Source organism: Neoarius graeffei, chromosome 3 (assembly GCF_027579695.1).
Source record: "Neoarius graeffei isolate fNeoGra1 chromosome 3, fNeoGra1.pri, whole genome shotgun sequence".
Lineage (NCBI taxonomy): Eukaryota > Metazoa > Chordata > Actinopteri > Siluriformes > Ariidae > Neoarius > Neoarius graeffei.
Genome location: NC_083571.1, coordinates 70,796,205 through 70,859,066, shown reverse-complemented (window position 1 = coordinate 70,859,066; position 62,862 = coordinate 70,796,205). Strand labels below are relative to the sequence as shown.

The 62,862-nt window shown below is 42.5% G+C and overlaps 2 protein-coding genes across 2 annotated transcripts in view; both read right to left on the bottom strand.

Moving 5' to 3' along the window:
• Positions 1–16,296: 16,296 nt before the first annotated feature.
• On the bottom strand, positions 16,297–20,400 carry LOC132882599 (uncharacterized). Its single transcript, XM_060915689.1, has 9 exons — positions 20,214–20,400; positions 19,641–19,749; positions 18,875–18,984; positions 18,479–18,616; positions 17,803–17,915; positions 17,600–17,678; positions 17,298–17,503; positions 16,864–17,023; positions 16,297–16,642 (listed from the first exon to the last, which is right to left on the bottom strand). Exons 1-9 carry the CDS (start codon positions 20,398–20,400, stop codon positions 16,503–16,505), a joined length of 1,242 nt encoding a protein of 413 aa, XP_060771672.1. The 3' UTR covers positions 16,297–16,502.
• Positions 20,401–49,719: 29,319 nt separating this feature from the next.
• LOC132883504 (macrophage mannose receptor 1-like) overlaps positions 49,720–62,862 on the bottom strand; it is a 20,585-nt gene continuing 7,442 nt past the window's right edge. The window contains exons 4-6 of the mRNA XM_060917211.1: positions 50,432–50,785; positions 50,216–50,307; positions 49,720–50,044 (exon numbers count right to left, since the gene is read on the bottom strand). Of these exons, the coding sequence (XP_060773194.1) occupies positions 49,937–50,044; positions 50,216–50,307; positions 50,432–50,785 (554 nt within the window). The 3' untranslated portion in view covers positions 49,720–49,936. The remainder of the gene's footprint in view (positions 50,045–50,215; positions 50,308–50,431; positions 50,786–62,862) is intronic.

Genomic DNA, 62,862 nt, shown 5'->3' with positions numbered 1-62,862 from the left:
GCTGGTATAATTCGGAATTCATTGTTCCATCAATGATGGCAGCCTGTCCTGGCCCAGATGCAGCAAAACAGGCCCAAACCATGATACTACCACCACCATGTTTCACAGACAGGATAAGGTTCTTATGCTGGAATGCAGTGTTTTCCTTTCTCCAAACATAACACTTCTCACTTAAACCAAAAAGTTCTATTTTGGTCTCATCCGTCCAGAAAACATTTTTCCAATAGCCTTCTGGCTTGCCCACATGATCTTTAGCAAACTGCAGACAAGCAGCAATGTTCTTTTTGGAGAGCAGTGGCTTTCTCCTTGCAACCCTACCATGCACACCATTGTTGTTCAGTGTTCTCCTGATGGTGGACTCATGAACATTAGCCAATGTGAGAGAGGCCTTCAGTTGCTTAGAAGTTACCCTGGGGTCCTTTGTGACCTCGCCGACTATTACATGCCTTGCTCTTGGAGTGATCTTTGTTGGTCGACCACTCCTGGGGAGGGTAACAATGGTCTTGAATTTCCTCCATTTGTACACAATCTGTCTGACTGTGGATTGGTGGAGTCCAAACTCTTTAGAGATGGTTTTGTAACCTTTTCCAGCCTGATGAGCATCAACAACGCTTTTTCTGAGGTCCTCAGAAATCTTTTTTGTTCGTGCCATGATACACTTCCACAAACATGTGTTGTGAAGATCAGACTTTGATAGATCCCTGTTCTTTAAATAAAACAGGGTGCCCACTCACACCTGATTGTCATCCCATTGATTGAAAACACCTGACTCGAATTTCACCTTCAAATTAACTGCTAATCCTAGAGGTTCACATACTTTTGCTACTCACAGATATGTAATATTGGATAATTTTCCTCAATAAATAAATGACCAAGTATAATATTTTTGTCTCACTTGTTTAACTGGGTTCTCTTTATCTACTTTTAGGACTTGTGTGAAAATCTGATGATGTTTTAGGTCATATTTATGCAGAAATATAGAAAATTATAAAGGGTTCACAAACTTTCAAGCACCACTGTGTGTGTGCGCGCGTGTGTGTATGTGTGTGAGTGTGCGCGCGCGCGTGTGTATGTCCGTCTCAGAAACTGGTCTCTCATTTGGGACATTATGGTCAAAAAATAAATTTTCTAATTTAACTTTTTTTTTTGCGTTTACTTAACACTCAATGTTTCTTTTGTCACATTTAATAAGAATAAAGACAGCATCTTGGCCTCCACTGTGGACAATTTTAACGATGTTCTGAAGTTCACTCATGTAACATGGAAATGTATGCATTTACAAACCCTCTTTAATAACCAAGGAATATCTTTTTCTGTACATATATTCTCATCTCATCTCATTATCTCTAGCTGCTTTATCCTGTTCTACGGGGTCGCAGGCAAGCTGGAGCCTATCCCAGCTGACTACGGGTGAAAGGCGGGGTACACCCTGGACAAGTCGCCAGGTCATCACAGGGCTGACACATAGACACAGACAACCATTCACACTCACATTCACACCTACGGTCAATTTAGAGTCACCGGTTAGCCTAACCTGCATGTCTTTGGACTGTGGGGGAAACCGGAGCACCCGGAGGAAACCCACGCGGACACAGGGAGAACATGCAAACTCCACACAGAAAGGCCCTTGCCAGCCACAGGGCTCGAACCCGGACCTTCTTGCTGTGAGGTGACAGCGCTAACCACTACACCACTGTGCCGCCTCTGTTGGATACTCTCAGACAAAAATAATATTTATATTTTAACAAGAATATCTTTAATTTTATTTAAGTTTGGTTATTTCTTTGATGTTTGGTGTCAAGTGGATGTGTCCAAAAATATCACGATCAAATCACGCTGATAAAAATCTCACACAATCTTGTAACCTTGCTTATAAATTCACATTTATAGAGAGTCTCGTACTAAACACCATATAACACTGTTTCAAGGAATCAGTAGTTGCTGTTATGGAAATGTTAGTCTGGCATATGTGCATGCATAAACTAAAGAAAATTCTTACATCCACCCCTGACTGTTCTGCCAGTCCTCAGCCAAACAGTTCAGGATTTGCTTTGTGCTCTGCTTCCACCTTGTGTATGAAGTCTTTATTGAAATAAAAGTATGAAAATGGTGCTGATGTGCATTACATTTCCGAATTGAAATAATTTCTCAATAAAAAGTTTATTTAATAATATGGACATTAAAAGCTATTTAATATGACCTTTTTCACACAATATTGAATAAACTGTTCAGTAGTCTGGAATGGCATGCCCTGATAATCCAATAGGGGTTTCCAGAGAGAAGTATGGCAAACAGATGGTGGCAAGTGTGTGAGGGGACCTTAGTTATGTTGGAGGCTTTCCATAGGAACTGTAGATATTCTCCAGACCTGGCAGCTTTGATTTTGATCATTCTCTGGGTTGTGGGGCTGACTCTTTGCATAACCTTCTTGTCAGCCACAGAGCAGGTGTCGGAGATCCTGTAGGTCAAGACATTGATGGAGTAGCAATAAAAAGACACCAGCAGATGTTCTGGAAAGTTGGCTCTTCCGAGTGTGCTTAAAAAGCAATGCCAATTTTATTTTTTTTTTTAACCAGGGAAATGGTGTTTGATAAGATATTCAAAAATGTAGGTCCAAGAAACTTGAAACTGGTGATGAACTTTTCCACTCTGTCTCCATTGATGTAGGGTAGATTTAGAACCAGTCTCTCCAGGTGCTTCATAATTATGTGATTGTCATGCAATCATACATTGTTCTTAAATTTTACGATTATTTTTATTCCCTGAAATGTGGACCCCTTTTTTTTCAACCACAGCTTTGAAATGTTGACCCCAAACTAACTTTAACTTGTCCATCTTGTGCCTGAGTAGTGTGCTTTTATACAGCCAATTGAAAAATCTGCTCATTTTTTTTAACTGCCGCTTATAATGCTGCTGGGACAGCAATGCCCTAAAGGTTAGAGAAGCAGTCTTGGGCACAAAGGGTCACTGGTTTGATTCCCTGGACCAGCAGCAAAATCCATGGCTGAAGTGTCCTTGAGCAAGGCACCCAACCACCAACTGCTCCCCAGGCAACAAGTATGTGTGTGCTTGTTGTACATCGCTCTGGATAAGAATGTCTGCTAAATGTCTGGAATGTAATAATCTCTAATTTCCCCATAGACAATGACAGGGGACAGTTTTATGTCCTCACAGCAACTTAGCCAAACCCCTTCAGAGAACTTCAGAAAGTTTCAGTTTTCTTCAAAATAATTGCGGGTATGGCGATATGCTTCAGGACGAAATATGGTGGAAATTTGAAGATATGAGTTATGAGCTTCCCATAGATAAATTAAAGCCTATTTTTCAGTAGATATTTTGTTTGTGGTGATTCAAGATAAGATACCTTGGAAAAGTGAAATAGTTTATATGCTAACTATGGAACAATCAGCTGCTGGCCAGCTAACAAGCACAGTGCTATGTTTATCCCCATGTTTCATTTAAACTGGCAAACAAGACGAAATGTTTGGAAACATTTTCAAACAGCTATTTGTTTGCCTCCATATAAACATCATCTCTAGCCGCTTTATCCTGTTCTACAGGGTCGCAGGCAAGCTGGAGCCTATCCCAGCTGACTACGGGTGAAAGGCGGGGTACACCCTGGACAAGTCGCCAGGTCATCACAAGGCTGACACATAGACACAGACAACCATTCACACTCACATTCACACCTACGGTCAATTTAGACTACGTTCAGACTGCACCCTGAAACGACCCATATCCGATTTTTTTTGCCCATATGCGACCTGTATCCGATTTGTTATTGACAATCTGAACGACACAGATCTGATTTTTTTCACATGCGACCCAGGCCGCTTGGATATGTGGTCCTAATTCCGATGCATATCCGTTATTTTCACATGCGACTACAGTCTGACCAGACAGGTCGCATTCATGCGACCTACACACGTCATCAACAAGAGACAAACGTCACTATTCTGCGTTGGCTAATCCCGCCTCTTTGATGGAAAACAACAATGGCTTTTTTTTTTGTTTACGTATTACGTAGATGTGCTTATTACGTGTCAATTTGCGCATGCGGGACACTTTTGGGTCGTTTTCCGTTCATATTGGAGATCGCATACAAGTCTCATATAATTGGTAATGTGAACGGCCTAACAAAAAAATCGGATTTCACAACAAATCGGATATGGGTCGTTTCAGGTTGCAGTCTGAACGTAGTGTTAGAGTCACCAGTTAACCTAACCTGCATGTCTTTGGACTGTGGAGGAAACCGGAGCACCTGGAGGAAACCCATGCAGACACGGGGAGAACATGCAAACTCCGCACAGAAAGGCCTTCGCCGGCCATGGGGCTCGAACGCGGACCTTCTTGCTGTGAGGCGACAGCGCTAACCACTACACCACCGTGCCGCCCCATATAAACATGTAGAGAGGAATAAATGATGGGCTGCAGTAAGAGCTATGTGAATTTGGTGTACAAGACCAGGCCAGCGACCCCAGTGTTTCCTGATATACGTGACTTAGAGGACGCTAGAAAAGTGTATGTGAGGTGTGCATGACACTAACTTCAGTGAGTGAATATCTGCTTAGTCTTGATTTTAGGGCACAACAAAATACTTCAGTTAATGAATCACAAACATTTGAGCATCCAGTCACTAAAAGAGGTCATTGTTGAAGAATGGAAAAAGATTGATGTTGCAAAATGTCACCAACTTGTTCATTCCATGCCTAGAAGACTTCGTGCTGTCATTAAAAATCATGGAGGCCATACAAAGTACTAGATGTAGTAGGTTTTTTTTGTGGGGTGTACTCATTTTTGCACCACCCTAATTTGAGTAAAACTGAAAAAAATGTGTAATCTAAGTTATATTATTAACCTTACTTTCACGTTATAAGTTAGAGATGTTATATTAAACTTTGCCTTGTCAACATTTTAGAAATTGTTTGTGTTCATTGAGATATTGTTTAAAATGTTACTTTTCAAAGGGGCTGTACTCATTTACGCTGAGCAACACACACACACACACACACACACACACACACAGAGTGGTGCTTGAAAGTTTGTGAAATAAAGTTTTCTATATTTCTGCATCATCAACAAATTTTCTATAGAATTTTCTATTTAAAACATCAAATTTCCACACAAGTCCTAAAAGTAGATAAAGAAAACACAGTTAAACAAATGAGACAAAAATATTATACTTGGTCATTTATTTATTGAGAAAAATGATCCAATATTGCATATCTGTGAGTGGCAAAAGTATGTAAACCTTTGCTTTCAGTATCTGGTGTGACCCCCTTGTGCAGCAATAAATGCAACTAAACGTTTAAGGTAACTGTTGATCAGTCCTGCACACCGGCTTGGAGGAATTTTAGCCCATTCCTCTGTACAGAACAGCTTCAACTCTGGGATGTTGGTGGGTTTCCTCACATGAACTGCTCACTTCAGGTCCTTCCACAACATTTCGATTGGATTAAGGTCAGGACTTTGACTTGGCCATTCCAAAACATTAACTTTATTCTTCTTTAACCATTCTTTGGTAGAACTACTAGTGTGCTTAGGGTCGTTGTCTTGCTGCATGACCCACCTTCTCTTGAGATTCAGTTCATAGACAGATGTCCTGACAGTTTCCTTTAGAATTTGCTCATATAATTCATTGTTCCAGAAATGATGGCAAGCCGTCCTGGCCCAGATGCAGGCAAACAGACCCAAGCCATGATACTACCACCATGTTTCACAGATGGGATAAGGTTCTTATGCTGGAATGCAGTGTTTTCCTTTCTCCAAACATAACGCTTCTCATACTAGAAGTCCCAGAGAGGGGCCATTTGGCCTTTTTACCTAGAAAACCCACAAGAGGGCCAATTGGCCCCAAGTCCCCCCTGTGGACACTCATTTTGTTATGGAAATGTGGCTGTTTGCTCCATCCAGGATCATTTCCAATGCCTGTTGAATGTTGAATCTCTGCATCTTCGTTCCTTGGAGAGGAGCTTCTTTCACCACAAAATTCTTGAGGGAACTGAAGCGATAGTCCATGTGCACTGAGGTATTTATCCATCAAACAATTGTCTGGTTGCAGTCACATGAGTCGTTATGGTCACATGGGACATTCACATGTTCACATTTTAGAATAGAATGTGTTTTTATTCCTCATTCTCACATTCACACAGAAGTAGCCAACATGACTTCACCACTGAAGTGTGAAGTGTGTGAAGTGTGACCCCCTCACCCCACACACTGCCACTAACAGCCTCATTACCATAACAAAATGAGTGATTAGTGTATTAGGGAAAAGCGGTCGGGCCAAATGGCCCCTATGTGGGTCTTCTAGGTAGACAGAAAAATGCTGGGACTTCTAGTAAAAAAGTTCTATTTTGGTCTCATCCATTCACAAAACATTTTTTCAGTAGCCTTCTGGCTTGTCCACATGATCTTTAGCAAACTGCAGATGAGCAGCAATGTTCTTTTTGGAGAGCAGTGGCTTTCTCCTTGCAACCCTGCCATGCACACCATTGTTGTTCAGTGTTCTCCTGATGGTGGACTCATGAACATTAACATTAGCCAATGTAAGGCTACGTTTACATTACGTCGAATCAGCGGATCATCAGATTAACGTTCTTAAAACGATTCGCGTTTACACTAAAACCGTTAGCCGTGCACACAGCAACACCAATACGCGGATACGCTCGGCTCCGCAGGCATCCTGCGCTCCAAATCACTCCGCCCTGAACAGCGAGTGCCCTCTGGAGGGTGTGCACTCCGGCCCTGCGCAGCTCACAGAGCGCGCGAGTGAAGTGAACAAGCCACGATTCGGGACTGAGCCGCTGTGTGTGAGATCCCAGCGCATATCACTTATTACTTGCAAGTGGAAGGATGGCAAGCCTAAAGACAATCATAACTACACAATGGGCAGTATTTGCATCAGTATTTGCAGTATTTTCATACTTTTATACTCTTTAATGAAAGGTGATACAAGGCGGAAGTCTGCGCCGTTTTTCAGCAGTCGCGTCACATGACCAACGCCAGCGAATCAGGAAGGTGGATGTCACAGTGACGTTGTCCAATGAGACGCCAGCTAGAGCTCAGCACAGCGTATTCGCGTATTCTCAATGTTTACACTGCACCGGAGCTGATACGATCTAGATTGAATACGTGGACGCTGGCGGATTCCCGTTTCCCCGCTTTTTCAGGGGGGTTAATGTAAACGGACAGTGCATCCGCGAAGAAAACGAGACAGATACGGTCTAGTGTAAACGTAGCCTAAGAGAGGCCTTCAGTTGCTCAGAAGTTACCCTGAGGTCCTTTGTGACCTCGCCGACTATTAAACGCCTTGCTCTTGGAGTGGTTGACCACTCCTGGGGAGGGTAACAATGGTCTTGAATTTCCTCCATTTGTACACAATCTGTCTGACTGTGGATTGGTGGAATCCAAACTCTTTAGAGATGGTTTTGTTAACTTTTCCAGCCTGATGAGCATTAACAATGCTTTTTCTGAGGTCCTCAGAAATCATCTTTGTTCGTGCCATGATACACTTCCACAAACATGTGTTGTGAAGATCAGACTTTGATAGATCCCTGTTGTTTAAATAAAAGAGGGTGCCCACTCACACTTGATTGTCATCCCATTGATTGAAAACAACTGACTCTAATTTCACCTTCAAATTAACTGCTAACCCTAGAGGTTCACATACTTTTGCCACTCACAGATATGCAATATTGGATCGTTTTCCTCAATAAATAAATGACCAAGTATGATATTTTTCTCATTTGTTTAACTAGGTTATATTTATCTACTTTTAGGACTTGTGTGAAAAGCTGATGATGTTTTAGGTCATATTTATGCAGAAATATAGAAAATTCTAAAGGGTTCACAAACTTTCAAGCATCACTGTATATGATGTACTTCTTTATATGATTTTTCCTTCTCCCATATCTGTTTCAAGTATTGTTCAGTCTCCAGCCTTGGTGGATATATATAAATCCACCCAGGTTGGAGACTGAACAATACTGGAAAAGGATATGGGAGAAGGAAAAATCACATAACGACAGTGTTCAGTGGCTAATAGACCTGAGAGCCAAATACAGCGATCTCCCTGAACAAGATCCAGTAACCATCACCGTCGCAGATATCCAAGAAAGAGTCTCAAAAATGAACAACTGGACAGCATCTGGCCTGGAAATGGTTCATGCCTACTGGCTAAAAAAGCTAACCTCACTACATGAGCGCTTGGCAGCACAGATGAACCAGCTCCTCATGGATGGGACTCACCCAGAATAGCTAACTGAAGGTTGGACAGTCCTAATCCTGAAGACCCACAGACGGGAGCAGTCCCATCCAACTACCACCTGATAACCTGTCTCTGCACAACTTTGAAGCTCCTGTCAGACATTATAGCAGATAAGATGAGTAGGCACATGACTCAATACATGAGTGAGGCCCATAAAGGAATTGGTAGGAACACCAGAGGAGCAAAACATCAGCTACTGGTAGACAGTGCAGTAGCTTGAGACTGCAGAACCAGACATACCGATCTGTGCACTGCCTGGATTGAATACAAGAAAGCCCATGACTCAATGCCCCACACATGGATCCTGGAATGCTTGAAACTGTACAACATCAACAGGACTCTCCAAACATTCATCAAGAACTTAGCGAGGCTGTGGAAAAAAAAAACCTAGAGGCCAACTTCAAGCCAATAACACAGGTCACCACCAAATGTGGAATATGCCAAGGATATCATCACCAAGACCAGCTATGGATACAGACTATGAAATGGAGCAACCATCAGCCACTTCCTCTACTTGGATGACATCAAGCTATATGCCAGATCTGAGCAAGACATTGAATCCCTGATCCACATCACCAGGATCTCAGCAATGACATTAGAATGTCATTTGGACAAGATAAGTGTGCCTGGATGGTAACAAGGAGAGAGAAGGCAGTCAAAACTGGGGGGGTGGTGCTACCAGACAGCATAATAGGAGACATGGAAGACAGCTACAAATACCTTGGAATCCCACAGGTAAATGGCATCCATGAAGAGGCTGCTAGGAAAGCAGCAACAGCCAAATATCTACGGAGGGTAAGCCAAGTCCTGAGAAGTCAGTGGAATGGGAAGAACAAGTTTCAGGCCATCAACACCTACACCCTACCAGTCATCAGCAGGGTATGCTGGCATAATAACCTGGCCAAAGGAGGAGATAGAGGCCACTAACATCAGGACAAGAAAACTCCTAACAATGCACAAAGGGTTTCACCCCAAGTCCAGCATCCTGAGACTGTATGCTAAGAGGAATGAAGGAGGCTGAGGACTAGTGAGCATCAGAGGCACTATCCAGGATGAAACAACAAAGATCCATGAGTACATCAGGGAGATGACCCCAAATGATGACGTGCTTAGTGCATACCTCAGGCAGAAGAAGCCTGAGAAGGAAGTGCAAGAGGAACCATCATGGAAAGACAAACCACTGCATGGGATGTACCACCAGCAGATAGAAGAAGTGACTGATATTGAAAAATCCTACCAGTGACTGGATAAAGCTGGACTGAAAGACAGCACAGTGGCACTAACCATAGCTGCACACGAACAGGCCCTAAGCACAAGATCCATAGAGACCAGGGTCTGCCACACAAGGCAGGATCCCAGGTGCAGACTGTACAATCCAGCACATAACAGCAGGGTGCAAGATACTAGCAGGAGCAATGTACATAGAACGCCATAACCAAGTGGCTGGCATAGTGTACAGAAACATCTGTGCCGAGTATGGACTGGAAGGCCCAAGGTCAAAGTGGGACACACCTCCAAAGGTGGCGTGGACATGGTGATGGGAGCCCTCGGTGCAGTGACCCCCAAACTGGGAGAGTGGCTCCAACAGATCTTGGGAATAATGGCAGAGATCTCTGTCCAGAAAAGCACAGTCCTAGGAACAGCTAAGATACTGCACAGGACCCTCAAACTTTGAGGCCTCTGGTCAAGGACCCAAGCTTGAGGGGGAAAAAGACTGCCTGAAGGAGGGGCGAGTGGGGATTTTTAAAAAAAAGTTATATAAAATTAGTGTGTGGGTATATGTACTTTTTTTAATCAGTATATACAAATAAAATATTTAGGATTAGTCAGGAAGGCAGCGCAATGGTGTAGTGGTTAGCACTGTCACCTCACAACAAGAAGATCCTGGGTTCGAGCCCAATGGCTGACAAGAGCCTTTCTGTGTGGAGTTCGCATGTTCTCCCCATGTCTGTGTGGGTTTCCTCCGGGTGCTCCGGTTTCCTCCACAGTCCAAAGACATGCAGGATGGGCTAATTGGTGGCTCTAAGTTGACCGTAGGTGTGAATGGTTGTTTGTCTCTATGTGTCAGCCCTGTCTCTATGTTGAAGCCCTGCTTCAACGACTACCGCCCCGTAGCACTCACCCCCGTCATAACGAAGTGCTTTGAGAAACTGGTCTTGCACCACATAAAAACCTGTCTCCCCCCCACCCTGGACCCCCACCAGTTTGCATACAGGCCTAACAGATCGACTGAGGATGCAATAGCCACTGCTCTCCACTCTGTGCTGAGCCATCTGGAGAGACAAGGACGCTATGTCAGAATGCTCTTCATCGACTACAGCTCAGCTTTCAACACCATAATACCGGACATCCTGATCCCCAAGCTAACCAGCCTCGGGCTCCCATCATCCACCTGCTCCTGGATCAAAGACTTTCTAATCAACCGACCACAACAGGTGAAGCTGGGCCGCCACCTTTCATCTGCCCGCACCCTCAGCACTGGCTCACCGCAGGGCTGCGTGCTGAGCCCACTCCTGTACTCGCTCTACACATACGACTGCAGTGCAACCCACCCAGAGAACATCATCGTCAAATTCGCTGACGACACAACAGTGGTGGGGATGATAACAGGGGGGAACGAGGAGGCCTACAGAGATGAGGTCCTGAACCTGGAGAGGTGGTGTGCAACCAACAACTTAGCACTGAACATCTCTAAGACAAAGGAACTCATCCTGGACTTCCGGCGGAACAGCGCTACCCCTGCCCCCCTGTATATCAACGGCGAGCGTGTTGAGCGAGTGCAGACCTTCAAATTCCTGGGTGTCCACATCTCTGCTGACCTCTCCTGGTCAACCAACACGTCAGCCCTGGTCAAGAAGGCCCAGCAGCAGCTACACTACCTTAGAGTGCTCAAGAGGGAGCAACTGAGCACAAGCCTGCTGGTGACCTTCTACCGCTCCACCATAGAGAGTCTGCTGACCTACGCAGTGTCAGTGTGGCACTCTAGCTGCACAGTGGCTGACAGGAAGAGGCTGCAGAGGGTGACCAACACTGCACAAAGGATCATCGGCAGCCCTCTGCCTTCCTTAACTGACATCTACAACTCTAGATGTCTGAACAGAGCAAAAAACATCATAAGGGACATCACCCACCCTGGCTTCCATCTGTTCAATCTGCTACCCTCTGGCAGGCGATACAGGTCCATACCGGCCAGAACAAACAGACTCAGGGACAGCTTCTTTCCTAAAGCAGTCACCATACTCAACTCCAGCCTGCACTGAGGAACTGGTGCTTTGAGAACTGGCCTACTTGTGAACTGTTCAAAAGGTAACTTTGTGTGTGTGTGTGTGTGTGTGTGTGTGTGTGTGTGTGTGTGTGTGTGTGTGTGTGTATTGCATCATGTCTTTTTGCACTGTCAATACAAATGTCACCTTATCACTGAATGCTGCTATCACTAGCCACTTTACTTATACTACTGGAGTATTGATGCCAATATACTTGAGCTGTGTGTGTGTATGTACATACACATGCATACATATGTATGTATGTATGTGTATGTATATATATGTATATACTGTTATTATAATGCCAATTATGCACAATATGCCAATTATGCCAACAATGCCAATATACTTGAGCTCAATGTATGTGTGTATGTATATGTGTGTGTGTATGTATATGTATGTGTATATGTATGTGTGTGTATATGTATATATATGTATATATATATATGTGTATATGTATATATACATATATATGTATATGTATATATATGTGTGTATATATATGTGTATATGTGTATGTATGTGTATGTATGTGTATATATGTGTGTATGTATATGTATGTGCGCACATGTGTATGTATATATATATATATATATATATATATATATATATATATATATATATATATATGTATATATATGTATATATATATATATATATATATATATATATATATATATGTATATACAATGTATGTATGTGTGTGTATGTATGTGTATATGTGTAGGTATACACTGTTATTATAATGCCAGTTATGCACAATATGCCAATTATGCCAATATACTTGAGCTCTGTGTGTGTGTGTGTGTATATGTGTATATATGTGTGTGTATATATATATATATATATATAATGTATGTGTGTGTGTGTGTGTATATATATATGTATGTATGCATGTGTGTGTATGTATATACTGTTATTACAATGCCAATATACTTGAACTGTAATTATGTTACACATGGTTGCACACCACTGGATGCTGCTACTATCAGCCACTTTACTTGCCCTTAAGGTCTTATCTACTGTGCTTTGTCTTGTGTGTATTCTCCATGCAGGACCTATACAAATGTGTCTGTATATAGTAACTAGTAGTTCAATAGTAGTTTTTGTATTTTGAATATACCTTTTCTTTTTATTCTATGTGTGTGTGCACTTTATGGAGCAGCTCTGAATTTCATTATACTCTGTGTGATGACAATAAAGGCTTTCTATTCTATTCTATGACCTGGCGACTTGTCCAGGGTGTACCCCGCCTCTCACCTATATGTGGTGGTTGGGGTATTGCCACCGCCTTGTAGGGGTTACCAAATATTTAAGTCTGGGGTGGACTGAGCAGGACAGGATCCAAGTCCTCCTTGCCCAATGCCTTTAGCCTCAGTGGCCAAGAATATGAGCAGGTTGTCTCCTGTTCAGCAGCCTGGCCCTGGCACTGACTTACTTAGATAGGGTAAAGTGGGCTTCAGGATATGTAGAATGTCCGGTGGCTGCCTGAAGTGTGTGTGTAGTGTGTGAAAGGTGAGTACTGAATCGACTCGGCACCACTCCCTACTTTTCCAATCCAGCCGAACAGGTGAGGCGCCCCTACCCCCAGATAAGTAGCCCAAGATGCTAAAGTAAGTAAACAATGGTAACATTTATTACCAGAATGACTAAAGAAAATGATTACAGGGTCTTTAGCCCCTTTGTAGCAGAGCTTTGTTTTAGAAGGATAATTAAAAAGATTAAAAAAATCAATATTTCCTTTAACAAAGTACTTCCACTGTTGACTGTATTACCACCAACTGTCAGTAAACCAAACCTTTCTTTCATTTACCACACCATAACACAGGTCATTTTAACCATACACTTATTGGAGGGGCGGCACAGTGGTGTAGTGGTTAGCGCTGTCACCTCACAGCAAGAAGGTCCTGGGTTCGAGCCCCGGGGCTGGCGAGGGCCTTTCTGTGTGGAGTTTGCATGTTCTCCCCGTGTCCGTGTGGGTTTCCTCCGGGTGCTCCGGTTTCCCCCACAGTCCAAAGACATGCAGGTTAGGTTAACTGGTGACTCTAAATCGACCGTAGGTGTGAATGTGAGTGTGAATGGTTGTCTGTGTCTATGTGTCAGCCCTGTGATGACCTGGCGACTTGTCCAGGGTGTACCCCGCCTTTCGCCCGTAGTCAGCTGGGATAGGCTCCAGCTTGCCTGCGACCCTGTAGAAGGATAAAGCGGCTAGAGATAATGAGATGAGATGAGACTTATTGGAGGTGGCACTTTAAACTAGATTCAAAATAAACTTCACCGAATGAATTCTCTTCACATATAACATTCAACTCAAATGACATTCACTTATATCAATGAACCATATCAATGAAACAAAAGGCATCCCCTTGATGTCTCTCACTCAAGACAAGGTAGCATTCAAAATAATCCTCCAGTTTACAAAAAAAAAGTGCTTTCTCAAAACAATATCAATTTCCAGACATTAGGCTATATCCTTCTTTTCACAAACATTCAAAAGGGCAATAAACAGTGTCAGTATGAGTGAGAATGTCCTGTGTGAGCTCTGTTGCAGTATGCTTAGGCGGGCACGGTTTAAGTCTGCGTGGAGAGTGCACCTAAAAGCAGAGGTGGAAAGTAACGAATTACATTACTCGCGTTACTGTACTTGAGTAGCTTTTTTTGTGTACTTATACTTTTTCAAGTAATTTTTAAAGAGTGTACTTTTACTTTTACTTAAGTATGTTTTTTCTTTTAAGTAGTGTACTTCGGTACATTTTACATCACAACCGTTACTGAATAAAAAAATAAAAAAAATAAAAAAGGCTAAAACGGAGAAGGGGAAATGCGTTCTGGAAATGAATCACGGGAAGGACAGTTGTCGCGCGCGAGTCTCATACAGACGATGGCGGACATGCACCGGCGCTTTAAGGGGGGGGGGGTGCTTCGGGGGGCTCACGCCCCTGGGCCACAGCCAATCAGGGGCCTTGTAATATTAATAAAATAATAAACTGTCGGAATCGTGGGCCTACATTAATGTACGGATAGAAATAAGGTTAGAAATAAATGAGCGCACAGTAGCCTGCTGTAAGAGACATGGTGGATGTGGTTCGCGAAACAAACACCCACAACTGGACCAGAATAAAATGTAACAAAATGTAACGTCACGCACGAAAGTGCACCAAAGACTGCAGACTGCAGAGACACAAATTTAGAGACTTTGAAAGATGAAGCGTTCACATGTTAGCGGGGCGCATAAAAGGAAAAAAAGAGAGAGATGCAGGTAATGATAGAATCGTTGCCTAAAGTCACAGACTTTTTTAAGGTAAGGATCACCAATCTGTTCAAAATATCAGCTACTTATCAGTTATCAGCCTACCAGCAGCTAGGCTCTGTGCAGCTAGGCTAGATATGCTATGATCTGTCCAACAGTAAAATAAATCAGTTGTGATTTGAATACGTGTCGTGTGATTTGAGTTATAATCCTATTAGTATAATAGCATATTTCGATGGGGATAATAAAATGTAACGGCATCTACTGAAGAAATTGACGAAAAGATTGTAGCCTATAATTTTCACAGTTCGGGCAGCAGACAGAGTAAGCATACTGAGGGGAATAGCAATACAAAGCTAGCGCAGATCCACATTTCTCGCTAGCTGTGTTGGGTGTGTTGTTAACCCGTGTGGATTTAAGTGAAATACTTCCCAAACAGCAAAATGCCCGCGGCCCGGAAGCGGCTCGATTACGGCAAAAACAGTCGGCCAACACTCGGGAGTGAATCTAGGTCCGATTCCGTGCCGAGCACTCGGCTCGAATGCGGACCGAGTGCGGAAAGCCGCATGTTTAGAAATCGGCCCGCTTCTGGCGCTGGTAACTGTAGGTATGCGAAATTACACTCGGGCCAATTCCGGAACGCCGAGTGGCCATCTAGCAGCTATGCTGCAAAAATCAAATCTAATCATTACCGCTCATATAAGCGGCTTAATTCACACTCATATGTTGTTTAAAACACCAACATAGGGTGTCCAGCAGATCTTAGACTTAATAAGAGTTTGTATATAATGAACAAAAGCTATTTTATACAAATTTAGAACAGTGCACGGCGCTTACGAGTCAGTCCTCAGATATCAAGTCATGTGTCTAGGTAATCACAAAAATAGCCTCCTAAGTATTATTCTTTGTGCTGCATATGAAAATGGTAAGAGACGTTCAAGCTTAAGTCATTTTCTTAGTTAAGCGTGTTCAATACCTTAAAAAAAAATTACAAACGGTCAACAGCAGTCAGTTTATTTCCTTAATGCAATTATACATACAATTCCAAATACAAAACTCAAATGTATGCCCTTTCAGTGTCCAGTGCCGGGCTGGCCATCGGGAGTAGCGGGAGTTTTCCCGGTGGGCCGGTGGTTCAGTGTGGGCCGGCGGAGAGAAAAAAAAAAAAAACCCAGTTGCGCGCTGGCCTTTAATATAAGCAATGTTAACAGTTTCTTTAAGAAACTGTTAACATTGCTTATTACAGTTAACATTGCTTATTACAGTTGCGCGCTGGCCTTTAATATGATGAGCAATGTTAACAGTTTCTTAAAGAAACTGTTAACATTGCTTATCATATTAAAGGCCAGCGCGCAACTGTTTTTTTTTTTTTTCTCCGCTGGCCCACACTGAACCACCGGCCCACCGGGAAAACTCCCGCTACTCCCGATGGCCAGTCCGGCACACAGATTGGCGGTCAGATTGCCACCATGTTACTCGGTGTTTTTTAAAAAAAAAAAAAACCAAAGGGGAGGTCATAACAGATTTCGCATGCATTTTGCCATTGGGAGATACTACAGGTTAATAGGGTAAAATTTCAAACTAAAAGATATCAAATGGAAACTTCAAAAAACATTTCCATTCATGTGAATAAACTAAAAATCACGCGCACACAAACCACCACACGCACACAAACCACCACACGCACGCGCACTAAAAATGTGTAACAAACACGATGCCTTTAGGAAGCCTGACGACCCCTTTGAGCCCTTTGACTCCTTCCTCCATCTCTGTCCGCTGCTAGCTGGAGCCAGCGGGTGATCAACTGTTCAATTTGTTTGTCTGAAGCATCTTTTGTCAACACATTTCTTCTGACAGCATCTGGGGGGGGGGGGGGGGGGGGGGGGGACAGAAATACATGACCATTCATGCAGAAGTGCAACTTTCACTCAGTGTCAGCAACTGTACATCACTTAATGCAGAGGATATATTAAAACTGGTCAGATCACCCTTATGTGACAGTGATTTAGTGCAAAGAACTTCACATTTTTATAGCCCATACATCCAAACCAATTTGTTTAAGTGACAAAGCTAAAACTTACCCAGAACAACAAGCTTCAAAGCCAAGTTTTTGAATGCTGGCTTGCCATTCGCGCCACTCCAGTTCAGTCCTTTCGCCAGAGATGTGGTTACTGTCCTCTTCATTATGCGCCAAACGGTCTCCTTCACAGTCAATCCCCCCACAATTCCCAGATGTACTGTCTGAAAGAAGTGTATGCATATCACCAATTACTACATCATATTACACTTTTACAGGATATTGGTTACAGTCCCTGAAGCAACGTTAGGTGCCTTGCTCAAGGGCACTTCAACCATGGATGAAGGTGTCGGTATACACCTTCCATTGGTCAGGGTGGGATCCTAACCTGCAACCATCTGATCCAAAGACCAACTCCTTAACCAATTAGGCCACGGCTGCCAAAACATTTCCTGCCAACTGCATTTCATGTTTGTTTGTTTTTTATCGTTTGCTCACCAAATTTCTTTTCTCTTCGGGGTTCTTCAAGAGGACCTCCAGATTCTGAAGGTCTTCCTGGGAAGAAAGTGGCAGTCGACAGTGTGACGCTTCAGGCAGAGCTTCAGAAACTGGACGACCGGTGGAGTGTGACTGGAGTTGAACCAAAATGAGCATTTGCTGCTCTCGGATAGTAGTCAACTGGATAAGAATCTCCCTCAGAAGGGCTGCAAAATAAGACAGAAATAAAAGCGTTGGTAGAACACATTTATACACAATATAAGTCCATTGCTGTTTACTGTCCACCTTTGTAAAATACATACATGTAGGCACAGCCTCTACAGAAACCCGGCCATGTTCTGGTGTCATGGAGTGATCCAAATGCTGTTCTTGTGGAGGGATCTTGGGAAAAACAAAAGAAAATGGGCATCAGAATTGTATACACCCTCATTAAATCTGTATTTAGTGTTCCACACAGATTCAAAGCCAACATATTTTCTTTTAACCATCTTTGAAAAGATCTTACAAGGTCTGCAGTGGAATCTGAGGGCCTCCGAGGCGGATTCCAAGGTGGTGTGGGGACCACAGGGGACCAAGGCGTGGTGATAGAGGAAGATGGGAAATTTTCTCGTAATAGGGCTATATTGACATTTGCATTAGATTCATTAGTAAGTTGAATTTAAAAAGCACATTCACAAACAGTGGAAACTAGCCAAAGTGCTGTACAGTGTTAGCCTGGCTAAAGCCATCCCCTTTCTGCTTCTTTCCATTCGCAGTATAGGGTCTGGATACACAGTGCCCTGAAGCAATTGTTAGGTGGGAGGAATGAACTCCACTCTGGCTTGAAACGATTGGACTTGCTGTCACTCAATCGCTGACAGTTGCCCATGACGTATGTGCCCGACATCATTTGGCATCATCGCCATTAGCGCCCTCCCCCAAACCTGCCCCATACGCTTATTGGCCCGGTAGTCTGGCTACATGAGCAAACCCCTCCCAGCACTGTGTATCCAGACCCTATACTGCGAATGGAAAGAAGCAGAAAGGGGATGGCTTTAGCCAGGCTAGTACAGTGTCATACTAAGACACTAAAATGAGCAATAAAACATGGCAGCAGAAAAATGGGATACTGAGCACTGATTACAGCCATAATGTCAAGAATTATGAATAACTTGGTACCGGTAATGTGTCACAGGCCATACCTTCAGGGGCTTTGATGTGGGGAGCATTCACAAGCTGTGTGCGGGGCTTCTTGCGGGCTGGTGGAGAACATGTAGGAGCTTCAAGGGACCAATGCGTGGTGACTGCTGAGGAAGATGCCAAATTTTCTCCAAATATGGCTATGACATTTGCATTAGATTCATTATTAAGTTTAACTTGCAAAGTGCATTTACAAACAGTGAAAACTGGTTAAAGTGCTGTACAGTGTCATGCTAAGAGACTAAAATGAACAGTAAAACATGGCAGCAGAAAAGTAGGATACTGAGCACGCATTTCCTCATTTCAAGTATCTATAAAGATACTTGACTAATTGTGCAAAATTCACAGCCGTCATGTCAAGAATTATGAATGATTTAGTTATACGTTACAAGCTTTACCTTCAGGGGCTGTGATCTGTGGAGCATTCACAAGCTGTGTGTAGGACTTCTTGCGGGCTGCTGGACTACATGCAGGAGCTTCTTCATCAGTGTCGATTCTTTTGCAGCCTCTTATGTGAAAGATCATGCAGAATTAGAAACCGGTTTTATCTGGTGTTTGCATAATAGCATACCCACATTCAATTAGCAATAAGCCATGAGAGGCTGTGGGTTTGTGCTGGATATAGACTGGCTAAGGGGGTTGTAGCACAGCAGGAAGTGCTGGTAAAACTCCCCTTAGCTGTTCTAAATACAGCTCAAACACAGATTCAAGTGGCTCATTGTTTACCTAAAACTGTTCAACTGTTATCTAGAACTGGGAAGTGGTTACCAGGCTACACCAGATGCTTCTTCAATGGGTAATGATTTAGAATTCTATGACATCCCACACACTGTACTCGATTTACAACAGCTTGGAACGCCGAATCAGCCAATCACAATAAAGAACCAAACAGTTTTACACGAACATACAAAATGCTACACAAGTTATCATACCAATGTCACCCTGGCCCGCCTTTAGTTCACAATCCCGCAGCTTGAAAGTTTCACACCATGAGAGTTAATTTCTATGTGAGCGCCGGAGAATATTTAACTATGCCTAGACCAAAACCGATCCCTAACCTGATTTTCAAAATTGACCAGAGAACATAGAAAACCTGGGGACTATAGGGATGACCCCATTGACATTCTTAACCACTCGGTTCTGAATTTCTGGATGACCCATTACCTATTTTTTCTTCTCAAATATTCTGGAATATTTGCATCCTCCTCTTCAGTCTGAAGATCTGACATTTCAGTGGCATCTGGAAGCTTGGTCATGGCATGTTCATATGATTCTGTTTAACATAAATACAAGACAATACAGATCTATACAGTTTCAGGTAGACAGATTAGGTTGGCAATTTGGGCAAGAAAACATTAATAATCAATGTTAAGGTAGGGTAGGACATCTTTGGGGGGGGGGGGGGGGGGAACTGTTCCAGCGAGCTAAATTTTGAAAATATACAACCCTGCCCTTTCTTCAGACCACACCTCCAAAATAGCCTACAGGAGTGCAGAGGGGAAGGGAGAAGCAAGATACAAGTCTGATGGACGTGTCAGGATCCAAGCATTTTGACTGACTAGCTCAATATGATTAGTTTTTGAGACACCTTTCCAATTTACTGGTTGCAATATGGGTGAAGAGGATTTCCAGCAGTCACTGCTTGTGACTTATGGTGTGTGACGTATGATATGGTGTGTGACGTATGATAAAATGTTCCAGAAAAACATCTACTCCACCTTTAAAGCTATACTTTACCATGAGAATAAAGCACACGAATATTGTAGAGGCTCCAAAGAGAAGTGGGTTGATCTCGATTTCTCGCAGCTTTGTGAGATGCAACTATGGATTTACTTGGAGGCCAGAAACACTTGTTCCCGCTGAGCCAGTTGGCTGGCACCACCTCAACCTCACAAGTGTCCATGAACTCCACCACGTGATACATTCTAAAAGAAAATTAGTCAAGTCAAATAACCCAGATTCTCAACAACAACACAGACAAACAGGCCAGAAATAAGCAGAAGACAGACCAGAAATAAGCAGAAGACAGACATGTGTTAAGACATGAAATCAATGTTGCATGTTATAGAACTGATTTATTTAAAATGGTGTTCCATGAATGGTGTATATTCATGTTTTCATGGTAAAGGAATCCATTTCTGTTAAAGGAGAGTTCCAGCCAATTTCAACATGCAGTTGCATTGCTCACGCACGTTACCCTTGGCTTATCAGTACCTGATGATGCACCATTTTTTGTACAGCCCTTTCCGAGATCCTGGGGATTTCAAACGGGGCATGGCTTGTTGACATTTAAGGGCTGAGCAAAAAAAAAAAAAAGTTGCATCTTCGGCTACTGACAAGTCAGGGGTAGCACGAGCAATACAACTGCATGTTGAAATTGGCCGGTATTGTCCTTCAAGTTTTTATTCAGTGTCAAAATGCTGTATTACATAGAGAGGATCCACCTATTCATGTATGTAAAGTGTACATTTCCAAGTCATAATGAATACTTACCAATGGTAGTGGTAGTAAGTATTCATGAAAAAGATGGCATTAGTAAATGGGCAGATTCAATTCTAGAAAGACTACCAAGAAAGTTACCTACTGGACCTTTAAAATCACATTGACGCATCTAACAAAGGTGTCATTCCGTGTGAAATTGGACACTTTGGGGGCCAACCAGCATGGATTTTAATGCAACTTGGTATGCCTTTTTTAGTGACAAGGTAGAACCCCTGAACTGTATTTGCAGAAATCTGGCACCAATATTAATGTTGGTGCCCGATTTGTGCAAATACTGTTCTGGGGTTCTAGCTGGTCACAAAAATGCATAAAAGTTTCACTAAAATCTGTGCCGGTCGGGCCCCGAAGTGTCTGATTTCACATGCAATGACCCAAAGGTAAATTTTAGGCCAACAAGTCTTACTAGCCAGGGATCCCTTTAAAGCCTACTGCAAATGCAACAAAGGCATCCCCACATGTTTGTTTTTGAAGGGAAGGAGGACATATTTACAAAGGCCATCATTTACTTTAACACACTTCAAAGTCCTGGACAACTGTGAAAGCAGAAACACACCCAGGGTAGATGAACTGAAGGGGTATGTGTAGAATGTCTCAACAGCATGGAACTGATAGTACACCAAATGCATATTACCTTCAAGCAATAGGATATTTTGAAGCAAACCAATGTCATTGCCTATTTTAATACAATTATCACCCTCTGTAATTTTAACACAAAACTGGTCCATGTGCAATTCTTTAAACTCCTGTATTCCTGCTCCAACACCCTGTGGTACGGGTCCACCGACATACTCTTTCTTTAACACAGCTCCAGCTTTCACATGACCTTTATGGACTCTGTTATTGGTGCGCTCAGACAAGCGACGGACAACCTGGGCAACTGGGAAATTTGGACCCCTCACCATGCGCTTAATCTCACCAAGAAAATTTTCAAAAGGGAACCCAGATATCACCTCAACACATCCATGCCGTTTAACATCATCGCTTAAATGAACTAGGCCATGCAAATTATACACCAGAAAGCCCTCGCCATAAAGTCTGCCAAAATGTTCAACAAATGACACAAGGAGGTTCTTCGCACAGTCACACATCCCTACATCCACCTCAGGATTGGCCAGTATGAAAATAGCAACCGACAACAGCATGAAGTTTTGATATACAGGAGCCGCCAGAACATCATGGAGAACAACAGGGCCTGTATACAATAGGAACTGTCGTAACTCCGTAGCCTTCCACCTCCCCCTTTCCTCAAAAGCTCTTGGCTTCCTTGAGAACTCACATGGAATGCTATTCTTCAACTGCACTAGGTTCCTAGACAATAATTTAACCATCTGACTGGACAGCCTAGTTGGCAATGGCCCACTGCACCACAGGTCAAATAATCGGCGAACCACCCCAAGACAAACCAAGTGCATGTAGTCATGTGGAAAATCAAGTACCATGTCAATATCAAGTTTAGTCAGAGGAGACTGTGCAACATGATGTTCCTCATCCAACATTTGCCTGAAACCAACATCTGTTCTTGCGGTGGAGTCAGTCTGTGGATAAGTCATGCGACTGCCTATATACACACCAGTTTGTACACATTTATCACATGCAGAATAGCCTGTATGACCCTTAATACCTTTAACAAACGCCCGGGCTGGAGCATCACACACGACAGAACAGACCCGCAGAAAAAACATCTTTCCTTTGAACCAAAACCCAGACTGAAGACTAATCAACTCACTCACCAGGTCATTCAAATACTCTGTGAGTGATTTGGGTTTGCAATCCCCTCCAAAAATGCCTATCACTAAGGGACATTTACCTACATCCTTCAATATGCCTAGAATGGGCCAGAGTTGCTGGTTATTGCTCTTAAACAATGGGAGTCCATCAAAGTTCAACTGTAACTGCAGGCAATGTTTACTAGGGAGTTTCATCCATACATTTTCAAGAAGGCTTGTTATAGCATTTAAAACACCAAAGTAAAAGAAGGCACCTCCTGCTACAGGTAGGATTTTGTAGTTGGTGACAGTTTTGAGGAGAGTCCTTCCATCTCTGGGCAAATTAGGGTGGTGAAAATGTAGGATGGATAATAAGGCAGTGAGTGCTACCATGGTTACATTAAACTCCAAAGCCCAATTCACCAAACTATCACCAAGGTCAGGTGTATGATCAAAAGTGTCGTCTCCATCACTGTCACAGTCATACATAACGTCATCACTTTCACAGTTTACAACATGATCTACATCATGTACAGTGTGGTCATCAGTCAGATCTCTAAAGTTACCCTCCTCAATACCTTGTAGCAAACTGGACACTGATTTGACTGCCTTGCGTCTAAGATTGGATTTGAGAGAATGCATTTCATGAGCCATGCTTACCTTAGATCAGTTGAAATATTGAAGAAATTACCTAAGGAATAAAAAGAACAGTTGAGACAGGAGCAAGACCAACATCTAATTACACAAACTAGTTTCAATTTGACATCAATTTTAACCCATTCCCTTCTAGTACTCCCAATGACAAAATGTATGGAAAATCTGATACCCATGACCTTGAAAAAAGTATGTTCCACTTGGAATGTGTACTATTGAATGATTACTATTGCAATTTGTTTCATGGCAAACACTAGACTGGACTAAATATATTGTAAAAGAAAGAGGGGATGGCTAAAACAGACCAATAAAAGGAAGTACATTATAGGCAGTTACTACATGATTTCATTTTTTTTGGGTGATTTTTGTGATCAAAATGACTGATTTTGCAGCGGCATTCTCTTTTTTGTTGTTGCGAAGAATTCTTTACTTTTAAACCGCATCAAAAAGTCTAAACAAGCTTAATAACACAAACACACCATTTCCTTTTTATTTTCTGTAAGAATACTAACAAAGAATATTATTACTGAAGTGTAAAGATGCATTTTTTTTAGAAACTGATGCAGGCCCATTCAACTACTTGAAAATACAGTGAGGCAACATCTTAGCACTGTAGGACTGTTTCAATTGTCTGATATTCATTCCAGTTATTTTACACCAAATCAGATCTTTGGTAACTGCAGTACAAAAATAGCTCTCAATCCAGAACAGGCAGATTCATTCATTCATTGATCAGCTGTACTGTATGTGAGAGCTTGAGTGGGGGGGGCAGACGAAGGAAGAGAACGGCAGTCATTTTAAGTGTTGTGTGACGGCCCACGTTTATCGTGTATAGGGCTAATGTGTTCCCTTACCAATAAATTTTATTTTTCTGACGGCTGGTCGCGCAGATGTGACTTCAGATACTTTTTAGTCATGGCATGGAATTAGAGGTCGCTCTCTACACTCCTGGAAGTCAAGACGCTAGCCAGCTAGTTCATATGATGTATATACAGCCCCATGAAAATCTAACGTATATTACAGCGGCATTCATGCACTATACTGCAGGCAAGTGCAAATTCAGGTCATTGTTAACTTACGTTCGCATGCCAAAACGCACAAACATTCCTTTTCGAAACACATGTTGCATGGAAGGGGCTGCATATTTGGTTATTTTGAGATAATTACGCAACATTGTAGGAAATATGCGGCTTATTGCTAATTATGCGAGAGCGATTGCAAAAAAACTCGAGGGACTGTATAGGCATGCCAGTGAAAATCCATTTAGTTGTAGCTACCTTGAGCTAAATGGTTAGCTTCGTTCGCGCCTACACGATGGGTAAGGTGCAAAGAATCTGTGTGGTAACCCCACTCATGCTAGGTACCTTGAAGCAATAACTTACTCGCTTCCAACCACAAATAACCGAACTAACATTGTGATCCGCTTCATTTTCTTCCATTGGTCAAATATATACTGTGGTTGTAAATAACACAAGTGTGAATTGCATCTCAATGGCAAAGAGATGAACTAAGCCCCAGCTAATCATTAGGTATAGCTGAAAGTCGAACGAAGCTAGTTGTATAGAGGGCTTTCGCGTGACGTCACCACACCGTGAGATTTTGTTAGGGCACCATATTGGAAGAAGTACACATCTATGCAAGTACATACATAAAACAAACTACACCTGAAATGTAGCAGCAAATTTTCTTTTATTAACATGTTAACAGTGTTTTCTTTACTACATTAACAGTCATTCCATTCTATGAAAGACCTGTTCAGAATTTGTTCATTTATATTTCATATAATAATCAGTGCAGATTAAATGAAATTCTCCACTATCATGTTAAAAAAAAATTATAGCACTTGACCACTATTGCAATCTGTATTATGCTGTTATGGATTTTTTATTTCATAATGTGTTTTATATCTCATCTCATTATCTCTAGCCGCTTTATCCTTCTACAGGGTCGCAGGCAAGCTGGAGCCTATCCCAGCTGACTACGGGCGAAAGGTGGGGTACACCCTGGACAAGTTGCCAGGTCATTACAGGGCTGACACATAGACACAGACAACCAATCACACTCACATTCACACCTACGGTCAATTTAGAGTCACCAGTTAACCTAACCTGCATGTCTTTGGACTGTGGGGGAAACCGGAGCACCCGGAGGAAACCCACGCGGACACGGGGAGAACATGCAAACTCCACACAGAAAGGCCCTCGTCGGCCACGGGGCTCGAACCCAGGACCTTCTTGCTGTGAGGCGACAGCGCTAACCACTACACCACCGTGCCGCCGTGTTTTTTATATATATATATATATATATATATATAAATAAATTATTTGGACATGGGGAAAAACTATATTTAAAATCCAAAGAGGGATGGAGGGACGAAAATTAAAACAAAAGAAAGAAAGGAAATAACAAATGTGATAAAATTAAGGATGTTTTTATTCAGTAAACATTTAAAAAAATGTTCTACAAAACTCTAGCCTAGTGACTTACCAGTAACAAAATGGTCTGAACATATGCTGCGTTCATGTGCTATGGGAAGATGATATTTTCCAGTTGGGAAGTGGTATTTACCAGTGTGTTGTGTTCACATGCTTTTGTTGTTGCTGACAAATTTTAAAGATGGTGGACCAGATGCTATCGTTAGCAATAGCGTGTGCTCTGGATAGGTAAAAACAAACCATAACACATTTTTAAAGGAAACGGATTTCTAACGTATTATATTACACTTGTTAATGATGCAACATTGCATAGACACCAAAAACTACCCACTAGTACTAGTAAAAAAAAAAAAACTTTAGTAGCGTACAATGCTTACCATTCAAGTGTCTTGTACCGCTCGCTGCCATGTTGAAAAGGTTAAAGTTCATCTCATCTCGGCAACTCGTGTATCAAAATTTTCTACGAGTTGCCCAGTGGAAAATACCACAAGAGGGGGCGTTCATGTGTGCTTTCCATGTCGGCGTTTGGTATTTACCATAATTCCCATAGCACATGAACGCAACATTAGAACACCCTAACACAGCACAAAAGTTTACCATTGTAGGTTTTTGATAATCCAAGTGCCTCGTGGGTTCAAATACCGCGCGTTGCCGTTATTTTCCCCCAATCACGTTTGTTGGTCTTCCAATATGGCGCAGGGTTTGTTTACTTCCGGTCAGTGAAAGGGGTCTATAGCTTCGTTCTCGCTTAAAAGTCCACAGCATTTTCATACATTTCCCCCAAAATGCCCATTTGCACTGTCGGCACTTTACACAGACATTATTTTTTAAAAAATGATCGTCGTCCATCTTATTAATCTAGCGAATTGAATTGAGAATTCTCTGATCTCATTTAATCTCTGACGAAAGTTTCATCTGACAGACCGACAACAATCAATTTTAATCAGCATACCTCAAAGCATTTAATATTACTGAACAAGGTCAAGGGAACCCTAATCGTTTACGCGTCTTAAGGGTTTTTTGTTTTATAGAAGACTTACCTCAGGTTATTAACAGTCAGTTGCTCCGGCTTGACTTCACCGCGCGGGACCAGCAATCCAAAAACACATGGAGGGGGGGAGTCTTCTAATTTAAACTTCCGCACACGTGACGTCACTGCAGTGACTTGAACGGCCATACATTTATAGTTTTATAGAATAATGTGTGTTTGATATGTAATGACTTCTAATATATATATATATATATATATATATATATATATATATATATATATATATATTTTTTTTTTTTTTAAACATATTTTTTACTACTAATTAAAAAAATAAATAAATAAATAAATAAATTCATTTATTTATTTTTACAAGTGAGTTTTTTCCAACAAGTGAGCGTGGCATGGGTTGAATCCGGGTGACTCGGTCGCCGCCAGTAGGCAGCAAAGATGAGCCACCTACAGGACGATTTGCATATAGCGCTTTGCCGCCCGCCAACCGTTCAAGGGACAGCCGAGTTCTATCCATGTTTAACTGGGTGCTTTTGATGTTGACGCCATCTCCTCGCATTTACGTTCCCTGTACAAAATGGGTAAGACCAGTATGCGCTTGCTGACCGCAGTGACAGTTTTGTTCATACTGATGGGCTGAGCGCCCTATATTGTTGAGAATTTAAATTGTAGGCATGCCTATTTGCTAGGATGGTTCCGAGATCAATATCTCTACCCACCCCAAAACAAATAGCCTAAGCCTGCATGTTAAAAAAATATATCTTGGTCTGTATAGGCTACTGTATTTTCTGTTATAGTTTAAAAATGACCTGGCCCACTTGTGGTTGCCACGACTGAGCCAATGCAGAGACAGCCGACAGAGCCGCAGGTTTTATGGAAGCGGCCCTCTCCCGGTTGCCATGACCCAGCCGATGCAGCGACAACTGACAACCCCACAGGTTTTACGGAAGCGGGCCGCTCCCGGTTGCCGCGTCTCAGCCGATCCCGTCACTCTGCCGAGGGCGCCGCATGTTTTACGGAAGCGGGCCGATCCTGCTTGCTGTCTGGGTTGAGAAGTTCTGTGGTCAAGACAGCGTTTTAAGGTAAGGACACTTGATTATTAATGTTTGCCCGCCGTGGCTTGTTGTTGACGAAAGGCCCACATGATTTTGCCTTATGCAGCTACTGCTAGTGTCATGCTTTGAACTAGGTTAAGCTCATTTGCGCTAAAGGATGGGTTTATTGAAGGACTTTGATGTAGCTAGTTTCTTTTTAAAAAATCGTATGCTCAAAACAGTATGCCCGTGTTCATCATGTTTAACTTTTTTCTTGATGGAGTGCGTGAAATATTGTTGCAAGTGGTATTTCGATGCAGTCATGTCAAAAAGGCAGTTGAATGCACGGTCTTATTCAAGGAGAAGGAAGACTTGCATGATGCTTGAACATGGATCGGTAAAATAGACCGTAGTAGGACTTGGTTTCGTGTATTTCGGTCTGTAGAGTTATGAGTTTGGCCGCTGTCCATGGTGTTTACGTTTCATGTGGCCGCCGAGCCAAGTACCTTCATCATCATCATCATCATGTTCCCCTGTCAAAAGTTAAACTCTCTAGGGGTGCTTCTGCTGTAGCAGTTGCAGCAGTTGCTCAAAGTTTGATTTGTCCATCATCATACGTCTTATCTGTTGGGTGTCTATGCCCAGCAGATTTTCCCATTTCGTCCATTTGTAACCATTTTTGTCAAACAGGAGCTGCTTTTGCACTTGGTTATTGCCCATCCGGCAAACGTGAGCAATATATTTTAGTTGTTGTACGTAGCAGGATAGTTTTATATCCTGGGTTCCTGTCAGTTTCCGGAGGTCAGCATTGGACATCTTGTAGCTCCAGTCTATATCTTCATTTGTAGTGTTCTTTTGGTCAGGGGCATTCTTTCGTTTATATCCACCTTTAATCATTTTCCTTAGGAAGCCGTGCCACACTACCTCAATTCTGTGAATTTCACTGGATGATAGTTGCCATGCCTGTGTGCTGTACAGGAGGCGAGATCGAACGCATGCCACTAGGAACTTTTATACGGGTTTTTAGTAGTATTCGGTGGTCGGTTAGAACGTGTTTCAGTTCATTCCATTTCATGAATGCAGCACTTATCCTAGCATGCAGGAAGTGTGAGGATTCATCACAGTTGCTGACATTATAACCAAGATATTTAAAGGTGCGGACATTTTTAATATTAGTGCCGCCAAGGGAAATGATACTTGGTTTACATTTGATATCCTCATTGACGTTAAAAGCCATTGTTTCTGTTTTGACATATGATATTTGTAAACCAAAGCGGGTGTAGGTCTTATCATACAACTGAAGAATATTCTGAAGCTCCTCGATAGATCCAGCGAGTATGGCCTGATCATCTGCGTATAGAATCTCTGTTATGCAACCCTCTCCTGATGCTCGTGCTTTCGTACGCATTTCTCTTGTGGATACCTCATTTGGAATGCAATATCTGAACTTGAAGCCTGTATCTGGGTACAGTTTTGATATCTCATGCTGTGCAATCCTGACAACAAAGTCCATATAGATATTAAAAACTGATGGCGATTCTAGGGCACCTTGTCTTGCAGTGAATGTTTGTTTTCATGCCGCCGAGCTATTTTTATGTATTTTATTTTTTAAAAGGACTTGTCTGTAGGTGTGTGTGTTTTATGTTTACAACACATAGGTCTACATTAGTGCACGCGTGCTTGTGTGGTTATCTCTGGCCATGCCCCTGCGTGAAAGTTATGCAGTATCACTGTCCTGTCCGTGGTAATAATCAGAACCGGCTCTGTAATGATAATGCGCGCGTTCTTCTCTCCCACTGTGGTCGGATGTGTTGAGCGATGTGAGCGTGGGCCTTGCGCAGCTACGCTGAGCCAAACGTAACCTATCGTAGGCTTCTAGGCTAATTACGCGCTTACACTGTAAATGCTTGACACGTATTGCAAATAAAATAAGTGTTTTCCTGGCCAACGGTAAGGGTAGGGTTGACAGGCAGCCTATGAGGGGCCTAGCCCCTGGGCCACGGGTGTTGATAAAGCGCCCCTGCGGACATGGAGGAGACCGAGGAACCTGTGGTGGACGACCCTGCAGAAAACGCAATTTCTTCCAGTAATGAAGTGCACCCCTGGCCCTACATACGTGATCACTTCAGCTTTGTAGAGAAAAGGGGTGACAGTTTCATTATGCAATGCAGATTGTGTGCCCAAGAAGACAACCATTGCGGCATACAAAAATTCGACGTCTAATCTGCGCAAGCATGTTGAGGTAAGTATTGTCATTGGCATCCTAATCACGGGCGCAGATAGAGGGTGGGACGGGTGGGATTCATCCCACCCAGATTTAAATTCACCTCGTTTGGTCCCCCCCACTTATAGGGAGGAAAAAACGTCTATGCTGTCTTTCTTTGCATAAGGCAAACCTCACGGAAAAATCAAAAGACTAATTACCATTCGGTTTATTGAGGTCCACAGCAGTATATGAGTGATTCCACGCTTATGGGTACTGAAATGGGGACATGAACTTATTCACCTAAAACCATTTCTTTTTTTACCATCAGGTCACAAAACATGTAATCTTTAATTAATGATATGTTAAAAGATAACTTTAATTTTCTGAGATGTAATAAAAACGTATTTATATGAGTGATTCCACGCTTATGGGTACTGAAATGGGGACATGAACTTATTTTTAAAAATTCACCTAAAACCATTTCTTTTTTTACCATCAGGTCACAAAACATGTAATCTTTAATGAATGATATGTTAAAAGATAACTTTAATTTTCTGAGATGTAATAAAAACATATTTACCGTATTTATCCTAATAAACGCGCCCGAGCGCGATGCAAAACATGAAGGGGGAGCGTCAGTTTCGACCCTTAAATGACAAAAATCGAACATGACAAAATCATCGGAATTTAAAACATTTATTTTGAAACACATAAAAATACAGTTATACGTCCAAAAAGTCAATTAAACAATGTCCAGCTCGCTTATAAGGATAACATTGGTAAGTAAACTATTTGTAGTGACGTCACAATTCAAATTCTAACAGAAAACGAGAGCGCCCGAAAGGGAAAGCTGAGCCGCCTCACGGCTGTAATGCAAATTGCTTTCCTCCTCAGTATACAAGTGCGCTTCCATGTCAGGGAAAAAGAAACTACCACTGCTGCCTATGTAGTGCCCTATTTATACAAATAGTTGTCATTCAGGATTCAGCCATGTTTTTGCTCCGTGTCATGGCTGAATCCTGAATGCCTCCTATTTGTATAAATAGGGCACTACATAGGCAGCAGTGGTAGTTTCTTTTTCCCTGACATGGAAGCGCACTTGTATACTGAGGAGGAAAGCAATTTGCATTACAGCCGTGAGGCGGCTCGGCTCAGCTTTCTCCATTTGTTACGAAATAATTTTCAACACGCTCGCACCCGTATTGATATCCGCAGCAGAGTGAATGTCCGTATTTTATACTGTCCATGTTTACTAACGCGATTTCCGGTAAAAAAAAAAAAAAAAAAATCAGCGGTGAAATTGAACGTCTCTGTTGTGGTTTGTTGGATTTAAAGTTTGTTAAATGAAGAAAATGGTTGGTAAATGGTTTGCATAAGGCAAACCTCACGGAAAAATCAAAAGACTAATTACCATTCGGTTTATTGAGGTCCACAGCAGTATATGAGTGATTCCACGCTTATGGGTACTGAAATGGGGACATGAACTTATTCACCTAAAACCATTTCTTTTTTTACCATCAGGTCACAAAACATGTAAATACTATTCTAGCTCTAAGTAAATACTATTCTAGCTCTGAAAATCGTGGAGGCGCGTCAAATAGGGAGGGCGCTTCTATAAGGATAAATACGGTATATGCCAAAGTCAAGTCTATGAGTTCCAAAATGATGTCTGTTACATTACTTCTGTTACGATTGTCCATGGCGGCACGGTGGTGTAGTGGTTAGCGCTGTCGCCTCACAGCAAGAAGGTCCGGGTTCGAGCCCCGTGGCCGGCAAGGGCCTTTCTGTGCAGAGTTTGCATGTTCTCCCCGTGTCCGCGTGGGTTTCCTCCGGGTGCTCCGGTTTCCCCCACAGTCCAAAGACATGCAGGTTAGGTTAACTGGTGACTCTAAATTAACATCAATAGTAGGTGTGAATGTGAGTGTGAATGGTTGTCTGTGTCTATTGGCCCTTTTCCACTACCCTTTTTCAGCTCACTTCAGCCCAACACGGCTCGCGTTTCGACTACCAAAAACCAGCACGACTCAGCTCACTTCAGCCCTGCTTAGCCCTAAAACTTGCACCGCTGAAGCGAGCCAAACCGTGCCGAGTGAGGCTGGGGGCGTGAGCAGACACTCCCCTGTGCACTGATTGGTGAGGAGGCGTGTCCTCACATGCCCACACACGCCCCGCGAGCGCGCTGGGATCTGTAAACACCGCAAACCCGGAAGAAGAAGAATTACGAATTACGAGAATTTCTGAAGCCTTATGCGCCTCGCCTCATCTATACGCTCTTGCCAGTATCTGTTGGCGTTGTCGGTGACAACAAGCCACAGCACCAAGACCAGCAACACTAACGACACCATGTCCTCCATGTTTATTGTTTACTATTCGGGTCGTGAGACTACCGCTTAAAAGATCACTGAATCAGTGACATACAGAGCATCGTGGACGAGTTCGCGGAGCGCAAGGCTTCAAATAATGCGCGCAGTAGGCTACTGATGTTTTATTATGAGCCATGTACAGTATGTCGCCTAATGTTTTTTTGTTTCTGAGTTACATGTTCGTTTGAAGGACTTAATGTACAAAATAACATAGTTGCACCCCGTAGTGTTGAAATTGGTAAACACAGTGCATTCAGAGAGGTTTGCACCGCCCTCCTTTTATTTCTGACTCTTCCTGTCACCGTTGCAACCTCTGAGCGCTCATTCGTATGCCCTTCAAATAATGTGCGCAGTATAGGCTATTGATGTTTTATTATGAGCCATGTGCAGTATCCTAATGTTTTTTGTTTCTGAGTTACATGTTCGTTTGAAGGACTTGATGTACTAAATAACATAGTTGCACCCGGTAGTGTTGAAATTGGTAAACACCGCAGTTGCGGACATTTTGTAGCCTAAAATGATGTTATGATAAGCTTTAATAAAGGGCCCGGTCATTTGCCCCGCCCCCGGCCCGGCTCTGACTTGTTCCGCCACTGTCACTGATGTCACTGTTTGCGCTGCTTAACGACATCACGTGACGTCCACCCACTTTCGCTAACTCCACCCAATGTGTCCACCCACTTCCAGCCAGCACGGTTCAGCGCGGTTGTAGTCGAAATGCAACTCCAACAGCCTCACTCAGCTCGACTCAGCACGGCACGGCTCAGCCGCGTTTGTAGTGGAAAAGCGGCATAAGTGTCAGCCCTGTGATGACCTGGCGACTTGTCCAGGGTGTACCCCGCCTTTCACCCGTAGTCAGCTGGGATAGGCTCCAGCTTGCCTGCGACCCTGTAGAAGGATAAAGCAGCTAGAGATGATGAGATGAGACGATTGTCCATCTCGCGTCTGTTACAAATTAATTACAATCTAGCTATATACCATGTTAATCTTATTGAAAGAATGTGTATGTTTATTCTACTACACATGTTTATTAATTATATTTGCTAAAACATCACATTCCTATGTTTCAAAACGTAATTCTACATTATTAAAATTGAGAATATATATGTCCACAACACTTCTGTTACGTTCTGACTTTAGCATATAAATATGTTTTTATTACATCTCAGAAAATTAAAGTTATCTTTTAACATATCATTCATTAAAGATTACATGTTTTGTGACCTGATGGTAAAAAAAGAAATGGTTTTAGGTGAATTTTTAAAAATAAGTTCATGTCCCCATTTCAGTACCCATAAGCGTGGAATCACTCATATACATAGTTGCAACAACTCACATACAACAAAACAAAGACTGATATTCGGTTGGTTGAGCTGCGCAGACTGCACAGGTTGCGAGCTCGAGCTTGGTTGCTATGGTTACCCACAACAAGTTTGACAGGCATATCAGGGTTGGGGTTGGTTTGCTGGCAGCTTTGTCCCCCCCAGTTCAAAAAACGTATCTGCGCCCCTGATCATAATGTTTCCTTTCCATAGTACAACCGACAATAGGCTGGTTATATTCCAAAAATAGTGGATGGCATTGCTAATGTTGAAGTAGCAACCTGTTGGTACTGTAACATAACGGTAACTAGTCTGTTATTCAGTTGGCTAATCATGCAAGCAGGTTAGCTCGCCAACCTGACGTGATCAGTCCTCCTACCATTCTACATCCAACAGGCCAGAAAGGAATACTAAGCAAAACAAATAATGTTTGAATTGAATTGTTCAATAACACACAGTGCACACAGGCAAGCTACGAGATTTCGGTGCAACATTTCACTTTCATATTTCATGTACAATGCTTTGTGTGTGGTCAGGGCGATGTAAACGACATGACTGTGTGTATTGACCTTTTTTGTTTGTCTCAGTTTTAATGCAGCATTATCCTAAGCATTCAATTTGATACACTTCCTTTAAATAAAACATCTGGGTTGAGATGTACATATATCCTTGTTTCCTCTTCTTTTTCATTTTTGCACAACACAATGGAGGCAGAAAACACCCATTGTTAAAAGTAACGTTTTACTTTTACTCAAAGTACATTTTAAATGATCTACTTTTTACTTGAGTAGATTTTTTGTCTGGTAACTTTACTTGTACTTAAGTAAAATTTCATCAGAGTAACAGTACTTGTACTTGAGTATAATATTTTAGTACTCTTTCCACCTCTGCCTAAAAGTAGTCCCGGCTCTCTCCAAGCACAAGTGTATGCACGTGAATGTGTGCGCGTGTGTAAGCGAGTGCAGCTTCAGTTCGCTGCAGTCCGGGTGTGTGAGCATGGGAGATGCTTAGCAGCAGTCCAGTGTCTCTCCAAACGCGAGTGGCATGTGTGCTTGTATGTCAGTCCCCCCAGGATTTCATGGGCCTTTTTTGTGATTGTTGCGGCTAAAATGTCTGATGTTGCAGGGGTTTTTCCAAAAAATTGCGATGAAAGTTGCGGTGTTTTTTAGGTTTTTGTTGCGATTACATTGCGGGAGGAAGTGAAAGTTGCGAGAAATTGTTGCAATTTTCTCTTTTTGTGATTAAAATTGAGTGATATGTTAAATATTAAGTTATTACTGAAAAACTATTGATTTAAAAAAAAGAGACACTGAGAAATTATCCCATAAACAACTTTACCAATATAAAAGATTACCAGGACTACAAAAATGCAGAAAAATAGGCTTTACTTATCCAAATGCACCTGTTGGTTCAAAAGTTAAAGTGCATAGAACCTCACAGCACAACATGAAGTTACCTTAAAATATAATATAAATGCCTCAGCTTTCATGTAAGAAAAAAAAAACTATTAATACTAGTACTGTGTGCAGGCAGTCTCTCCTGAAGACTAAATTAAACAATAATTATAAACTAATAAAATAAATGGCTCAGGCTTCATAGAAGAAAAAAAACAATTTGAACAGAACCTCACAGTATAATGCTGAAGCTGCCTAAACAATGGAAAATAAAATACCATTTTGGCAAAAAGGTTGGCATCCATTAATTTCTTGTATTAAGTAAAAAAATAATGTAAAGTGCACACAGTCCTTCACTGTAAACATAACACACTTTCAGTAACAGAATTTAAGCCTATATAAACACTGACTCGCACATGCAGTGTTGCCAGATACTGCTGACGTTTTGCAGCCCAAAATGTTCAAAACCCGCCAAAATGCACTTAAAACCGCCCAATCTGGCAACACTGCGCACATGCTGCTTCTCTTGAACGTATACACGGAAGTAAGGCGGAAGGTAGTTTGTCGACGTCACCTCAAAACGACGCCAACGATTGGTCAAATTTGTGGGAAAGTTGCGGTGATTGGATATAATTGCAACACCGCCCTGAATTCGCGGGGATTGGTTGAATTTGCATTGAATTTGCAAATCGCAATCTCGCGAAATCCTGGAGGGTCTGTTGTGTACGAGCGCAGCTTCAGTTCGTTGCAGTTCAGGCCGCACAAGTACGCACGTATTAGTCAGTATAAATGGGGACGTGCAATGTACTGATATTACCCTCAAACAGCAGAGATCACGTCGTGGATGTCTGGTGGGTGGCAGGGAAAACCTTCTCGTAGCTATAACTGCAGGCTCGCGAAACAAATGCAGGCTCTACTTGCAGGAGAAGGAAGCTGAGCTTGAAATGGCGGCACTTCTTTGTAGTACAGCAGGGTGGCGGGATTCCACTGTTAGCTCTCTCTGGGTAGCACTCACTTGACGAAATGAAACTACGATGAAATAAAACCTTTTCTACTACTTCAAGCAACCTGGGCGATAAACAATTGCACTAGACTCACACCTTTACACTCTTCCAGGCGTCTTCATCCATGTACCCCATCTGTGCATCTCCATGCCACTAATAGGAAAAGTTAACTTAAAGGCACCCCACTTCGGTGCTCGCACTATCAAAGAAAACGCAAACATAAAAGCTACCAACTTCAAACGTGTGTACTCACTTATGCAGTTCTCTAAACTTTATTTAGTCTTCAGCACAGCCTAGCTACCACGCAGACCAGAGTGCTCAATCCCGCCTTTTTCTATCTCTGCCACTGCTCGTGCACATCCAAGTGCATTCATGAAACTCCCGTCTCTTAAAGGCACAGTGCCTATTTGCACCCGCTACATTCCCCCCTCCGAAACCCTGCCATGCCAGCCAACAGCCAACCGATGACGTGATCTCTGAAAGACAGCAAAGCATAATATGTTAACACATTAACAATGCAGTATCAGTCACACAATCACTTAACATTGTGGTACATGAGGATGCCCCAGAACACTGTTCAGTTGTCAAACTAGTAAAAATCATAACTCACTTTTTGCAAGAATACCCAAATACATGTATATGCATAAAGGCAGGTTTATAACACTTTCCATGGACACACATTACTTCAAAACATAATCCCTCATAAACCTACAGGGAAGTGTACCCTTGTCCTGTCTAGTAGACCGAACAAGGGTACACATATACCCCTTTTCCACCAAATCAGTTCCAGGGCTGGTTCCGGGCCAGTGCTGGTGCTGGTTCACAACTCGTTCAACTTGCGAGCCAGCTGAGAACCAGTTTGCTTTTCCATAGCTCGCGGTGCTAAGGGAAGCCACGTCATTACGTCGCTGTATACATCAGTTATGTCATTGTATACGTCATTACGTCGCTACGTTTGCATAAACCTTGGCGCGAATATCGAAGCAAAAACAACATGGAAGAAGCAGCAGCAGCAATAACAACAACAATAATAATAATGGATGGATGACTTTGCGTTTGTACAGCTGCTGCTTCTCGTCGCTTAAAAATGGCGATCTTTCGCAGTCTTGTTATTGTTGTTGGTCTTAACAACCCCCCCCGCTGACGTAAGCGGTTCTTTCCTCTGGCCCAGCAGAGAGTTGGTGCTACCCTGGAACCGGTTTTTCTGGCCCCAGAGCCAGTTCTTTGTCAGTGGAAACAGAAAACCTGGTTCCAAACTAAGCACTGGCCCCGAACCAGCCCTGGAACTGCTTTGGTGGAAAAGGGGCAATAGTCAGTTGGGATAGGCTCCAGCTTGCCTGCAACCCTGTACAGGATAAGTGGCTACAGATAATGGATGGATGGATTAGTTAGGAGACTCTTGGCTTTCATACTGTAGATTATTGCTTCACTCTGTTTGTGCGGCTGTGCAGGGCAATGGGAAATTTGAATGTGTGCGAGCTCCCTGCTGGAAAACAATTCACAGGTATAGCACTTCTACAGAGATAAAGCGGATCACACAGCTAAAGCTTTTTCATATTAACACACATGTACACCTGCCACAATAAAATTAGAACATTTAAACCCAGATAACAAACTTTTGATAAATGTTAACTTCCTTGCCTACAGTCATGAAAATCCAGTTTGCTTTCAGTTTAAAATCGTGCAGAATCCCAACAGGATATAGTCCAACAGTGTTAGTGATTGGGGGGGGCAGTTTTGTATCCTTTAACATTACACATGGTCAAGAGTGTTTAGTTATGGTTTGCTTGAATGAAGGCTCCCACAACTATGAAATTAACATCAGTGTGGGCATTCTGTTATTTGCTAATAGCCATGAGCAGATAACCAAAAGCGTGTGAAATATTATTGCTGAACAATGAGCCATAGCCCATACTCCACTCAAGAAGCTGAATTCATGTTTACTCATTAATAAATATGAGAATACAAGACTCATATATCCATCCATCCATTATCTGTAGCCGCTTATCCTGTCCTACAGGGTCACAGGCAAAGGCTCATATATTTATCAGTTAAAAGAACCATACATGTCAACCTTTGGTCAATCAAACCTGTATAACCAACCTCCAAAATCCGTATTTCCCTTATAAAATCCGTATAAGATGCAAATTAAAATAATTTACCTAAAATTTGAATGATAATTAACAATGATATATCCAAGTTACTTTTTATTCAATATTAATAACAATAAACCTTCAGAATGAATACAAAGCTCCAATGTTTGACAAAAACACAGTGTCACTCTAATGTTCTGAATTGTACTCCATGACAGCTTTTTTAGCAGTCTGCACCAATACCTCACGAGGCTGCATGTCACAGCAAGTGTCTGTGTTGATCTTGCCGGAGTGCCCATTCAGAATCTTTTCAGTCGCTATGGAGCACTTGCATGTGACGTCACAGCCGATCCAGATTGTGACAGACGCCATCTTGTCGGTCAAACGCCATATTTCGCCTTCTACTTCTGCTTTTACTTCTACCTTTTCTTCTGGAAAACCCTACTATATACAATTCTACTACAACGGCTGCGGCTACAAGCTCTCCCTACCTGTGCACGTTTTTTATGTTTTTTGTGTGTATTTTTGCGTGTTGCTCGTCTGTACCGGACTTCAATATCCACTACAACCGTATGGACTTACTGGACATTGTTTTCCAGCAGAAAATGACGGTTTGTAGCGATTTCCATCACATGCACAACATTCTGGACAAGGAAAAAAAAAAACATTCCGGACGAGATAGCGAGACCAGCGGGGTCTCCATGGATTGTTATCGGAAGCAAAGTGAAGGAGGTGGTGCCAGGAGCGGAAGCAAAAGCGAGGCTGCAGAGCCGGCCTGTTGACTAAGCTCAGAAAACAGCCACTCAAACCTCCACTGCCAAGCCTCTACCTCTCCAACGCCAGATCCATGTAAACAAGACGGACGATTTGGAATTACCTTATTCTATTCTATAATCGGCTGGTCAGTGCTATACTCAATACTTAAGTGACTTACCCATCCAATGAGGATTCTTGTTTACAAGATGCCACATCTGAGTCGCTGACAAATCCTGAATTTCTGTAAAGATAACTGTCCAGAGATTTATAAGCATGCAGTGCTTCACCACTGAACAGCGAGGGAAAGTTAATGAGGTAATTATACACCTCCTGGCAGTTCAAAATCCGGTCGTGAAAACTCCGTCTGGTAAGCCATAAGGGTCACAAATCTGTAGATCGTTTATTTTAGACATATATCTAGTTATCTGTTCATTAGAAAAATGAGCCGTGTAGTCCGTCGGTTGAAATTTATCCATTCTGTACACGAGTGCAGCAGTATTCAGCGGTGTTTTTGACCGACAAGATGGCGGTTGTGTACTTTCCAGTCACGTGACTGCAAGATCTCTATTGAAAGTCGCTCAGGTGGAAATACGCGTTTCAAACAAAATGTTACTTCCGGGTTGGCGGGATTCTCGCAATGCAGTGTGCGCATGATCAAAAGTAGAACGAAGTCTCGCTACCACAAGATAACGCGCGATTTCATAAGACTCTTTACTGGCTGTTTGTGCTTTCTGTGGTGTACAGTACGTTTGTAAATGTTATGCGCACTTTTATCATCATGGGAATTGATTATAGCTCTAAATAAATATTGAAGTTTTTTTAAAGAATCCATATAACTTTATTTGTACGCCCGTATACTACGTTTATTGAATCAAATCCGTATAAAATACGGACATTCCATATAGGTTGATATGTTTGAAGAACACGCATCTAGATCAGAAAATATTAAAATATTCATCAGGTTGTTGAACTGTTTTTTGTATATTAAAAAAAAAAATAACTTTACTGACCAGGGCATACTCGAAAGAGTTTCTTTAATCTCAATGAGATTTTACTCATGGTGAACGAAAGGCAAAGTTTTCACGCAGTTGGAATGGAGATTGCTTTAATACACTGAGCCACCAGGTGGCACTAAACCCCGAGAGAGAGAGAGAATGAATGAATGAATGAATGAATGAATGAAAAAATTAATTAACTCAACTGTGGGGTCGAGTACACATTGTTCTGGACAAACATGAGCTCTCTACTGAGTGAGGGGCAGGAGAGAGAAAGAAAACAAAGGAGCAGCAATAAATATTAAGCCACAGAGAGGCAGAAATGAGGCAGAGGAAGAAACAATGAATGCGAGACGGACAGCAACAGGGTTCATCACCCAGTCTCAGCTCTTAATGTGTGGTGGGTATTGTTTTTGTTGATTGGTTTGTTTGCTTGTCCATCCACCCGGCGCCGACCCCGGCCCCTGAACATATCACGTTTACCGACTCAGTCTAATCAGAAGACTCAGCACCTGACTGTTTTAACCACGTGCTTTAATAGAGTTGGAACAGTTGCAGCCAATTTCCTTATGGACCCTTTTCACGTGACGTCACGACAAACGCGGCCGCCATTTTGGACATGTACTACCAGTAGTTTACCACAGCCAGCATTGAGGAACGGCAGCAAAGAAAGTGTTCATTTTCAGCAAGACTTCCATCATACCACTATATTGTTGTGCACCTGGATGTAGTAACCATCAACAAACAAGGCAAGGTTTATCATTTTATCGGATCCCGACGGAGAAGATGGATAGCGGCCATTAACAGATTTGCAGCCCTCGGCATACCAACGCTTGTGTAGTGACCACTTTGTTGGAGGTAAGACGAATAAAATTAGCCAGAAAAGGCATTACATTGCTGTTAACATTCTGTGGCGGCGAGTGTGTAACCAAATAGGCTAAAATAACCCATTGTAACCTCTTTGTTCTTCTGTAGTAGCTATTAGCTAACGACATTAGCTAGCGTTGTGTTCCTTTGCTGTTGGTAGACTGTAGGACAGATCAGAGGCAGTGTCCTACAAACAGCGCTTAATTTGAGGGGGAGCAAGCCGGAGCGCGCTCCGGAACCTCGGGCGTTGGCTCCGGCAGCTATTTACACTGGATCCAGTGATCCGACACCTCTCTTGACTATGTAACAAAAAAAAACAAAAAAACATTGTCTTTAGGCTTGCCATCCTTCCACTTGCGAGTGGTAAGTGATCTGCGCTGGGATCACACACACAGCGGCTCAGTCCCGAATCGTGGCTCGTGCACTTCACTCGCGCGCTGTGTGAGCTGCGCAGGGCCGGAGTGCGCACCCTCCAGAGGGCACTCGCTGTTCAGAGCGGAGTGATTTGGAGCGCAGGATGCCTGCGGAGCCGAGCGTATCCGTGTATTGGTGTTGCTGTGTGCAGACGAATCGTGTATTGGTGTTGCTGTGTGCACACTAATCGCTTTTAAAAGCGTTAATCTGATGATCCGCTGATACGGTCTAATGTAAACATGGGCTAAGTGTTCAAAACAAGAGGAACATGTATTTGTCTCTTAAATCCAGGCCGTTCCCTGTAATCTGTCACAACGGTTGGAGAAAGTAATGGCAAATAGCAAGTGCACAAACCATAGAAGGTAAACTGTACACAGCGCCAGGGCAGTGTGATGGTGTGTCTACTTTTAGATTGTGTTAGCTTATCAATGAACACACTCGTCACTCGACGAGTTTCACGTCTTTACGACGGATACTTAAATGTGTGTTAGGTATTATTGTTGCAGTCTAAGCAGTCATTGTAGCAGCTAGATGAGCGAGAACCGAAAGGGTCTGTGCCATAAACCGTTATTTCTGTACGGCGTTGCTAATGTGTCGTTACTGTTGTTATTTCTCCCTCTGCTCGCCCTGTAAATGCCCTACGTCGCTGGATAGTGAAGGTATTTTCTGCATCTCGCTCCTTTTTCTTGTATGTTCTCCGTTTGTCGCCTTCCTCGCATTCAAACCAATTCGAGCCGAAGTCCGCTACATGTCCAAAATGGTGGTCGCGTTTACGAAGGTCACGTGACTGAAAAGGGTCTATAGAGCAGGAAGAATGATGGTGGATGAAAGATGATGTGGTTCTCATGGGACTATGAATCGCCCTCTGTCTGGGATTGAGGTTACAGCAGGAGTGCAATATTATGAACATGTGCTTATGTGGCAGGATGGACTGGGTGAATATAGTTTGTTTACCTTATGTCCGTTGGTTCTCTCTCTCTCGCTACTCTGATCATGTTGATCATGATTGTCCTCCTACTTTCTGTTTTGGTTTTGGTTGGCTCTCTGCGTTGCTCTGTGACAGCCAATCACCTGGTTCCTGGTTGGCTCAGTGCTTTTCCTTGGCAGCCAATCGCGTTACCGGTAAGATATTATAGTTTGTACACAGCCCTAATTCAGTGCAGAGGCTTGTGTCGTTGGGTTCACCTGATCGCCGGTTGTGTCACCGAATTCTTTGCTGCACTGCGGCTACTACATCTTCCATCAGATTGCGCTGGTTAATGCACTATCGTTCGGCTCATCTGCTATATTTTGCCATGGGCTCCTTGTATCCACAAGTTGTTGCTCAGGTATGTTGGTTTTAATTGAGTCGCGTTATGGGGTTATCAGGCAGGCTGTTTAATAAGCCCACTGTTGTATGTGTTTCAGTCACGGGAGCGGACAGAGGGGGGGATTCGTCCCACCCAGATTTAAATTCACCTCGTTCGGTCCCCCCCACTTATAGGGAGGAAAAAATGTCTATGCTGTCTTTCTTTGCATAAGGCAAACCTCACGGAAAAATTAAAAGACTAATTACCATTCGGTTTATTGAGGTGCACAGCAGTACAGACATAGCTGCAACTGCGCAGACTGCACAGGTTGCGAGCTCGAGCTTGGTTGCTATGGTTACCCACAAGTTTGACAGGCATATCGGGGACAGCTCCTCCTAGTTCAGGATCCCAACACGGCATGATGAAGGGTGCCAAAAGGCAGAAAACGATTGCATCGTTTTTTCAAAAAAAAAAAAAAACGACTGTAAGTAAACTGTGCCTTACTTTATCATATCACCTTGCAATTTTTTGATAGTCTGTTCAAAGTAATGTCGTAGTGAAAGTAAAATCGTACGGAGTAGAGATGCCTTTCTGGTAGCCTCCTTCTTTCAGTGGCAGCCTGTAGATACAGTGCTCAGAAGGCAGTTTTAATGTTTAATCTGGCGTTCCCTGCCATAATTTCAGCGAGCATATTGTTTCATAAGGAAACTTTGCGAAGAGTTGTTGACTGACTGCCGCTCACGCAACACACAGGCATAGTTAGAAAGTCAGGATGCACTGGTTTACACTTTACACACACACGTAGCCCAGCCTCTCGCTATGGTTAACAGTTGGAACTTAGCGGTTTTAAAACTAGTTTTGCAGTTTTGCAATTTCTGTGCGTGATGATAATGTGCAAACTTTGGATTTCCATAGGCTATGTTAAAATGTTATGTCACTTTTATTTACCACCATAAGTTGTAAAATGAATAGAAAATATAGTCAAGACATTTTTCTGGCCATTTTGAGCATTTAATCGACCCCACAAATGTGATGTTCCAGAAACTCAATCTGCTCAAAGGAAGGTCAGTTTTATAGCTTCTCTAAAGAGCTAAACTGTTTTCAGCTGTGCTAACATGATTGTACAAGGGTTTTCTAATCATCCATTAGCCTTCTGAGGCAATGAGCAAACACATTGTACCATTAGAACACTGGAGTGAGAGTTGCTGGAAATGGGCCTCTATACACCTATGGAGATATTGCACCAAAAACCAGACATTTGCAGCTAGAATAGTCATTTACCACATTAGCAATGTATAGAGTGTATTTCTGATTAGTTTAAAGTGATCTTCATTGAAAAGAACAGTGCTTTTCTTTCAAAAATAAGGACATTTCAAAGTGACCCCAAACTTTTGAACGGTTGTGTGTGTGTGTGTGTGTGTGTGTGTGTGTGTGTGTATATATATATATATACACACACACAAAATGGAATCATTTGCTGACAGCTCAGTCCCCCCCAGTTCAAAATTCCTATCTGCGCCCCTGGTTTCAGCATTATCGCATCGTTACCATGATTTGCATGCTGCACCTTGCTACGAGCTACATGCATTAACTAGTGTCACTCAGGTAGGTTCTTTTAATTAGAGTTGCGCGGTGAAGTTACTGGGCTGGCTGTTTATTAAGTGTACTTCTGTGTGTGTCATTTCTTAGATACCATCTCACAAGGAAGTGACTTTGCCGGCTAGAACAACTGCTGCTTTGCTTTGCCTTACCCGTTGTTTACGACTGCATTGACGTGTCCACGTCTTTGCTCTCTAATACCGTGGACTATTGGCTATAGAGATCTTGCAGTCACGTGACGGGAAAGTACACAACCGCCATCTTGTCGGTCAAAAACACCACTGAATACTGCTGCACTCGTGTACAGAATGGATCAATTTCAACTGACGGACTACACGGCTCATTTTTCTAATGAACAGATAACTAGATATATGTCTAAAATAAACGATCTACAGATTTGTGACCCTTATGGTTTACCGGACGGAGTTTTCACGACCGGATTTTGAACTGCCAGCGGAATACCCGGACGTGTATAATTACCTCATTAACTTTCCCTCGCTGTTCAGTGGTGAAGCACTGCGTGCTTATAAATCTCTGGACAGTTTTCTTTACAGAAATTCAGGATTTGTCAGCGACTCAGATGTGGCATCTTGTAAACAACAGTCCTCATTGGACGGGTAAGTCACTTAAGTATTGAGTATAGCACTGACCAGCCGATTATAGAAAAGAATAAGGTAATTCCAGTTGTAATTCCAAATCGTCCGTGTTGTTTACATGGATCTGGCGTTGGAGAGGTAGAGGCTTAGCAGTGGAGATTTGAGTGGCTGTTTTCTGAGCTTAGTCAACAGGCCGGCTCTGCAGCCTCGCTTTTGCTTCCGCTCCCGGCACCGCCTCCTTCGCTTTGCTTCCGCTAACAATCCACGGAGACCCCGCTGGTCTCGCTATCTCGTCCGGAATGGTTTTTTTTTTTTTTTTTTTCTAGTCCGGAATGTTGTGCATGCGATGGAAATCGCTACACACCGTCATTTTCTGCTGGAAACCCATGTCCAGTAAGTCGATACGGTTGTAGTGGATATTGAAGTCCGGTACAGACGAACAACACGCAAAAATACACACAAAAAACATAAAAAACGTGCACAGGTAGGGAGAGCTTGTAGCCGCAGCCGTTGTAGTAGAATTGTATATAGTAGAGTTTTCCAGAAGAAAAGGTAGAAGTAGAACCAGAAGTAGAAGGCGGAATATGGCGTTTGACCGACAAGATGGCGTCTGTCACAATCTGGATCGGCTGTGATGTCACATGCAAGTGCTCCATTGCAGCTTGAATTTTTTGCTCTCAGACAGTGTGAATGAGCGTGTGCGCGCGTGTAAAGTGACTGTGGAGTACAGCTCTTGGCTGAGTGCCAGGGCTAAGGGTATCTTGCTTATTGTTTGTTTGTTTTTTTGTTTATTATTTGGTTGTCATTTTATTTTTGAGTTGCATCATAGAGAGGAGGCTTATTGCCGTGGAGTCTCGTGTTGCTGTTTATTTTTTTTATTTTGTTTTGTGCTTTGGGTCTTTTGGACCCGTGTGTGTGAGGTCCATAATTAATTGTGTGTTTTTGTCTTTGTTGTATACGCAGGAGCAGAGCGCCGGTGGTGGGGACAGCGTCCTTTAGGTGGTGGGTCCTCTTCTGTGTGTAGTGATTGTTCTCACTGTGTGACTGACTAATTGCCGTGTTGTGAGGTGAGTGTGGTTCTGCACACGTGTACTTGGGGTGGATTCTTGGCATCCATATTGAGGGGCGGCTGGACGCCCACTGGTGTGCCTCAGTTGCTCCTGTGTGGGTGCACGTGCCTGTCTTGTTCTGTCTGAATGAGTTTATCTGCAAGTGCTTACAGTATGTGTGTTACCAACGCCCAGTCTACTTAAAAGATCCATACACCTGCTCTTCTGCCTCTGTTCTGGCGTGAATTAATAAGTCCTTTACTGTGTTTGTTTTCCCCACCCTAAACGTGGATGTGTATGAATTGTGACTTACTGTGTGACCATGGTCAATTGAAAAGCTTTGCAGTGATTTTATTTGTGGTGTTTTAAATCAGTCTGACATCAGCTTTTTTTTTTTATATTCATTGTTGTGCTTCTGTACTAATAAAATTTCTCATTCTGTATGGAAACAAGTCTGTCATCTCAGTACCCGAGCCTGTGTAATGGTAATTGGAGTTCCCCTAGTGTCCACCTAGGGGTGGCGTAGTCGCACTACCCCAGTAGCACCTGCTACACTTATATTTCTGTGCAAACCTGATCCTGTCATCTTATACATTTTAATTTCTTTCTTTCATTTATTTATTTAATTTAATAAATACATAGTGTTTGCAGTCTGATCTACAGGAGCAAGAAAATAGGTGGAAATTCCACCTACTAAATTATAAAATCTACCATTTCACACCTTCAGATAGTTCTGGACTGGGTTTCCCAAAAACAACGTCAAGTTAAGATGCTCTTAGTTTTGAGAGAGAGCGTTCACTGTGCTGGTCACTCTACCATTTAACAATGATCTTTGTGTTGTGATATTTGTAAATAGCATGAGATTATTGAAATAAGGTTTGTAAATATAATCCAACATGACTACTTGCACATAATCTCAGTCAAGGTGTGACGGTGTTAGAGCATCATTTCACACTGTTATCTACATTTCAAAGCTACAAATGTCCAGGAATCGGACTGTACTGTAAATGCTGGCAATTGGAGTCAACACTTCTGTAGCTCAGCTGGTGAAGATATTCCTCAGATGTTGGCATCAAGCAGGTGATTAAATAATTCTTGCCAGCTAAGCATTGTGGTTCAGCCATATTCTGAAGAACACAATTATTCTTGTTCAAATGTCAGGTATATCCAAGATACAACAAATTAACACATCAAAGCTGCACAGTATTAGAAACCAAAGCTGAGTGGTGTCTTTTTTGTGAGGGCCTGAGCACCAGTGATGAATGGACCCTATTGGATCTGCAAAGAACTTTTATTTCTCTTCAAGGTTTGACCATTTTTGAGGTTATTCCCATGGGTGAAAACTCATGAAATTTGGCACACATCAGTGCTTGTGACAGTTACTTGGGAACAGAGCTTTGGCCCCAGGTGTGGCCCAGTGACTCTCTAGCACCACCATTTGTAATTGAGTCTTGTGCTTGGCGTATAGTTTCACGTACATGCACCAAATTTGATAGACATGTGTATCTCTCTAAAGCCTCACTCACAACCCACCGTAAGTGTTTAGGACATGCACGGGTCGCAGGGTTTGGTAGCTCACAGCCGTGATGCAGGGTCACGGTGAACTCGGGGGAAAGTTTGGGGGAGGAGTACGGGCAAAGTACTTGTTAAGTACAGGTTGTACACCTGATTTCTTCCAGGCGTGGGAAAAAATTGCACCGTTAGCCTGTGGAAAGTGTATGTCTGACGCATGTGATCAGTGCGTGTTCAGTGAGTGTGGAGTGTGTGAAACTTGCATCTTACCAGTTTCCTGCACTACGAGTATGGGCCGCACTTGTGAAGCATGTGTGATGCACGTGATTAGCACGTTACAATCACTCATAACTTGCGTGTGACGCAAGCCAGGAGTGGGTATAAAACCAGCGTATCTGCAGCATTCTGCATCTGTCTTTTGCCTGAAGAACATTGGATATTTTGTGGGAAAAATTTTTAAAATTTCAGTTTAAAGTTGAGAAAATGGGACCCAAGAAGAAGCGAGCAAAAGTGAAGTAACCCAGCCTGAAATAGCAGAGGGGGAGGAAGAATTTGATGATGGTAGCAGCACCGGCAAGCCCTGCATGGACAGGGAGAAGTATGCCTTCAAGCCGGCAGAAGGCACAGTACCCCGCCAGAGGTATTTTCACAGGTAAATACACATGCTTTAAATATTCATTTCGGTATCTATATGCTTATGTAATTAATATTATATGTATATGCTGATTTTCATGTATGTTTCAGCTAACGACACCCAGAAGTGAGGACATTGCAATCCCATCATCGCTGTCAGGTCATTGTGCCATGCTCACTGGTAAGGACAAGGACATCCCAGCACCCTGTCCCACCACTCAGTAGGAGCAGGACAGCAGCTCAGAGTCAAAATATATTTCAGTGCTCAAACTGTTGGGCTATTTAGTTGGAATTTTTTACAATGTAATAAAATGTTATTCCCTTATACTCATGTTTTATTATTTGACGTTTGCGTGGTAAATTAACATACTCAAATAAAAACAGCAAATGAGGTGGTTTTCCCTTCTACAATGCTACACACTACATGATCGGTTCCTTGGTTCCTCCCCCAATATATATACCCAGAGTCTTGCCCCTCATGACACATGCAGGTCGTGTGCGGGTTGCGTGTGCTGCGTGCAGGTCACGTGCATGCCACACATAGGGGTAGAAAGTGAGATGTCTTTCTGTCTTGTGGGCCACACAAATAGCAAGTGTGAAATACTTGTGTAGTACTTCTGAGGCACGTCACTCATGCGTCTTACTGTCATCGCAAAAAGCCTCTACTAGCCGTGCTGCTGACTTGGTTCAGGCATACAAAAGGAGTACGAGTCCCGTATGTAGTGTATGCGTTCTTGATTTGTCGGAAGACCTGCAGAATTTGCATGTGCAGGACCAAAAGTCTCCACGGGCAGTCTGCAACCTTCTATGGCGCTGAACACACACAAGTGTCGTGCAAGTCTCAAGAACAGTTTTGCCAAATTTTTTTACTGTAGACTGCCCGTAGTAGCATGTACGGCAGGTTATGAGTGATGCTTAAGATGAGCATGAATTTAACAGTAATATTTGTACCAGAATAGGGTCGCTGTGTTGGTTTATGTGGATAGAACACGTTAGCAGTGTTTGTTAAATCACTGATGTCAGAAGGGTTATGAACGCAATGCAGACTGGAAGCAGTTGATTTAGACCTCATCACATGGTCACCTGCTTACCACAACACATTAAAAGAATGCATGTGGATCTATCGAAGTATCTTTTTACTAACTAAATAAATCTAGTGCTTAGCTCTGTAGCATGTCCTGTTTAGCAATTCTGTTTGTGTTACTCGTTGTTCTGCTGCCATAATTCAAAGTAAATACAGTATCTGTAGAATTAAATTTAAACGGTAAGTATATCACTTTTTCTAAATTCTGTCCATTTCCTTAGTTTGGTGCTGACCTGAGGACAGTTTTGACGTATCGTGATGATGCATTGTTATGGATGAAGACAAACACCTTTCGTTTGTTATTATTATTATTGGCAGACCAAAATAAACTTAATACCATAGACTGCAGTGGTGACAAAATGTTTATTTTAAAGTGTGTTGACTATATTATTGATATTCTTAATGCATATAGGTACAGAAAATAGAAATAAAACACAATGATAGCAATAAGTACTGTATATATTTCTAACTGCAGAGTTAGAAGAAGAAAAAAGGAATTGCAATAATAGTGGTAGGTGTATTTATATAGGAATGTTCAAGGAACACACATTTTATTAACATTTTGGTCATATTCCATAACTTTTATTCTTTGCCACAACACACTGATACATTGACCTCTGTGTTGCATTATTTGAAAATGCCCTCTTTGACTTTCATTACCATGTCACGTGGCTATTTGCAGTAAACGCTGAAAATGTTGAATATTAAATAGCTGACAGTGAATTTAGGGTTGAGGTGACAAAGTCAAAGAGAGAGTGTTGCAAACAGTGCAACAAAATCTATGTTTAGTCCTCTACTTGTGGCTAATTTTGTCCTCTGATGCCTCCTCCTGATTTGGAGCTTAAATGTTGGAGGATAAATAACATTTCTTTTAGTTTGCAATTGACTTGATGTGAAGTGAGCATTTAGACATTGCAGGTCAGAATTTAAGGGGTTTAGTTTTACAGCTTTAGTTACAGGCCATCCTTTTTTTTCTTGTGGAAGATGGTTCCATCTGGCTGGACCGTCCAGGTCACTGTGGTGTTCTCCAACATGACACTGTCTTTCAGTTTTTGCTTGATCTGGGGATCAGAATCAGGATTTTGTAAATCAATCCAATAAGAGAAGAAATACTTTTCACCCCAAAACCAAGAATGAATAAAAGGAACAAAAATGTTTGAAAATAACAGAAAATTGACAAGGCTGCTGAAAAACAAAATTTCACAAAATTTCAGACATGTCTTGTGACTCACCTGCTCTAAAACATATGACTGTTCAGCAGGATCAAGCACACTCCCATCAGACTTCACCTGCAGTCTCACTATGTGCCTCCTTGTTGGGTGACCTGTGGAAAATACACGCGCGCGCACACAAAAATTGTTTTAATTTAATATTGCTCTAATCTTTAACCTCATCAACCATCTCTCCCTTTACTTTATTAGGTTACGGAAAGTTGGATAATTACTCACTGGTGTGACAGAAAAAATAACGCTGAGTGGTGCATGGGTCATCTTGGAACAGTCCGTTACTGGTATAAAGCATTGCACAATTCTCACGGCCATAATAATTATTAGGTTGTCCAGGCTGCCATGGGATATTTGAAGCACTGGTTCCATCTGTCCACTTCCAAGTCTCCATGTCTCTGTATAGGCCAATCCATGAATCACCCTGGGCAATCTTTATCTTCACTAACATGTCATTGTCGGAGCTGTTAAGAGAGCTGGCCAAGTCTGTGTGATGTGTTCGGCAATAAGCCTGAGCCTCAGGCCAGGTCAGTCTTGGACTATTAATGCCGATGAACTTGGCAGCACCACTGAAATTAGCTGTAAAAGCAAAAAACAAACAAAACCTGAGACGACTAAAGAGTTTACTTGATGTTTTCCATAGTTGTGTGTGTGTGTACATTATTTATATATATATATATATATATAATTTCATTATCTCTAGCGGCTTTATCCTATTCTACAGGATCTCAGGCAAGATGGAGCCTATCCCAGCTGACTACTGGCGAAAGGCGGGGTACACCCTGGACAAGTCGCCAGGTCATCACAGGGCTGACACATAGACACATACAACCATTCACGCTCACGGTCAATTTAGAGTCACCAGTTAACCTAACCTGCATGTCTTTGGACTGTGGGGGAAACCGGAGCAACCGGAGGAAACCCACGCGGACATGGGGAGAACATGCAAACTCCACACAGAAAGGCCCTCGCCGGCCATGGGGCTCGAACCCGGACCTTCTTGCTGTGAGGCTACAGTGCTAACCACTACACCACCATGCCGCCCCATATATATGAGTGATTCCACGCTTATGGGTACTGAAATGGGGACATGAACTTATTCACCTAAAACCATTTCTTTTTTTACCATCAGGTCACAAAACATGTAATCTTTAATGAATGATATGTTAAAAGATAACTTTAATTTTCTGAGATGTAATAAAAACATATTTATATGCCAAAGTCAAGCCTATGAGTTCCAAAATGATGTCTGTTACATTACTTCTGTTACGATTGTCCATCTCGTGTCTGTTACAAATTAATTACAATCTAGCTCTATACCATGTTAATCTTATTGAAAGAATGTGTATGTTTATTCTACTACACATGTTTATTAATTATATTTGCTAAAACATCACCTTCCTATGTTTCAAAAAGTAATACTACATTGTTAAAATTGAGAATATATATGTCCATAACACTTCTGTTACGTTCTGACTCTGGCATATAAATATGTTTTTATTACATCTCAGAAAATTAAAGTTATCTTTTAACATATCATTCATTAAAGATTACATGTTTTGTGACCTGATGGTAAAAAAAAGAAATGGTTTTAGGTGAATTTTTAAAAAAACTGATAGACATGACAATGGCAGGCCTACGTCCCTTGCAGTCAAGGTATGAAGTTCTCCTTCCTAAACTACCGCAGTCATGCTGAAGGGACAGCTCCCCTGGCATGCTCAAGCATGACAGCGATTCAGCAGCACTGTTTTGGACTACTGGTAGCCACATGTCAGAGGGGTGGGGCCTTCTAACACATTGTGACGGAAGCTTGTGAAGAATTGCTTCTTCTCACACTCTGTGAGGTGCTGGGGAAGTATACAGGGACACCGTTCATGCATCAAGGTGAGTAATGTCTGGAATGCTGTTTCTGACTTAGGAGACAACTCCCTTGACCTTCGAGAGAGTCACCAACCAAGAGGGCTGGCCCAAGTGAGTGATGTCCAGCAGGCCTACCATGCTTTAAAGGAAGAAGAGCCACTGCAGATTTCTACCACTAGGTGAAACAATCCGTCTGGGAGCCAAGAGACCAGATAGATATGCTCGTGCTCACCATAAAAACCAGCCCTGATCCCCCAATAGTTCTACTCATTATTAGGGTCCCTTTCGAGTGGATGGGTGTGGATCTAGTTGAGCTGCCTTCAAAGTCTGCCTGTGGCCATTGATACATTCTTGTGATTGTTGCCTATGCCACAGACATCATGAAGCTGTCCCCCTGTGCAAAGCCACCTCCAAAAAACTTTGCCAAGGAAATGGTGCTCCTGTTCAGCTCTCGTGGGGATAACCCAAGACCTGCTGACTGACCAGGGCATCCCCTTCATGTCAAAGCTAATAGTGGAACTGTTTTAATCTGTGGAACAGATTAAACATCTCAGGACCTCTGTCTATCACCCCCAAACTCACAGCCTCATTGAACGGTTCAAACAAACTATCAAGAGGATGCTCTGATGAGTGGTAGACAAGGCCAAAACTGGGACCTATTCCTACCCTGTGTGCTCTTGACCATCTGGGAGATCCCTCAAGCCTCTATGGGATTCACAAACTTTGACCTTTTGTTTGGTCAGAGACCCAGGGGCTTGTTTGACATGGCAATCCTTACAGAAAAAACACATGAATTTCCCATGTATTTCACGTGATCACATGTTACCACATGTGGAATACATGGTATCAGATTTTGTAACATGTGGAAAACATGTTACCACATGTGGAAAACATTCCCACATGTGATTCACATAAAATTGGGCCAAAACCACGTTTTCCATGTGCAAAACCACATGTGGAATACATGATATCAGATTTTATAACATGTGTTACCATGTAGAGCACATGTGGAAAACATTCCCACGTGATTCACATAAAATTGGTCCTAAACCACATGTTTCCCATGTGCAAATAACATGTTTCCCATGTGCAAAACACGTTTTCCACATACCAGTATTTCACATGTGAGAAGTCACATGCGAAGTTCATGTGGTTTTTCTGTAAGGGAAATGAGGCCTGGGAGGAACAATCATCCCCATACAAGTCTGTCACCAAGATTGGGCAGAAAATCCAGGACCAGATTGATTGGGTGGCCCCCATCATTAGAGAACACATGCAAGCGGCTCAACAGGAACAACATGTCTAGAAAATGCCCTGCCCAACCCTGAGAGTTCCAGTCAGGGGACCGTGTGCTCCTGCTCCAACCAGTGCCAACTGCAAGTTCCTATCCCATTTGCAAGGCCCCTACGTCGTCATACCGTATGTACCGAATAGGCCCAGTGAATTATTGTCTGCAGTAGCTGGGTAAGAGAGTCTTAAACCAGCTTGTGGCACTGTGGGCGTGGCCTAGCATCAGTTTGTGAATGGAGGGCAGGACCAGGGAAGGTGAGTGGCAAAGTCAATGCACCTGTTGTCAACTAATGTTGTGTGTGTGTGTGTGTGTGTGTGTGTGTGTGTGTGTGTGTGTGTGTGTGTGTGTGTTACAGTGATGGAGGAGCATAGAAAATGACGGAGAAAGCAGAGAGAAGGGCTCTCCCCAGACCAGAACACAGCTGTGTGTGTGCGCATGTGTCTGTGTGTGGCTAAACAGACGTTACAGCTGAAAAGCGAAAGGAAAACAAGTGTGTGTGAACATTATCTCTCACCTGCTGTGCTTCTGTACTCCACCCACATCAGGGACTCCATGTTATGGTTCCCTTCCATACTCCCTATTTTTGACACCACTGTAATAAGTCCCTGATGTGGGTGGAGTGCAGAAGCATGGCAGGTGAGAGATGACATTCACGCACACTTTTATTTTACTTTCGCTTTTCAGCTTTAACATCTGTTTACACACACACACACACACACACACACACACACACACACACACACACACACACAGAGCTGTGTTCTGGTGTGGGGAGAGCCCTTCTCTCTGCTCTCTCTCTCCTTTTTTATCCTCCTCTGTCACTGCAACACACACACACACACACACACACACACCATTAATTGACAATAGGTGCATTGACTTTGCCACTCACCTGCCCTGGCCCCGCCCTCCATTCACAAACTGATGCTAGGCCACACCCCCGCTGCAACACAGCTCATCTCATCTCATTATCTGTAGCCGCTTTATCCTGTTCTACAGGGTCGCAGGCAAGCTGGAACCTATCCCAGCTGACTACGGGCGAAAGGCGAGGTACACCCTGGACAAGTCGCCAGGTCATCACAGGGCTTGCAACACAGCTAGATCATGTAAATTTGCTTAAAGGAAAAGAAAACCCATTTTTCAAATACAGTTAAGAAGATAGTCTGATATAAACTACCGATTCATGCAAATAATTGAAAATAAGGAGCTCACATAACTAAGATATCCATCTCCGAAAGTCAGTTTCTATGCAGAATGGACGATTTAATGGATGCCACCATTGAAAATATTTTAACCAATCAGAAAATTCCCCCTGATCCTTTCTGGCAATGCCCTGATGTCATTTGGGTGCAAGACACAGAAGCACCGCATAGCGAGTAAAACTTGAAGCTGCCCCTGGCTGGAGATTATTTCATTAAAAGTTGACATGAAAAAAAAATGAAATTCCATTTCTCTAACAAAAAAGTGGAGGGGGAAAGATAATACTTATGTTACTGATAAACAGTGAGGGAAAGTGAACAGCTGATGTCCTCCTACATGACTGAGTGGGGGAGGCAACTTTTCTTATTTATATCCCCGGTACAAGTAGTTCTGCCATGACAGCCTCATTCTGCAGACTGTAACTTTGCTAAACAACCTACAAACAGATTTGCGTACAATCCGACTTACCTAAATCTGTTGAAGAGGCAAGTGCGTGAGTTTTTCCACGTTCCTGGCAGCATAAGGACTCGTTATCATGCTTAGCATGCTCTCAACTCATTCATGAAAAACTTCCTCATCAAGTTGTCACCAGGCTAGCCTACCGTAATTACCGTCGTAGACAGTGCAACCTCCATGGCAATGCAGAAAGAGGGTAAACAAACACTGCTTTACAATGTGAACATTACTGGAGACAACAATGGCAGAAGTGAAAAAACTAGCCTGTATCAATTCCCAATGTACAAAAAAAACTAAGAAGGTAATGGATAAATGCCATTTGCCACCCAGGGATAGACCTTTTATGGGCTGACTGGAATGGCCCTTCGGGTGCAAAAACAGCACATTTGCAGCTCGTGTGCTCAGAACATTATGAATAAAATTGTTTCCCTCAAACAACTCTGATGCACGGGGCATTAGGAATACTGTACAAGCCAGTGCTGAATCCAGATGTGGTTCCCACAATCTTTGGCCAAAAATCGGACAAGACAAACGAGACACCACAGTCAGTAGTCCGCAAAAGAGAAGTTCAAAGGGTAAGAAAACACTTTTTATGGCTTCTCTAAGTTTTTATTAAGCGTGATATGTTATTTTGAGTTCCTTTGAGCATAAACGTAATAATTTCTGATGCAGCTAAGCAGCTTGATATTTGTTGTATGATTGGTGTCTTGCTTTGATTTAGTGTTGTCAAAAAAGCCTTGGTAATGACTAACTAAAACAACTCTATTGTTCACTTGTGTGTAACCAATTGATATGGTAATGTTTGTTTATCATGATCATCATCGTTATTCGTGTCATTGTCCGAAATACTCGAGAAAATCAGTGAAGAAATGTCGCTGGCGCTATGGTCCATTTTGCAGGGATGAGAATTATCTGCCGATCGGCGGATTTCCGACGTTTTCAGACCAAAATGATCGTTTTTGAGCGTGCGCGCAACATTAAGGTCTGCATCACGCATCTTAGAATGTGCGCGCGCGAGGGAGACTGTGTGCTTGTTCATGTAGCGCATGCCAGACAAAGAGCATCCTGATTGGGTTACTCAGCAAAATAAGCCAATCAGCTTTCAGTGTGGGCAGGCTTTTATCTCTTTTCTCGAGGACCGGAGTTTTCAGCTGAGTCAGCGCAGCCTACAGGATCTTCATGGCAGAGAGAGCACGCGCGCGCCCCAAAAAAACCAAAGCACAAAACCCACTTCAGCTCAGATTACACAAAAGAATCTCCCTGTCTAATAATAATCTCCGTGTCTAATAATAATCTCCGTGTCTAATAATAATCTCCGTGTCTAATAATATCCTTGTCTAATTATTATTAGACAGGGAGATTATTATTAGACACGGAGATTATTATTAGACAGGGAGATTATTATTAGACAAGGATATTATTAGACAGGGAGATTATTATTAGACACGGAGATTATTATTAGACAGGGAGATTATTATCTCCCTGTCTAATAATCTCCCTGTCTAATAATAATGTCCCTGTCTAATAATCTCCCTGTCTAATAATAATCTCCCTGTCTAATAATAAAGAAAATAAATAAATATTCTTTTAAGTTCGTTTCTTAAGACACGTATTTTTTAGTATGTTACCTCGCTTGTTGACAGTTTCGGCGAACACTTCCGCCTTCTTCAAAACAGTCACCAGATGTCGAGTGGTGACGTGCCTTATCAGCTGATGTTACTCTATGGAGGCGTGAACGTCCCGCCCAATTTGACAGGTAGTCCACGCCTCCTGCTGTCAGGTCGCTGCCCCAGGACTGCGCTCCAGGTGTGCGACAGCGCGTACGCTCCCTCATCCCGGTTCATGGTCCTCTGCGCCCGCTTACGTATCTCCACTGCCTCCAAAATCCAACGCTGATATCTATTCTCTTCAGCGCGAATGACTCTGGCCTCTTCCCAATTCATTATATGATTTTGTCGTTTGCAGTGGTCTGAAATGGCTGATTTTAAGTTTTCTTGGCTTGCTTTTTCTTTTTCGGATCTTGTGAGTCTTTTTGTTGTTTCTTTTTCACATTCTAATTGTTTTGAAGAAGGCGGAAGTGTTCGCCGAAACTGTCAACAAGCGAGGTAACATACTAAAAAATACGTGTCTTAAGAAACGAACTTAAAAGAATAGTTATAATTATCAGACATAATGAATTTCCACTACATATTAAAAATAAGTTATGGAGAAGATTGTGCCAAAGAGGTACGCTGCCTGGAAAAACTAAAGAAAAAACTGGCGCGACAAAGAAACCATCTCCGCTTCAATCTCCGCTGCCGAGACGAAGGCGTCATTCCAGCAAGCCTCTACATAAAAAATCCGATACCAACAAGAAACGCGGAAAGGACCATCGAAAGAGCGCGAATGACTCTGGTAAGAGAAAGAATTAGATGCACGACAAACAAAATCAACAATTTAAATACAGAAATAACACAAAGAAGGGGCAGCACGGTGGTGTAGCGCTGTCGCCTCACAGCAAGAAGGTCCTGGGTTCGAGCCCCGGGGCCGGCGAGGGCCTTTCTGTGTGGAGTTTGCATGTTCTCCCCGTGTCCGCGTGGGTTTCCTCCGGGTGCTCCAGTTTCCCCCACAGTCCAAAGACATGCAGGTTAGGTTAACTGGTGACTCTAAATTGACCGTAGGTGTGAATGTGAGTGTGAATGGTTGTCTGTGTCTATGTGTCGGCCCTGTGATGACCTGGCGACTTGTCCAGGGTGTACCCCGCCTTTCGCCCGTAGTCAGCTGGGATAGGCTCCAGCTTGCCTGCGACCCTGTAGAAGGATAAAGCGGCTAGAAATAATGAGATGAGATGAGATGAGAACACAAAGAACACAAGATTTCAAACTCCGGTTCAAACTCAGCAGTGACATGGAAAAAAGTATGGAAGAACATCTGAATATAATACAAGAACAAGAATTCTCAAAAACAAAAACACGCCATATTAAAAAACTAAATAGGCTTATCAAAAAGAAACAAAATAAATGCAAGGACAAGCAAATAAATGAAAAATGGATTTGCAACCTGTCTAAACACACACTAACAACAGCAGAACGCACTATACTCTCACGGGGACTAAACTATGCCATCACACCAAATAAAATCCCGAATGAAGAATTCATACTGGCTACGGAACTAGCATGCAACATGTTACAGGACCAAGGACAGAAAGCCGCATTAAGGAACGAAATAGCAGGCATCCTCACCTCAGCTAAACCGCCACCCAGAAACACAACTAAACAGGAAATGGAAGCCATCAGGACACTCGCAAAGAACAAGAAAATAACAATACTACCGGCTGATAAAGGGAGGACCACGGTTATCATGGACACTAATCAATATGAAAAACAAATGAATGAAATGCTCACGGACCCAAACACATATGAAATACTCAAAAAAGACCCGACGGAGGAAAAGAAAAAAAAGACTATTACTCAAACCGTTAATGGATGACAACAAAATTGATAAACAAACATACAACCACCTCATCCCCACAGCAAACATCACCCCCCGGATATACGGCACACCAAAAATTCATAAACCCGGAGCACCACTAAGACCCATAGTAGACAGTATAGGATCAGTTACCTACAACCTTTCCAAGACACTGGCAGACATAATAAAACCACTCCTCGGACTTACGGAATACCACTGCAAAAACTCAAAACAACTGGCGAAAGAACTAAAGGAAATCAAGATAAAAAAGGATGAAATCTTTGTATCACATGACGTCATATCCCTCTTTACAAAAACACCGGTCACAAACACTCTTAACATAGTAGAAAACCGGTTAAAAGCAGACAGAACCCTGAAAAAACGTACAAAACTTACAGCACAGGACATAACAAAACTATTACATTTCATTTCCACGTCCACATATTTCCAATACAGAGGTACAATCTATAGACAAAAAGAGGGATTTGCAATGGGGGACCCGCTATCTGCCACTCTATGCAACTTTTTTATGGAGGATCTGGAAACCCGAGCCATAGAAACAGCACCGGATGACTGCAAACCTATCTTCTGGAAAAGATATGTTGATGACATTCTTGAAATAACCAAAACAGGCCACACACAACAACTCACGGATCATTTAAACTCCATAGACAAGACAGGCAACATCAAATTCACACACGAAGAGGAAACGGACAAGACAATAGCATTTCTGGACCTAAAAATACACCACACAGAAGAAGGGAACATCAGAATTACAACATACAGAAAACCTACACATACCGACCAATATCTTCTCTGGACATCTGAACATCCCATCGCACACAAAATGTCAGTAATCAGAACACTATACGACAGAGCACAGAGCATCACGGAGGAGAAAGACAGACAGGAGGAGGAACAACACATCCAACAGGCATTAAAAAACTGCCAATATCCACCGTGGGCAATTCGGAAAGGAAAATCACAGACACAAAAAAAGGAAAGAAACAAACAAACAAGAAAAAACACAGAAAAAACAAACCGGGGCTTTGTCACATTACCATACATAAAAGGAGTTACAGAACGCATCCAACGATCCATGAGGAAATACCACATCAACACCCCGGTCAAACCATACAAGAACCTCCGACAGCTGCTAGTTCACCCCAAAGATAAAATACAACTGGACAATAAATGCAATATCATATATGAAATCCCTTGCCGCTCATGCAATAAAGTCTATATTGGTGAAACGGGCAGATGCTTCCACACTCGCAGGAAAGAACACCAATTAGAATGTGAAAAAGAAACAACAAAAAGACTCACAAGATCCGAAAAAGAAAAAGCAAGCCAGGAAAACTTAAAATCAGCCATTTCAGACCACTGCAAACGACAAAATCATATAATGAATTGGGAAGAGGCCAGAGTCATTCGCGCTGAAGAGAATAGATATCAGCGTTGGATTTTGGAGGCAGTGGAGATACGTAAGCGGGCGCAGAGGACCATGAACCGGGATGAGGGAGCGTACACGCTGTCACACACCTGGAGCGCAGTCCTGGGGCAGCGACCTGACAGCAGGAGGCGTGGACTACCTGTCAAATTGGGCGGGACGTTCACGCCTCCATAGAGTAACATCAGCTGATAAGGCACGTCACCACTCGACATCTGGTGACTGTTTTGAAGAAGGCGGAAGTGTTCGCCGAAACTGTCAACAAGCGAGGTAACATACTAAAAAATACGTGTCTTAAGAAACGAACTTAAAAGAATAGTTATAATTATCAGACATAATGAATTTTCACTACATAAAATAAATAAATAAATAAATAAAATAGCCAAAAGTCATTAGCCCCTGGAACCCCTGGGCCCCGCCCTGCTGGGCCATGGGCCCCGCCCCCCTGGGCCATGGGCCCCGCCCCCCTGGGCCATGGGCCCCGCCCTGGTTTTTTCAGACTTTTTAAATATTTTTCATTCTCATCCCTGATTTTGTCGAATATGGCCATGAATTGTAAGTGAGGTCACACTTTACGGAAACCATTCAGAGTTCTTTTAGGTATGCAGGAATTTATTTGTGGAATAGCCGACCTCGATCACTGCAATCTAGTCAAACGTGATAATTTTAAGAAACAGGTGAAACAATTTTTATGGAGTAAATTCCAAACCCAGTATGATGTGTGTGTGTGTGTGTGTATATATATAACAATTTTTTAATCATTTTGGTGCTATTTCTGTAATCTAGTTGTACTCTGTGATAATGACAGTTAGTATATTTTTTTGTTTGACTTTTTCATCATTGTTGATACAATTTTGTCAATTTATTATTGCCTCTTATATTTTATTGTTTCCTGTTGTCATCAAGAGGACCACATTGGAAAAAAGTGTATTTTATACTTTGTTATCCTTGGTGCGATTTATACTGTATCTTTTACATCTATGAATTTTACCAAATCAATCCATACCATACCAGCAGCTTGGGTGTTTCCGGCAATATTTCTGCCTTTTCTGTACAAGTGCATCCTCCTGTAATGTTCACATGAATCCTGTATTGTAAAACAGTGTTTGTTTACCCTCTGTAGCAAACCCCTTCTTGATTTTATGATTGCTGTCTCTCATTTTGTCTACCAGAAGGCAGCTTGTATTGTCTCATCTCATGATCTCTAGCTGTTTTATCCTGTTCTACAGGGTCGCAGGCAAGCTGGAGCCTATCCCAGCTGACTACGGGCAAAAGGCGGGGTACACCCTGGACAACTCGCCAGGTCATCACAGGGCTGACACATAGACACACAACCATTCACACTCGCAATCACACCTACGGTCAATTTAGAGTCACCAGTTAACCTAACCTGCATGTCTTTGAACTGTGGGGGAAACCGGAGCACCCGGAGGAAACCCACGCGGACACGGGGAGAACATGCAAACTCCGCACAGAAAGGCCCTCGCCGGCCACGGGGCTCGAACCCGGACCTTCTTGCTGTGAGGCGACAGCGCTAACCACTACATCACCGTGCCGCCAGCTTGTATTGTTCATAAGGTTAAATCTTAAAAATGAATAGTTATTTTAAATGCATTTTGATATGATTTTTGTATATAAATATATTTTATGATTTGAGTTTATTATAAGAAAATGTAATTCATCTGTTTTTATATGTATATTGCCCGTTTTGGAGCTTAAGGTTATAATAAGCTTTTATTTTGAAGACCGCTAACCTACTTCCTACTTCCTTGCTGCGTTGAGTTTTTGCGGTATAAAAAAGGGGACTTGACCACGGAATGAACTAGATCCTCGTGAAGGGTTTCACGGGAAGATATGTTTATCCTCATGAATGGTTTCATGGGAAGATTTGTTTATCCTCATGAATGGTTTCATGGGAAGATTTGTTTATCCTCGTGAAGGGTTTCACGGGAAGATTTGTTTATCCTCATGAATGGTTTCATGGGCCGATTTGTTTATCCTCGTGACTGGTCGTCACGGGAAGAATTGGTTTATCCTCGTGGAGAATACCACGGGAAGAATTAGTGCGTGCACGTCTGTATGAGTTAACACAGAATAATTAATCTCGAGACTGTCCTTTCGTGTCACCAATGGGAGGGGAAATTGTGTTAAGGTACCCAGACCCCGAGAAAAACCCACGGGATTGGATGAATCGCTGTGGTTTAGCATTCTACACAAATTCTAGACAATTTGGCCGGAGTTTCTCTAAGCTCTGGTGAGGTGGGACGAGGGCTGATAGGGCATGCCCACCCTCTGAGCACCAATACACGTCAAGAAGAGCAAGGATTAACTCAAGCATACATCTCTTAATATTGTTAATATTCTACTCCATTCTATTTTACTATTTCAGCTAGAAGGCTAGAATTCTTCTGTGACCTTGTGTCTCACTGTGTACTGTACTGTTGTGATGACACATTGCTCGAGACATAATATTGATATCTTTTTGAACACTCTATCAGGAACATCTTGCCCTTTGCTATCTCTGACCTAAGGAATGGCCTTTGATATCTGTCTGCACATTATCATATCATAAGAACATATTATTGTATACCATCGCCAAGGTTTCACTCACACACATACATCTGAACATTCATTAGAACAGTGATATAATTAAGACGTGACCTGCTCAAGGTCTGACTACAGGCTCAGTTTTGATTTATCCTCATGCAAGCATTTGCAATGATTAATATCCCTTGAGATCACACCTCAGCCCAGTAGATGGCGGTAATACACATCGATTGTTAACCGCCAATAAATCGACAGAAGAAGAAGAAGAAGAAGGAATGAACTAGCTAACGGTAAAAACAGTAAAGGTTCAAGATAAACAAAGGAAAATGAGGCAATAAAGCAGTAATGGTAACTTAATAATAAAGCGTCGGAGGATGAATGTTTTTTAGCAACTCACCGAGG

Excerpts from the sequence above, each read along its gene's own strand:
- LOC132882599 (XM_060915689.1), bottom strand. The coding sequence starts at position 20,400 with ATGTATCACGTGGTGGAGTTCATGGACACTTGTGAGGTTGAGGTGGTG. Across the intron at positions 19,750-20,213 it reads TCGTGTGCTTTATTCTCATG|AATCATATGAACATGCCATG; the intron begins GTAAAGTATAGC and ends TATGTTAAACAG. Across the intron at positions 17,916-18,478 it reads CCACATCAAAGCCCCTGAAG|CCCTATTACGAGAAAATTTC; the intron begins GTATGGCCTGTG and ends ATGTCAATATAG.